Genomic DNA, 72,089 nt, shown 5'->3' on the forward strand with positions numbered 1-72,089 from the left:
TGTCATGAAATTGAACAGTGGGAAATGGATGGAACTGGAGGACATGATGTTAAGTAAAATGAGACAGACACAGAAAGACAAATATTCTGAGAGTAGAAGAGGGACTTTTAGACACTATACAGGGATTATGTGGGGAGGGATATATAGAGGGAGGAAAAAACGGTAGAAGAAGAGTGGAGAGACAGGATTAGTGCAGTGTATGCCTGCAGGAAAATATCACAATGAATCCATCAATTTGTATGATGCAGATGAGTTGAAAATTATAGCAAAAAAAAAAAAAATTAACAGCAGAAGGGCCAGGCATGGTGGTGCATACTTATAATCCTAGAGTCTTGCGAGACTGAGACAGAAGAATTGCGACTTTGAGGCTGGCCTCAGCAATTTAGCAAGGCCTTCAACAACTTAGTGAGACTCTGTCTCAAAATAAAAAACAAAAACGGCTGGAGATGTGGCTCTGTGGTTAAGCACTCCTGGGTCCAATGCCCAATACCAAAATTAACAAACCAACAAAAAACATACAGACAAATAAAAAATCAGTACCAAAACCTCATGTAAAGTCTGTATACTCCTATTTTATAACTTTCACAGCACTCTAGGAATGCTCTCTCTGGAAGCAGAAAAGGCAGAAATGCTAATTCAGAAACATGACATTATTTCCCAGAGCATGTTTAATGAAACTAAAAATAGAAGTTCACCAAGGATATACAGTTAGTGCCTAGAGAGAAGGGAAGTTTTCTCACTTGTCTGGCCTATGGGAGGATGACTGTGACCTGTTGCAGGAATTCCATCTGGGTCCACAGCCTCTCTGGGGGAGGAGTTAGTCTTCCCTGGAAGGGATTGCTGTGTGTCAGGTTTGGATAGAGGAGCTAGTGATCCAGATGCCCTCCCTTGGACAAGCTCCTGGCATAAGGAAGGGGTGGGAGATACAGATGAAGTAGCAGAAATGAGGTGGCTTTGATGACATCTCATGAGGCATCAGGTGTCCCCAAAAGGACACGTGGGTTGAATCTGAAGGGGGATGGAGGCTGAGGAATGGAGGAGTGTGTGCAGAGGCCACATGAGCAAGCTGGGTGAGTTAGAGGTACTAGATGGAGCACAGTATTAAAGGGGAAGAGGGGATGTCCCTGGTGGGTGGAGAATGAGAGATGACAGTGAAAAGAACTCGGATGTTCTGATGTGTGTTGTTTTATTCAGCTTTTTCACTGCTGTGACTAAAGGATCCGATCAGAACAATTGTAGATGAGAAAAGGTTTATTTGAGAGCTCATGGTTTCAGAGGTCTTAGCCCTAGAAGGCCAGTTCCATTCCTTGGGGCTTGAGGTGAGGCAGAGGGAAGCAGCTCACATTGTGGTGACCAGAAGGCAGAGAAAGAGACTCCACTTACCAGATACAGATATATACCCCAAAGCCATGCCCCAAGTCCCTTCTCCTCTAGCTATACCCTGCACTCCAGTTAATCCTATCAGGGATTACTTCTCTGATTAGGTTAAGGCTATAACCCAATCATTTCTCCTCTGAACCTTCTTGCATTGTTTCCCAAGTGAACTTTCAGGGGGACACCACATCTAAACCGTAACGTGTCTTGGGAGCAAAGCTGCTGTTTCTCACCATTCTGGTAGTGGGTTGAGAGCACTGTACAAATACAGTTCAACAAACTGGGAGCTCCCTAGAAAGGCCACATTCAAATGTTTTTGTGCCTAGAGGAATTTTACACATGGTGGTCTTAGAAAAACCTTTGTATTCATGTCAGCTACCATGCTTATTCCTTTTTTTGTTCAATGTAAATTATCGGATAATTTACATATCATAAAATGTGCTGTTTAAAGAGTACAATTCAGTAGGGTTTTTTATTCACAAGATTGTACAACTGTTGCCACTAACTCTAGAACATTTTTGTCATTCCCTAAAGAAACCCCATGCCCATTAGTAATCATGCCTCATTCCTACTCCCCACAGTCTCTGGGAACCACCAATCTGCTTTCCATTTCTCAATTCTGGACATTTCATCTAAACGGAATCATACAGTGTGCGGTCCTTAGTGACTGGCTTTTTTCACTTGGCATGTTTCTGAAGGTCGTTCTTATAGCATGACTCATGGCTGCATACAATTATACAATGAGTTTATAGTTTTTCCACCAAGGAAACCAAGACTAGGGCAAGGGGAGGAGGTGGCACAGAGGCACAAATACCCTGGGAATCAGGTCTGGGAGTTCAGGATGCACCAGTAATGAGCATTCAGTTATTAAGCAATATTTATTAAATACCTGTGGTGCTGTGGACTGACTGACTGTTTCCCCTTAAAATGCATGTTTGAAGCCCTAACCTCCAATGTGATGTTATTAGGAGATGAGGTGTTTGGGAGGTAATTAGGGTAAGATGAGGTCATGAGGGTGGGGCCCCAAAGATGGGATTAGTGCCCTGTAAGAGGAGACAACAGAGAGCTTGCTTCTTCTCTCTGCCCACAGTCACACACCCAAGAGGTTATGTGAGCATAAAGCCTTCCAATGAAACCACCTTTCCTCCTTCTTGATCTTGGGCTTCCAGCCTCCAGGACTGTGAGAAGTCAATGTAATTGAAGTCACCCTGACTCTGCTGTTTTGTCATTGCAGCCTGAGTAGACTGAGATTATTGTGTCATGTTAAAAACCTGTTGTAAGTGCTGGGAAGAAAGTAGTGACTTAAACATGTTCACTTTGCTCTCTTGGGGCACAAGCATAGTTGTAGATGGACATTGTCCAAATAGACAATTGAATATATATCTGTAGAAAAATGTGATGGAGCAAATACAATAATTTAAGGGGGATGAAAAGAGGTGCACAGCATGGGGGGCATTGCCATTTTTATAGGCCAGTCAAGAAGGCCTCCTGGAAATAATGACACCTAAGCACAGATGTAAAGGAGATGAGAGGGTGAGAAGTGTCCTCTGGAGGATCAGGCCAAGCAGGGGAAAATCAGCAGGTACAAAGACTCTCAGGCAGGGAGCAAGCTTTGATGCTCAAACACTGAAGGTGCCAACTGTGGCTATGATAGAGATGGGGAAGGTGATTCAGGGATGCTGGGGGAACAGGGAGCCCAGGGGAGATGAGGCCATGACAGAGCAGGGATTGATCACTATGGGTTTGTTAGGCTAAGTTCACTGACTTTCACTCTAAGTGACACAGAGAAGCCATTGGTTCATGGCTTTTCATCCTGAGTTCACTATTCACATTGATTTTGCTCTAGTTCTCTGTACACTTTCTACTAGACCCAGACTGCCACCTGCAAGTCTCCGTCATGCTTCTCAGATATTGGGTCTCCAACTCATTTCACATGTAATCATGTTCTGAACTCAAAATTGTTTGTCCAAATGGAATGTGTACCTGAATATTCACTCCCAGAGAGGCCTGAGGGGAAGGGAAAGGCGATGCTGGTGGTGCCTCTGGGGGGAGCAGATGGCAAATCAAGGGCTTTGGGGAGACAGAGGGCAGGTGTGGGAATGTCCCCAGGAAGCCTCAAGAGAGCCTGATGGAGAGCCAATGAAATACATGTGGGAGAATGCACTTCTCTGTTCTTTCAAGTTCAAGTGTATCTGATGAGAGGCTGCATGGTGGGGTGGGGGGGGGTCTAAAAACACTGAGGTTAGAAACTCAAGGATAAGGAAGGGAAGAAGGTCCAAGAGGTAAGCATAGAGATGCTCGGTTTTGTGCTAGATGAGGTAAGAAGTATTATAATGGCACCATGTGGTATCATATTCAGTCCTGCTGTCTTGGATCAGGGGTGCTACCTGCTACCTTTTCCCTCTGCCAAGACTGTACGAGGAATTTCAGGCTTTCACAGATGCCTACTGCACTTGTGTAGTCTCTGTGCACACATGGTGGGAAGTCCTGTGGTCAGTTTCCATCAGTGGTAGCAGTTCATTATGGCTCAGAGTCATGATCACTCATAGTGTGTTAAAAGAAAGGGACAATTGTTTTCTGTATGCCCAAGCACACGCATACCTCATACACACCAGCTGTCTTGTAAGACTATAAATACAAATGAAGTGCTTCCCCCTTAAAGACATAGTACCCAGTGAACTTAAAAACAAAAGCCAGTATTGTACAAAAATATCCATCAGTTTGAAGAATGCCTCAATTGAATAGGTTCTTTGATTTTAGAAGAGATCTTTCATGTCAAAATTTTCAGTGGGTAGAAAATTTGATATTCCATGTAGAAATTTTGTAGCAGGTAGGATTCTGATGTGAGTGTCATCTCAAGTACTTTATGTGGAAATTGTGGCAATAAGGAGAATGACCTAGAATAGCTTAATTTCCCTTTTATGGAGAAGAAATCAAAGATCCTTGCACTTGACATTGGGGTGAAGATCATGTCTCCTAGATCCCCAAGAGCATCCTACTGTTTCCTTTGTGTTTTTTTCCCCCACATGTTTGGTCCCCTTCTCAGTTGGCACCTTATATTGTAGCACACTGACCCACATAATTTTCTAGTCCTCTGCCCATTGTATTTCTTCATAGGATTTACCTCTACTTCGTATTTCATATCTCTATGCATATGAAAGTGGGAGTCTTAAAGAAGCTGGGGGGTGTTTTTTAACTGCCAGATTCTGGTGTGTGGTTGGGGTTTGAACTATAAATTGGTGAAGTACATATGGTTGCAATATGGTTATTGATTGATATATTATTTGTATGCTTTTCTTTCTTGGGTTCTATGAGAACACAATTTGAGTTGGAAAATGTGTATTTAATATAAAAAATTGCCGATGGACTTATACAATGAAACTACAAAACCTTGATTCCCGAAAGAAACTTAAAAAGACATACATAAATGGAACACACCCCATGGTCAGGGCTTGGAAGATGTGATATTATTAAAATGTCACTGTTCTCCAAAGTGATCTTAAGATTCAATGCAATCCCTGTCAAAATACCAATGATACTTTTTACACAAAGTATCCTAAAATTCCCATGGAATCTTGAGGGACTTCAAATATCCAAAGTGAATAAGAAGAACGAAGTTGGAGAACTCATATTCCAAATTTCGAAACTTACTACAAAGTTTTAGTAATCACTACAGTGTTCAGCTAACATAAAGTCAGGACAGTAGAATAGAAAAAAAGAGCCAGGAGGCAAATTCTTAAATACATGGTCAAATGATTTTTGACAGGGGTGCTAATACCATTTAATGGGCATAGGGCAATCTTTTCAACAAAGAGTGCCGGGCAAATGGTGCAAAAGAATGAAATTGAACCCTTAACTAACACCATACAAAAATTTCAATGAATGGATAAGCAGAATACATCCTACCATGGAATATTTTTCAAAAGAAATGACATTTGGGGAACTGGAGATTTAGCTCAGTGGGAGAGTGCTTGTCTAGAATGTGCAAGGCTCTGTGTTCAATCCCAATACCAAACACACACACACACACACACACACACTCACAAAAGAAAATTTTTGCAGTATGCTACAAAATGAGTGCCTTATGTTAAGTGAATTAAGGCAGCCACAAAAAATCAAATAGTGTATGATTCCACTTATATGAGGTACATAGAGTCATCAAAATCATAGAGAAAGAATGTAGAGTGTAGTTGCCAGAGGCTGGGGGAGGGGAAATGGCAGGTTATTATATAATGTGTACAGAGTTTCAGTTTTTACAAGATGGAAAGATTTATGAAGATGGATGATGGTAATTGCTGTAAATTTTGAATTTATTTATTGCCACTGAACTATATATCAAAATGGTGAAGATGGTAAATTTGAAGTTCTATATATTTTACCACAATTTAAAAATTTTGAAGGAACAAAGTACTAGGGGCTCATGTATATCTAAGATAAAATATGTTCTAAACAAAAATGTGTCTTACTTTAGTTTTGACAGTACATACTGTATACCAATTTGTGGGGGGGGGGATGACAAATCCCTCCTCATGTACACTATTTATAAAACACCTAAGAGCAGAGATGACACTGGAACATTTGAGGCAGAAGTAAGACAGGGAGAGAAATTTTGTAGAGGTTTTCTTTTCTTTTGGTCACAGATGTTGTTATAGACAAGAGTAGAGGGGAGTTACCTCCTTCACCAGGCCTGGTGAACCACAGACTCCCAGGGGCCCAGGTCTGACTCATGCTGAAGCTAAAACACCCTCAGGAGGCAGGGAGGGGTGGCTGGACTATCCTTGGCTTGTACTGCCTGAGCTTGTCAGGTAAGGGATATGAGAGACCCTTGTCAGGTAAGGGTATTTTCCACAGACCACACCTGAGCCAAGTGGCAGTGCATCAGAGATGGGTAGGTTTGGAGTCTCTTCTATAGGGTCTTCTTATGGGGAAGAGGGACTCCAGCAACAAGAAGTGGGAGGTGATATGGAATGCCTGAAGGTGTGTAAGGAGACACAAGTGAACATCAGATATAAAAATGTACTTAGCAGGGTCCACAGAGGTCCTCAGTGGTAAGACTTTCCAAAGACTGCCATGAGAGGAAGGGTGAGCTTTAATCACCTGACAGAGACCCACAGGGCTTAAAGCCATCCTATGGTTCTTTCCCATATTTCTAGCTTTGACCTGGGTGGGATCAAATAGCTGGTAACTATTTGGGGGAACAGCAAAAGAGCAGAAACTCTCATGACTCCTTCATGGAAGAGGAACTATGGGCAGGAACAAGGACAGATACAATATTTGAATGGAGATTGAAGGTAGAAATTTTATTTTATGACTGGCTATACTCGTTCCAATCATAAAATTAATATGATTTTTTTCTTAAATTTAAAGTGACCTCAAGACTATCATTAAATGAGAATGAACAGAAAAGACATGGGATCTGCCCAAATTCCCATCCCAAGGCAGAGAAAAATTACTTGCATGAGATATCCTTCACTAATAGCCTTTAAAAAATATCTTTTGAATATGTTACTAGCAAGCTTTTAAAACTTAATAGTTGTTGCTTTCTAATATTTCTGTGGACACTTTAAAATAATTTTGCTGAGTAAATTAGGGCGATGATGTAGATGACATTGTTGGATGATCCAATAGTCACTCATGAGTCTCTACTCTCTTGCTGAAACCTTCCATTGTAGAGGCTTAGAAAGGTAAGAATTCATATTCTCTGTTTTCCTTACAACTAGAGGTGGCCATGTGATAAAGTTCTGGCCAATACAAGAGAAATAGAAGTCTCATGGGAAACTTCTTGTTTCTCTGATAAAATAGACTGACATTCTCCTTCTTCTCCTTCTTCCTACTGAATTGTTCATTCAGTGTGAATACAGTAGAGCTAGTTAGCCTTTTAGGACAAAGAGAGAAAGACACAAAAGGTCACCAGGACTCTGGTCCTGATATTGTTGAGGTATGTCCTTCCTACAGACTTCTTGACACATGAGGAAAAAAAAACCCAAAACCCTTATCAGCTTAGCTATTGCTAGTCAGGCAATCAGTTACTTGCAGCCAATAGAATGTCTAATAGAACCAAAACCAAAATAGAACCTTGTTGACTAATGTCAAGATTAAAGTTAGTATTCACCCATATGAAATCATTCATTCAAAGTCTCATGTTTTAGGTAAATTTGTTACCTATTTCTTTGTGCTAAGCCTTTAAGATACAAAAAGGGATGTAAAGGAATTTTTATTGGAAAAAATAAAAATTAATTATAATTAATAAAACTGTGATATTTGCTATAATACCAATGTAAAGACAAATTTCATAGAAAAATCATGGTGGTATATAGGCAAGCTGTGGGAATGGTGGTTCTTGCTTGAGGACTTAGGGATTTATCAGATGAACAGTGATGGGAAGAAGATGGTAGGTAGGTGGAGACAACCCATGTACAGCATGGGGCTAGACAGACAACAGGGAGCAGTACTTACAGATTAACATTTACTATTTCATAATTTGACACTGGGATTGGGTTACCTGGGCTCAAATCCTGTATTTCCCATGTATTATCTTTGAGAATATAGGTAGGATGTTTAGTCTCATTTTTCTTATCTGAAAATTGAGGTTGCATATACTTCTTGGGATTGTTGGGAAGAGAGAGTGAGCTAAATCACAGATGGGTTTTGATAGGTGCCTGACACATAGTAAGACTCCATAAATGTTGTGTATGGTTATCAGCTGGTTATGGAAACAGAGTGTATTATGTGTATGACCTACAAGAATCCCACAGGATTGATGGGGGTTAAGTTGCAATGGACCTTTCATGCCATGCAGAATAACTAGAACCTGATACTAGTCATTGGAAAATTCTTGAAAGTTCTAGAGCACAGAACTAAGCCAATGATAGCCTTCTAGTTGTCAATTCCTATGTGTATGTGATATTTGTCACTGCCCATTCCTTCTTAAAGCTTTTCTCTAAATCTCATGGAAACATCTTTTTCTTGGTTTTATTTTATTCCTATTTTATATCTTTTCTTCTTTCAAGTTAGCCTCAATATTTCTGCCTGAGGAATCTTGTAAAATGCTGACTCATTAAACAAAGAATAATAGTTAGCTCTACTTTTGTCTTCGTGTAACTAGTGAACATTCACCAGAATGGATGACTGATTGATTCCCTGTGATAAAAGACATGCTATGAGACACATAAAATTACCAAGCCCTGTTACTGGAGAGTTCACTCTCACACACACACTATTCTTTAAAACTGTAGGCCACACCAATTTGTGTGAAAGAGAATGGAGGGAGGGTAAAGGGAGAATATCAGGGTAAAGGGATCCTGGTAGCTATTTAATAATTTTTATATTGGACCAAAATTATTACTCAAGATAGGTTTTTCAGTTACTAAAATAATTACTAAAATAAGTTCATTTTAGGGATTAGAAGAAGTTCATCATTAGAGAATGATGGGAACTTGGATTCCTGACAGATATATTATCCGGAGATGAGGAGAGAGAAAAGCAACTTAAAATGTGGATATCATGAGAAGGACTAATTTTGTTTTCTGCTTCAATCCTGTGGAGTCCAGCTTGTGCAGTAAATCAGTTGTATTTGCTTCTCTCCACAATTGAAATGGGCTTACTCGTATCTGGGGTTATAGCTCAGTGGTAGAGCATTTGCCTAGCACATGTGAGGCACTGGGTTCAATCCTCAGCAACACATAAAAATAAATAAATAAAATAAAGGTATTGTGTCCATCTTCAACTAAAATATATATATATATATATATATTTTTTTTTTTTAAAAAGGCTTACCAAGTGGTACGGTGCCTTTCCATGGCTTATTGGTATGGACTCTCTCTTAAGGAAGGGCCTAATGTTTTGATGTCATACTGTTGCACTTGAGAATCTGTTTCTGCAGAATGAGTTAAAAGACTTAAGTAAACATTTCTTAGAACATGTTATTTTGCAAATTTCCTTCTCATCAGAGACAGTGGTAAAAGCAATGAACCAAAATATTTATTGAAGTGTTCAATTTTGAAATAATAAAGTGAACACTTTAGGTAGACCAAGACATTTCTTCTCAGTGGAATATTATGCAGAAATTAGAAATGAGGTGTATACAATGATAAAATGTTGGAAGATGCTATGTACTCATGATAAAACTGCAAACATATTTAAAAATCCTTACAGTAATGGCAATGTACAGAAATGTACCTAGTGGTAGAACTACAAATAATATATGAACTTATTTATTTCTGCCTTTTTATGTTTTCCAGATGCTCTTTCCTGTCTCTTCTCCCTTCTTTCTGCCCTCATCCTTCTCTTATTCGCTCCCTTTCTCCTTCCACTTCTTTCCTTTCATCCTTCTTTCCACCCTTCTTAATATTTCCTAAGCAAGCACCTCTTCTCAAAGACCTCTTTATAGCTATAGGAAGCCATAAATTACAAAAAATAGATATCAATTCTGAATCTGTTGTTATCATAGGTTGGGAATGAATTGGAGAGGAAGTAACTAGAGGTCTCTGACAGGGTAGGGATATGATGCTACCCATTCAGGTCAAAGATGATCAGAGTGTGAACTACATTGGTTGCTCTGAGTTTGCTTTCTTCTCACTTTCTTTGTGCAATCTCATTTTATTCAGGCCTCTAATTAAAGTCCATTCTCAAAAAAGTATTCTATAATATTCTGTCGTCTTTGCTTTTCTATCTTGCTCTGCACACCCTCTCCTTCTATAAATAGTATTTATCTGATATCATAGGAGGAATTCATACATTATTCATCTATTTATTTTTGTTTTCCTTTCTCAGAATGAAAGCATGAAGTTAGAGACTTTGGATTTATTTTTTATTCTTTAAACATATATTTATTGGTTTTTAATAACTACCACCAGTTTAGCCCATTCTATCTTGGAAAGAGCCTGCTGTTTGGAAGCAGACCTATGTTCCAGGTATGGCTCTACCATTTCTCATCTATGTGACTTTGACTTTGGGAAAATAATTTGAACCCTCTACTCCTTAAGATTCTCACTAAGTTGGAAGTTAGATTCTGATTGATTTTTTCTTTCTTTCAACTCATATGTATTCATTGATGGCTTTTAATGAACTAATCCTGTCATTTATTTAGATAACATACTTTAGAAATCTTCCTTCTACACAGGAACACAAAACCTTACAGAACTTGAGGTCTCTCCTTCACTAATATCAACTATGATATTAGTGCTCATATTTTATCACTTTTGCCTCATTCATCTTTGTTCTCTTCCTGGCCTTGAAGTCTTTGGCAGCTTATTGTCACCTGCCAGCCAGGGTATAGTATTAAATGTCTGGTTGGTGATGTGACCTGTATCATAATTAGCCTACAGCCTGCCCTCTAGCTGCCACCAGCACCAAACCTTGGCAGGTCTTCTCATCAATTCCTTTTGTGTTTCTGAACTACTTTAAAAATATTTTTTTTATTATGGTAGCATGCACATAATCCTAGATTTACCATCAGAGCCATTTAAAATGTGCAACTTTGTGATATTAAATACATTCATAATGTTGTGTAACACCATCCATCTCCATATTCTTTTTTCATCTTGTAAAACTGAAACTCTCTACCCATTAAACTACTTGGAGACTTTGTTTTGTTCACTGTGTCCCCACCATTGAGACCTGTCCATTGAGAGTCCTATAGCAATGCAATACATATTATCTTAATGATTGAATAAGTGTTTCCAAAATCTAACTAACCCTTCAAAATGCATCCCAAGGACACTTTGAGCTCCAGGTGTTCAAAGCACCTTCTGACTAGCCTCTTCGCCTAGTTGAATCTCCTTCTCTTCTTGTGAACTCTTGGTTGAGGTCATTCCTTTGTCTCTCAAGTCTTCAGCCCCACCCCTAGGTTCCATTGTCATTACATCCTGTTTGGCTTCCAAAGAGAGAGCATAAGGAAAGCTGGTAGAATGAAAGTTTTACTCTGAAGTCTTTTTTTTTAAACATATTTATGGGGAACCATGTGGTGTTTTGATTCATGTATGTATTGCATAATGTTGAAATCAGGTCAAACATTTATCTCTGTAAACATTTATCATTTCTTTATGATGAAAGCTTTCAACATCCTTTATTCTAGCTTTTTGAAATATATAGTCCATTATCATTATCTATAGTCACCCTATAATGAAAGCATGAAATTAGAGACTTTGGATTTATTTTTTATTCTTTAAACATATATTTATTGGTTTTTAATAACTACTGTGCAATAGCACATCAGAATTTCTTTTTCTTATCTAACAAACCCTAAAATATTTTAATCAAAGGATTTGTCCTGGATTCTGTGAGTGCCGTGACAGTGTAGCAGGGGCTGAGTTTCCAGGTATAGGAGACTGAAAATGGTGCTTGGACCAGAGAGAGATAATAGAGATAGATAGAGATGGACATGTTACTTGGGAGAGATATTAGAGATGGAGATGTTATTTGATAGACAAGAGCTCACATTTTTCCACTTGTTGATATTCTAATATATTTATTTGCAGATACTCATCTGATTAAAGAAGTAGGTAATTGTCCGTGAGAATTTTTTGGCCTGATCTTTACATTGAATTACCATATTCTCCTCCAATTGACTGAACACCCTTACTGTCTGCCAAGTAGGAAAAGACCAGCATCACTTATATCACTTTCCCTTTTAACTACATTAAGAGACAGGAATGGAAAGCTGTAAGGATATACTATGTAGTTATTGCTAATGATGAGTTCTGCATAATTATGTTATTTTGGGAGAAGGAGAGAAGTGGTAATTCAACTTATACCACTTTTTTGGGGTCCACTCTAAAATTCTATTCTATTCAGGGTGTTTAAACATACAAGTTTACTTATTCATGATGTAGCTTTTGAATTGCCTTAATAGATGTTATCCATACCTATAAGAAATAAGCCAAAGGAGGGGCCTGTATTCACTGAAGCCTTATCAAGCCCAAAGGCAACTTTAATTATAACTAAGGGAGATTCCATTAACTGGGTCCTGCTCTCAAGGAGCTTGCAGGTGCTATGGGGAGACTCAGACTACCAACGATGTAAGATAATACCACCAAAATAAGTTATCTAAGTTTTTAACATATCATAGGATATATTTTTTTAACATATCATAGGATATATTACTTTGCTGATGGCTGTCTTTCCTTGGGCAAACTGAATGACTGATTTTACTTCTGTGCCTTAAAAGCAAACATGAGGAGCTGGGGTTGTGGCTCAGTGGCAGAGCTCTTGCCTAGTATGTGTGAGGCACTGGGTTCGATTCTCGGCATCGCATATAAATAAAACAAAGGTCCATGGACAACTAAAAAAATAAAAATTAAAAAAAAAGCTACCATAAAATAAATACACATAAGACATTTGTATTTTGCAACCACAGCATTTCCCTTTCATGCCTGAGGCTACAGTTAATCTTATTTAGAAATGCTTCCATGGGAGTATTAGAGTTGAAGAAGATGACTTAAGTCTACAAACGTCTAGTTCTGCATTTTAAGACACTGATCAACTATCAGGGGGAACGTATCCCTTCCCTAGAAGTACATTCCGCAAATACCGTTGCCCTGAGTTGAGGTTAGGGCTGCAGAGAGACGTCTGGGCTAGGCGGGGCGGGGCCGCGGCGGGCGGGGGATCTTCAGGTGGGGTTGGGTTAAATGTTGCATGGAGGCTGGGGCTGGGCGAGATCTTCAGTTACAGGTTGCGTGCAGTGGGGCGTGATTTGCTGAGGAGGTACGAAGCCTGGAGGAGAGGGCGGGAGGCTACTCAGTTAGTGGTTCTGGTTGGACTCAGCCGGGCTTGGAGGGCGGGAACAGGCGGCTCCTCCGCTCAGGGTCGCGCCCGGTTGGGCGGGGCTTCAAGGACGGGGCGGGGCATCTCCTTAGTTAACGGTCCAGGCGGCAAGGCGCGTGCCCGCGGGCGGCGCCTGCAGGGGCCCGGGCCGTTCTGGAGCGCGCCGCCGCCGCCTAGGTCTGCCCCTCCTCCGCCGCGGCTTCCTCTTGCATTTCCATCTCGCTAGGGCCCCAGCTCCCCTGGCTGCGGCTGAGTCTCACCGCGGCGGCGCCCCCAGCGCCATGAGGATCCCGCCCTCCGGGCCCGCTCTGGGCCTCTCGGTGTTGCGGGGTTGGCGGTGACCAGGCGCTGGTGCTGGGGGCGGACACGGGCCCCGCGGCCGGGATCGCCCGCCATGGGGGACAGGTAACCAGCCCGGGCCCGGCCGAGGGCCGCGTGGGGGTTCGGTGCCCGAGACCCGCACGCTCTGTGGACTCGGGGCGGGGCCGGTCCTCCCCACGTGGTCCCCCTGAGAGTCCTTTCCCTCTCTTGCAGGTGGGTCCGCGTGACCGTCCTCCCGGGCTGCGTGGGCTGCAGGACAGTGGCGGTGCCGGCCTCCTGGACCGCGCGCGACCTCAAGGAGCGCATCTTCGCTGAGACCGGCTTCCCGGTGTCGGAGCAGCGGCTGTGGCGCGGCGACAGGGAGGTAGGCGGCCGGCACCAGCGCAGCGCGAGGGGCGACTCCAGTCCCTGAAATCAGGGTCGGCACTGGGTTAGGATGTAGCACATCACCTTGCTGATATGGGGTGAAGGGCTTTACTTAGTGTCAGAGAAGACTATCACTCAAATTTAAAAGTGCTTTGTAAATTTCAACATTTGTATTGCCCCCACCACCCATTTTTTTTTGTCTGAGTCTTCACTTACTGAAATTAATATAATTTTTTAAAAATATATTTTTAGTTGTTGTTAGACCTTTATTTTATTTTTTTATATGTATTGCTGAGAAAACCAACCCAGCGCCTCATAACATGCCAGGCCAGTGTGCTACAGCTGAGCCCCAGCCCCCAAACTAATAATTTTTTAATGGATGTTATAACCTGAGTAGTTTTTTTTTTTCTTTTCAATTTAGAGACATCATTATGGAAGTGACTTAATCATTACTCACACTTTCTATTTATGTTTTAAGTTTAACTGGAAGATTATTGAATGTCTTCACTGTAGATACTGTGAAAGTTTTCCTCCATTTCTGAATCATAGGCATCTAGGACTGAAAAGGATCTTCAGACATAACTTACTATTACAACTTCTAATTTGGAAGAGAGACCTTATATTAAAACTTTTGAAGTGCTAACAAATAACTTGGTAGAGCAAAACTTTGGACAAAAGGAATATTTCATATTGTGATATGTATCCTTTAAGATTGGTGAAAAGTCTACAGTTTTCTTAAAGAGGGAATTGAATACATTTTTACTGAAAATTCACTTATTCAGTTAGTCTAATAAGGGTCTTCACCTTTTTATGTGAAAAAAGAGCATTATTTTCAGGATTTGAAAGAGGCAAAAGGAGTTGAGCAGATAGACAAGAAGTACTTGAACAATACTGAATGACGTTTCTAGCATTGGATTTGCTTATTACAAAATACAAATAATAAAGTACCTGCTCCTGATGATTTTTATCCTTCAATGTAGTCTTGACTTTCCATGTACCTAGGTCAGTTTTTTTGCTTATTTAGATATAGGTTTCTGATTGATCTGTTCTTATGCTCCTCTGTGGGTGGACTCAATCCTCATTGTCAGTTCCCTCTAGTGTTCCTTGGCATGCCAACATTGACTTGATTGAGGACTTTAGACAAAGTTGAAAAGGATCAAACTCTTATCATTCCTATCTCTTTTTCTGTGCCCACCCCTATCCCATAACTTCCCTCTCCTTTCTACTCTCCTGGTTCTCTGCCCACTTTTTTGGTGGATCCTTTAGTTCTAGTTCTACTTTGTCATCTTGTCCCCTAGATATGATCATACCTCAAGGCTCATTTGTGGCACCATCTTGCCATTGGAAGTGTTTGAGCAGATGTGTGTGCAGATCCTGGGTATGGGATGGTAGAAGTTGTAGTGGCATAGTGTTTGGGATTGAGTGGGTGGGTGAAAAGGGTCTAGGTAGGACACTGTCCTGATATGAGGCCACTGAGTTCTAGACTAGTTGTGAAGGTGAAACTAAGATTTACAGGAGACTTTGTAGAAGAATATGGCAATTTGGTACCAAATGGGTCACCAGGATTTGAGGATGGATGTAGACTAAATAAGGCAAAAACCTTGTCAAGGATGTCACAAAACCTAAAGTTAGATGAGGAAAATAAGGGTTCACTTAGCAGAGATAATAAGTACAGAGTTAGGTGAGGAATTCACTGGAGGTGTGGTGACCAGTTTGCTTTTAAATATGATTTAGCTGATGGTGAGACATAAAAGAAGGGTCTAGGAACATGCACACAAGAGAGAAAAGAGTGACCTAGACCCTGTTTTCTATTTTGTCAATGTACATATATAACAAAAGCCAAATGAATTCATGTATGAGGCTCTGCTTTTTTATTTCTAATAATAATACAATAAAACTAATTCTAACCAATTCTAAGGTCACCACTGGACAGTGAAATCCAGCAGGTAGCTGCAGCTCTCCGACTAAAACTCAAGGGTGAGCCAAGGTTCAAAGAGATGAAGTATCAGGGCAGGATTTGAACCCATGTCTGCTTGATTCCAATGTCTATGGACTTTTTACTGTTCCATTCTAAAGATTATCTATTTATCTGTTGGGGATAAATAATATTTAAATGCAAAACTCTGTAAAACAGGGAGGAAGGATTTGTACTATTAAAATATGAACTTTAAAAGTCAAGGATGAAGTTCATGCAGAAAATAAGTAGAAGGCACAGTTCTGATTCAAAGAGGATGGGCTTATGCCATCCAAAAGGGACACCTGTATACAAGCAGATCTTTCACAGAAGTGTAATTTTCTTTTCCTTTTTAGTTTAATTTTCTTTTTCTTTGTATGCTGCTTAGAACTTTTAGATAAGAATTATTGATGAGAATTCTGAATACTTAAGGATAGCCAGGAAGTTAAAGCTGTTAACAACTCCTTGTCTCTGCTTTGGGTTGGTATTAGACATTGTCAGCAATAAGCTCTCTTAGTTCTTAGTTGGTCATCTATTATCTTCTTTCTCTTTGTCTCTGTTTTACTTTTTCCTGGCCTGATAGTGGAATTTGTGAATGTTTCACTTTAACTCCTGGTCCATGGAGAGACCAAACCTGTAAATTATAGCTGTGCCTCTTCCTGTCCCTTTTTGCTCTTTACCAAATGTGTTTGGGCCTCCGATATTTGATGTATTACTTACTGTTATTTTAAATGATCATGAATGCTGCCCATACCTCCCCTTCCCTAACTTTTTACTCTTTAGCGTCTTCTGTCTTTGAGAGGTGTTGGAAGATTTAGACAGTAGTTTATATTGTTTGCTTAATAATTTGGAGAGTTATTGTTTCCTAGTAAATGAAGATGAACATCTCTGAGATCTATAAGACACATAATGCTGGTAAGGCCAATATTCAGAGGTTCACATTGTCTTATAATCTCTGTTTTAAAAACAAATAGTTGAAATGGGCAACTTTTAAGATTTCATATGGCACATTGCTTGTAGGTTTAAATAGGACTAACATTCTTTGCCTGCTTGGAGTATCCGGGGAAGGGAGAGGCCTAAGCAAAACTCCCAAATCTTGTCAAGCTAGCTCAGTAAGAGATGGTGCTGCTAAAGGTATCTTTGCTGCTTGATTGCTTTTTTGGACAATCATTTCCCTGTAGATGGGCCACAGATTGTTGATTGCCAGACCCATGTAGTCAGTTACATCTCTTTGGTGTGGTCCTATTTGGTGTCTTCTTCCTAAGTCTTCTTTAAGACCTGGAAACCCCGTATAGTGTAGATTTACTTCCTTCCTGCCTACCTTTCTTTCTGTCGGCCTTTCTTTCAGTGCACCTTAGCCACACGAAATTGAAATAATCCTTGTTTTATGAAGGGCTGTTTTTTAGTAATTCATTAGTTAATTAACCAAGAGTAGAATGAAAATCTATGATAACATTATCCAGCAGAGAATTAAAACACTGTCCAGTGGCTTATATTGATCTCTGTATGTCATCTTCCTAGCCTGTTAGCCTGTCTCTCTTCCTTTACCTTTATGTGTGTATTGTTCTGTTGCCTCTTGGTGTTGTTTTAATGTTCTATAAGTCTGTGTTTTTATATATACATATGTGAAAGTGTATGTGAATATGTGTGTGTGTACCTAAATATATAACCAAAATAACACACTGTTTAGTTTTAGCTGCTTATGAACTTTTTTTTTTTTTAATTTAAAAATGTTTTAATATTAACATAATACATCATTTCAATAGGTCAAATGAAAAACTCACAAAATCATCTTCACAGATGCCCACAATGCTTATGAACTTTATAAGAAACTTATTATTCTAATGTAGTAATGTTGAACTAGCTTTGTTCATTCAAAATTGTTTTTTAATATTCACCCAATTGTGTGCAGCTTAGTTAATTCATTCTTTACTGCTCTATGTCATAGAATTTGGGTTGCTTCTAAATTTTCTTGTTAGAAACAGTCCTTCTATTGATATTCTTATCCATGTTGCTGAAGCACCTTTGCAAGTGGTAAACTAGTTTTTTATAGGGTAGCTTTAAGATTCAGTGGGAATATGTGCATAAAAGTACTCTATAAACGAGAATAGTAACAGTGTGCTCAGATTTGTGTTTTTACGTATGGGAATAGGATGAAGATGATGTACAGGAAGGAGATCAGATAGGGGAGATAGTTATAAAAATTGAAGAGAGATGTGGAGAGTCTGTGTGAGTGGGAATGGAAAAAACAAGTTAATTTAGAGAGATTGGGGGATGGACATTCTGGGATCTAGAAATTAATTGGAAATGTGGTTTGAAGAGAGATGGTCCTCCAGCATTGTTGACTGAGATGAAATAAAGATGAGAGAGGGTTTTGGAAGGATAGTTAGTGACTTTGCTTTTTCACAGGTTAAATTTCAGAAATCTTGGAGGATATCATGTGAGATGAGTGGTAGTCAGTTAGAAATATTGAATGTTTAAAATAGTGAGTAATGTCCTCCACCTTATTTGTGCAGTGCTAGGGACTGAATTCAGGGATTCATACATGCTAGGCAAGTGCTCTACCACTGAGCTACACCCCTAGCCCACATATACAGTTTTAAATGAATCAGATCATTAACATTGAAAATCATTCTTTTGATCAACATACCTTAAGTATATTTATTACTTAGAACATAGGTCCACTAAACCTAACCAGATAGCAGAGTACAAAGGAAAACCTTTGTTTTTAAATTGGTTGGAATAATTTACTTTTTAGGGTATTTAACATATTAATATGTATGGTAAATTTTTTTTTCTTGGTTCTTGATATTCTACCCAGGGGCACTTTATCCTGTCAGAGAAGTGTATACTGGGTGAGCTTTTGATTAATGTTGTACACTATTGACCTTTACAAGGTCATTCCATATTAGGAAGACTCAAGAGTGGATCTGGTTGATCTGACTTTAAAAAAAAATCTCTCTTATGGATCATAGTAGTAAATCTTGTACTTGATTTTATGGTATAAAAATTGCCAAAAGGGAAGCAAATATCAAGACTTTTCTGGGAAAGTCAATGTCAGAGATGTTATAGACCCGATTAGCTTCAGGAGTTGAAAGGTTCATTTGTCCCTTTGTTTCACACCACACCTTTTTTTTTCTTTTTTAGTAGCAACATCTGTGACAATATTTTCCAAAGTGTGTTTCTAATCATATAGGATGCTCTTTGAAAGTAAAATTTTATGAAGTGCTGTGAAAATTTGGGAAATACTATGTAATAACTCTAAGAAAGTTACCATGTGAGAGCCGGGCACAGTCTGTAAACCCAGGGACTTGAGAGGCTGAGGCAGAAGGATATCAAGTTTGAGGCCAGCTTCAGCAACTTAGCAAGCCCAAAGCAACTTAGTTAGGCTCCGTCTCAAAATATGAAATAAAAAGGGCTAGAGATGTGGCTCAGTGGTAAAGTGCCCTGGGTTCAATGCCCAGCACCAAGAAAAAAAAAATGTTAATATATGGTAGAGCACTTGCCTAATGTGTGTGAATCCCTGAATTTAGTCCCTAGCACTGCATGAACAAGAATATCCACAAAAATGTAAATTATCACCAGCAGAAAAATGTGTAATCTATTTCTAATTATTTAAGGAAGCATCCTTAAATCTTAAATTTAAATCTTTCAACTTTTTTGACTTTTTGTTTTCTGCAATCTTCACTACAGAGGAAAATATTTCCTGATAAAAACAGTTAGCAATCATTATTTCTTAAGTGAAAAATAATTTGTGGTAATGTTTTGAATTTATAGTAGTAGAGATTATGTTGCTTTTCATATATCTTATCTTCTACTTTTTAGTTACCTGACTGGATCAAGATCGGAGATGTGACTTCCAAAAATTGTCATCTTTTTGTAAATCTTCAATCAAAAGGCTTAAAAGGGGGAGGTATAATATCGACTTTACATGAAGATTGTGTTTTTATGTAGAAGTGGGAGAGTACAATGATTGCCAGAGGCTGGGGGGAGGCTTTGAGTAAACTGCACAAAGTTTCAGTTGGGCAAAGTGAATGAAATCTGGCAGTTTACTTAGTATAGGGCTGGATTATGATTAGGAATACTGTGTTGAATACTTAAAAAATATCCAGGAAGGTAGATATTAAATTAAGAGCTCTTCAACAAAAGCGGGAAAAAAGAAGAATGGGAAGAAATTTTTGAACGTGAAGGATAAGTTTCTGGGATTGGTGGTAATGATGATTTGATAGTTTCACAAGTGTGGTGTATTTGTCTCCAAATTCCTCATGTTGTGTACATTAAATATCTAGCTTTTTGTATGCCAATCATGCCTCAGTAAAGTGGTTTAAAAATGATTATGTTTTAAAAGTGAATTGAAAGCATATAATGTTGGGATGTAATGACGGGATACCAGAGTTAAAGGAGAACAAAGGTGGGTGGAGCTAGATGAGGGATGAGTGAGAAAGAGTAGTAATAATCTGTGGAATTGGTCTTGGTCTTGGTGGATAGTTGTACCAAATTGTGCAAGTAAATGTGCACAGGTTGAGTATCCCCAGACTATGAATACAGAATGCTCCTAAATCCAAAACTTTGTTGTGAGTGCCAACATAATGCCACAAATGGAAAGAAAATTCTGTGCCTGATTTCATGTGACAGTTCACAGTTAAAACAGTTATACTAAAAATATTGTATAAAATTATCTTCAGAGCTTTGTTTATAAGGCAAATATGAAATGTAAATTAATTTCATGTTTAGAGTCGGATTCTATCCTCAAAATATTTCATTAAGCATATGCAAATATTGCAGAATTTGAAATCTGAAACAATTCTTGTCTCAGAAACACTTCTGGTTCCTTATCTAGTTGATAAAGAGAACTCAAGTCTAAAGTAATGACTTAGTTTTTTTTTAAAGTGCCAATTACTTTTTACTTATATACAGATTTTGTTTTGTTTTGTTTTGTTTTTTGGTACCAGGACACTTGACCACTGAGCCACATTCCCCCTGCCCTATTTTGTATTTTACTTAGAGACAGAGTCTCACTGAGTTGCTTAGTGCCTCACCATTGCTGAGGCTGGCTGTGAGTTGCACTTCTCCTAACTCAGCCTCCTGAGCCACTGGAATTACAGGCATGTACTATGGCACCCAGCTATATACAGATTTTTAAAATTGTGTGCCTCTGAGGAATTCTTGTAAATAACTTCCTGTTAGCTATTAAAGGTATCCTTGTTAATTGATGTAAGAATATCTAGCATAGGCAAGACTACAGAGTAGTTAAACTAGACAACCATGGAGATACGGACTGCTGAATTTCAGAATTATCAGAGCATTGGTTGAGTTTGAGAGTATTAAGAATGTGACACAAGGCACCACTGTCTCTAGCCAATAATATATTGGCAAAGTAATGACAAATAGCACCATTTATTTAGTTTTCTTTGGAAAATAGCAACATTTCCACACCTATTGTGCTCTTTATTTTTGAATAAGTAATCTTTTTTGATAGTATATTTAAAATATTTTTGTAACCTAATTTGTAGCTCAATTAAAAGTCTTGAGATTTGATAAAATTGAGTTTGCTTTACTTCATAATGAATTGCTTAGGTAGATTTTTGAACCAGGATCCTGCTTGAGATATATGAAATAAACTGTACTATCTATAGTTATCTGTGTCATGGAACCAAATCATATGGCTGATAAATCGAAGATATTTATCTAAATCATTTTAAAGGTATTCTGTATTTTAGGTCGATTTGGTCAAACAACTCCACCACTTGTTGATTTTCTCAAGGACATTTTAAGAAGATATCCAGAAGGAGGACAGATTCTTAAGGTAGGGTATGTGTTGTGCTCATGTTTAATTTCCTTTGATAAAAATGAGACACTGCAAAATTTCTTAGAAATCTTTTAGTGTTTAAAGTTTTAAAGTTTTGTCTAGATTTAAATGGCTATATTTATTTATTTCTGTGACTGCAGTGTATAGGTGGATGGGATAAGTTTGAGTGCCGCAGTCTTGGCTGGGTACAGAATCACGAGCCACTCAAGCAGGAACAAAACTTCATTTTTGGAAAAGCCGCCAATACTCCGTAGGCGCCCGCAAGCCAAACCCGGTCCTCCCCACGCGGGCGTCTGCCGGAACCGCGCGTCTCCCGGAATCGGGGGGCCCGGACCTCCCCCGGAATTTCCTCCTACTATCCTTCCCCAACCAATGGGAACTCTCCAGGAGTCCCGTAACATGAGTCCGGTAGCAGGCCAAGGTGAACAGCAGGAGTCCAATTTGCATATGAATGTAAATCTTAACATAATCATATCATCTCAGTGGCTAGCTGGTGTCACTTTACAACCAAAGGTGCCATGCATCAAATTATTTGCTTGTGGCTCCTAGCATCTGCCCCCTTCTGTTTAATTAAGCAACAAGCAATGTGGCTAGGGACCGTGCCTGGTAGGTTGTCCAATTCAACATATGGTTCTTACCCGTCATGGGAGAACTGACCTTTAGGCGTCAGCTTCCTGTCTTAGGTTGAATCCACTGCAATCAGATCAACCCGTCACTGACTACCGGTCCAGCATACAACCATGCTTGTGGATAGGCCTATGCACCAGTGGGGGGGTGAGGTTCTTGCCTCACCTCTTTTGGCCCCCAAATTTTGCCTTGGTGCCAGTGGGGGGGTGAGGTTCTTTGCCTCACCTCTGTTGGCCCCCAAATTTTAGACCATCACTAGTAGAAGGGGGGAGGATACAGAAATGCCACGACACCAAGCCAATTGATGGCTCCTTTGGAAAAATTGCGTCACTGGTGACACCATCAGCAAAGATATGCCAGCATTACCACAATTAACATGGGGTGAGCTGGCAAGGAAATCGCATCACTGGTGACACCATCAGCAAAGATATGCCAGCAGTACCACAATTCGGTGCACCAGATGATATTTCACAATGTATGCAACTGATATATAGTCCAGGCAAGTTCTGCAAGCAGTTCAAATTGGAGGAGTCTATCAATATGTCCATTTCTTCCCAAAGTAAATCAAGTCCTTGATTGAGCATTACTTGTTGAGTTATATTCATTGATGCATCAGTTTATACAGTTTACTGTGATAGCTATCATAGAAGCTGTAGTTTGGTTTTATCTCAGTCTTCACCGGAATTGGGATGGAGATGGAAATTCTGGCAATGATGCTAAAGAGACATTATCCTGAACAGAATTATTAAATATAATGAAAAGGAAAGGTGAAAGTAAACAAACAGATCTGTTAAACTCCTTTAAAAACAATCCTTAACAGCTGTTTACCTAATTTAAATTAAACCATAAAAATCACGTGAATAAAGAAAAAATTCGGATCCATTTTTTCATGAGCGCTCCTCATATAAGAAATATGGACATACACACATACAGACATACAACACAAAACAGAAGTGTGCACACAACATATAACACATAAGACAATAGTAAATAAAGGCCTTGTAGCTATACCTAGGTGAAATCTCCATTGCAATGTTTAAAAACTCCACAGTCAAAAAATAAAACACAGTCAAAAAATAAAACTGATCAGAAAAACATTAACCTAGGTTTGTATGAGCTCAAAAATAAAATAGAACTTTATGATGTGGGAAAAATGCAATAATAAAATAGATATTGAAAAAAACACCTTGGTTAATCACTGTCACAGATGTAAGAATAGCCAAGCTGGAGCTCTGGATATCAGCTGTTATGGATTTGAGTCAAATCATCTTCTTTTTCTGTAGAAATTGTTTTAGTTAATCTCTCTAGAATCCAAATCGGTTGCTGTTCCTCCTGCGGAAAAACACAGACAGAGCCCCGATTCCAGACTATCACTGGATCCGGGCCGTTCCATTGTCCTGTTAGAATATCTTTCCAAAGTACCTTAGGCTTATGTACATTTTTTGGGTACAAATGTCTTTCCGCAGCACTAAGTCCCGATGAATCTAAATTTAAAAAGTTTAGAGTAAAAAGGGTTATTTTAAGTTTATCTTTGGGGGATATATACCACTTTCCAATTCCCTCCTTTTGTTTTAATAAGTACATTTTAATAGTTTGATGAGCTCTTTCAACTATGCCTTGTGGATTGTATGGAATTCCTGTTATGTGAGTAATACCAAATGATGAGCAAAATTGTTTAAAAGAGGTGGAAGTATAACCAGGACCATTGTCCGTTTTTAACTGTTTTGGAACGCCCAGAGTGGCAAAATTTTGTAAGCAATGAGCTATAACATCTTTAGTTTTTTCTCCGGCATGAAGGGAGTCCATCAAAAATCCGGAAGAAGTATCAACTGTAACATGTAAATATTTTAATTTTCTAAATTCTGGCAAGTGTGTGACGTCCATCTGCCAAATATGGTTAGGTATCAGTCCTCTAGGATTGACTCCAAGATTAACTTGTGGTAAAAAGGTCACACAATTTTGACATTGTTTTATTATATGTCTGGCTTGTTCTTTAGTTATTTTAAAACGCTTTTGTAAAGTATTAGCATTGACATGGAACCTTTTATGAAAATTTATAGCTTCTTCTGTTGTGGAGAAAATATGTATGTCATGTGTAGATTTATCTGCTAGTTCATTGCCCATACTAAGGGCTCCAGGCAATCCTGTATGTGCCCTGATATGACCTATAAAGAATGGATCTTTTCGGTCCCAGATTAGACTTTGTATAGCGGAAAACAAAGAGAAAACAGTAGAAGAAGGTGAAATCCTACCAGCATCTTCAAGGGATACTATAGCATTAACTACATACTGACTATCAGAAAATAAATTAAATACAGAATCTTTAAACATCATAAAAGCTTGTAATACTGCATTAAGCTCTACCTTTTGAGCTGATTGTTTGGGTACTAAAAATGTAAAAGTTTGATCAGGAGTAACTACTGCTGCTGTACCATTGTTTGACCCATCAGTGAATATATTTGGAGCATTTATGATAGGGGTTTTTCTTGTCATTTTTGGAAAAACTACAGGATGCTTAGACCAAAAAGACAACAAAGGATTAGATGGTAAGTGATTATCAAATGAAACACTAGTTTTACACATGATTATTGCCCAAGTATTTAACTCATTAGCTAACTCATCAATTTGATCCATAGTATATGGAGTAATAATTTTATTGGGAGAAATCCCAAACACTCCCTTTGCTGCTTTTATTCCTTTGAGTATTAATTGTCCTACAGCCTCAGGATATCTAGTAAGAATAGTGTTAGGAGAATAAGATAAATGTATCCACAATAATGGACCTTCTTGTCAAAATACTCCTGTAGGAATATTTTTTGTTGGTGGTACAATAAATAATAAAGGCAAACTTATATCAATTCTATCCAAATGCATATTTTCCATATATGTTTCAATGATTTTTAATGTTTTTCTTGCTTCAGGCGTTAACATGCGGGGTGAATTTGGATCTGATGGACCTTTTAGAATGTCAAATAAAGGTCCCAATTCTCCTGTTGGTATGCCTAGATAAGGCCTTATCCAATTTATGTCTCCCAATAACTTTTGAAAGTCATTAAGTGATTTGAGTTGATCTACTCGTATTTGAATTTTTGGTGGACGGACCATGGTTGAGGATAATAGAACTCCTAAATAATTAATTGGAAGATTTAATTGTACTTTATCTATTGCTATCTCTAGATTATAATTTTTCAATAAGTTTGTAAGTGTGGCATAACATTCTAGTAATGTGTTTTTATCTTTATGTGCCAATAACACATCATCCATATAGTGAAATATTTGTAGTTCAGGATTTTGATTTCTAAGTGGCTGGATTGCTTTATTAACATAAATTTGACACATAGTTGGGCTGTTAGCCATCCGTTGAGGGAGTACTTTCCATTCATCTCTCTCATCAGGACCTTCATGATTCAGTGCAGGGATAGTAAATGCAAAATGTGGACTATCCTCGGGATGAATTGGAATTGAAAAGAAACAATCTTTAATATCCATAGCTAAAACATGCCAGGTTTTTGGTACAGCAGACAATTGGGGAATCCCTGATTGAGCAGGTCCCATAATAACCATCTCATTATTAATGGCTCTTAAATCTTGTAATAATCTCCATTTACCAGATTTCTTTTTAATGACAAAAATGGGAGTATTATGGGGGGATATGGAAGGTTGTATATGTCCTTCCGCTAATTGTTGTCTGACCAAGTCATGGGCTACTTGTATCTTTTCTTTAGTCAGGGGCCACTGAGGAACCCACACTGGTCTTTCTGATTTCCACGTAATTTTGATTGTCTCAGTGGCCCTTTCTGAAAACCCAAACCATGTCTACTTATTTCTTGATCTATTTGAATAGGTGCTCTCATACCTTGTTCTTGTTCTCTTAATCTTTTTTCTTTCCTAAAGCCTTGTTTAGCCCTAGTAGTGGGCGCGTTAGGATTGATGTTATTTGTTAATGTCAATCCTAATTGATCTAGGACATCTCGTCCCCATAAATTTACGGGAAGATGATCCAATACATAGGGCTGTATAGTTCCTTCACATCCTTCAGGATCCCTCCAATCTAATACCATAGCACTTCTATGGGGATTTGTTGCCACTCCTAGGCCTCGAAGCGTTTGAGTGGCTTGTTGTAATGGCCAATGTTTTGGCCATTCTTGACGAGAGATGACGCTAAGGTCTGCACCTGTGTCCAGCAGCCCATTAAAGTCATGTCCTTGAATATTTAATTTTAGCATTGGGCGAGAATCTAAATTTAAAGACAGCATAGCCCAATCTACACCTGTGGAGCCTAATCCCTTGGAACCTCTTTCTACATTACAACTGGAAAATTTATCATGCAGGCTGGGTATTATTAATAACTGTGCTATTCTATCTCCTGGTGAAATTACTGATATACCTCTTGGAGAACTAGCTATAATTTTTATTTCACCCTCATAATCGGGATCAATTACTCCAGGACTTATCATAAGTCCTTTTAGTGTAGAAGAACTGCGTCCCAATAATAAGCCTACTGTTCCCTGGGGAAGAGGTCCTTTTACTCCTGTGGGAATGATTTGAACTCCCATCTCTGGAGTTAGTACTGCTCTGGCAGAGGCGCAGATGTCCAGCCCTGCGCTCCCTCTAGTTTGTCTGATGAGGGATTTAATGGATAATGCGTCCTGGGCACTACCTTGATGGTGCTGCTGGGTTCCTCCATTGCCCCATATATTTGTGGTTTTGGGCCCCGGGGCATTGGGCCCTCTAGTCCGTTTTTTGGCAATGGAGCCTGATACCTTTCTCCACGATATCGTGGGTAAACACTTGGTCCTTGTCCGTTTTTTGATAATGGAATACCCTCTATGGTGGTTTGAGAACGGCATTCATTAGCCCAATGTTTCCCTCTATGGCATCGTGGGCAAATACCCGGTATTCTATTCCTTTGATACCCAGCTTTGTTAAACCCTCCTCTTATGGGGCAACCCCTTTTAAAATGTGCTGTTTGATTACAATTATAGCATGTTTTTGGCCTGGCATCTAAAGCCTGTTGTACTGCTGCTAAGACTTGCCCTTGTTCATTAATGTCTCTACATAATTTAATATATGTGTTTAAATCTTCATGTCTCCATGGTCTAATGACCTCTCTGCAGCAACGATTTGCTTGGTCATAAGCCAGTTGTTTTATAAATGGCATTACCTGTTCTGTATTTCCAAATATCCTAGAGGCTGACTGAATAAGTCTATCTACAAATTCAGCGTAAGGTTCATTAGTTCCTTGTATTACCTTAGATAATTGACCTTGTAAGTCTCCATGCCCCTGTAAAGTTTTCCATGCCCTAACTGCATCTACAGCAATTTGTGCGTATACGCCAGGGTCATATTCAATTTGCTGTCTTTGACCCTCATAAGGTCCCTTTCCCAATAGCATATCTATATTTCTTTGAGGGTAACCGGCTTCTGCATTTCGCCTAGCTGTCTCCATGCAAAATTCCTCATTGGCAACCTTCCATAACAAATATTGTCCTCCGTTTAGCACAGATCGACACATGTTAGCCCAATCTGCTGGTGTCATGTCCAAGTTGGTAACAGATTCGACCATGCTTATTGTGAAGGAAGCTTGCGGCCCATAGGTTGTTACAGCCTCCTTTAATTGCTTTACTGTTTTGAAATCTAAAGCATGGTGTATTCGTTGCCCTCCTGCCTTCTCAAGTACAGGGCATGCTAATCTTTGGGGTCCTGCCTCAGAATTCCGTCCATCAACCACAGGAGTTGAGGGCTGCTCAGTTGTAGATGGAGCTGTTGGTTGAATTACGCCCTCTGGTGATAGAACGGAGTTAGTAGCAACCTCCTGTTGTAATTCTCCACCTGATGGCTGTTTTTCCTCTAAGCTTGCTTTCTTTAAATTTTCCTCTGTCTGACTAGCTTGAGAGACTTTCTCTTTTGGTTGACCTAGCGTTTTTTCTACCATAGTTTGGACCTCTAACAATTTACTTAACAGTTTTTCGGTTTGTTTTTTACTAGATTCTAATCTACTATAAAGGTTACGTAACCCAATAAGATAGCATAAAACAAAGCCAAAACAGAATGAAACAAAAACGGAACAGAGAATGGTTATATCAGTTTTCTCTTTCTCAGGGCCGAATAACTTCAAACCTTGAGCCAACCATTTTTCCCAGTTTGCCTGAGAAAATTCTAGGGCTAGGGAGCTTGAAATAAAAACAAAATAAATCAAAACAAGAACACATTGTTTTTTGAAATGGTCACCCATTCCGTCGCCTTCCCTCAGGGGCGAGCAATTTTACTCACCTCTAAGTTTCAGGCGTTCCCCGTACGGGCCGCCAAATGCTGCAGTCTTGGCTGGGCACAGAATCATGAGCCACTCAAGCAGGAACAAAACTTTATTTTTGGAAAAGCCGCCAATACTCCGTAGGCACCGGCAAGCCAAACCCGGTCCTCCCACGCGGGCGTCTGCCGGAACCGCACGTCCCCCGGAACCGGGGGGCCAGACCTCCCCCGGAATTTCCTCCTACTATCCTTCCCCAACCAATGGGAACTCTCCAGGAGTCCCGTAACATGAGTTCGGTAGCAGGCCAAGGTGAACAGCAGGAGCCCAATTTCCATATGAATGTAAATCTTAACATAATCATATCATCTCAGTGGCTAGCTGGTGTCATTTTACAACCAAAGGTGCCATGCATCATTTATCTGCTTGTGGCTCCTAGCAAGTTGGAAAATGACAACAGTGTGTACTATAGCAGGTCTGAGTTGAGTAGAATATACATTCATGTCATCATTTAGGGGCTGGGTTACTTACAGGGATTGGATTGAAACCATAGGTGCTCTACCACTGAGTTATAGCCATTTTTCCCTTCTTGAAATGGGATCTACTGAAGCTGTTGAAGCAGTCTCCAACTTGGGATCCTCCTTTTTCAGCCTCCCAAATTGTTGGGAATACAAGCAAGCAGCTCTATGCCCAGCTGTAATCACTTTTAAGATAACCCTTTCTACTTACTGGTGTTCATATTAGCAAATTTGGAAAATGTAGATAGATGTACATATACCAGTCTTCAAGGTATGACTCATTACAAATTATCTTTTCATTTGAAACACTAGCTATGACATAGAAAAATTAAAATAAAGTTCAGCTTAAACTAGCTACAGTGTAACAAAAATTTCAACAACTTGTTTAACTCTAAAAAGGATATTTATTTTGATTTTTTTAAATTCTTGTAAGGTGTATGTTGCTTATTACTATTGAAAGGTGTTGTGAAAACAAACATGTAAGTAAAGACTTCTCGGAAGAGGATATATTTTCAGTTGTCTAGATATATATTGAATCTCTTTGACTTGAGAAGTCAGCCAAGTTTAAAATAATTAATTTTTAATTTTTTGTGCAAGTAAAATGTTCCATAGTAAAAGAGGTCAGTACTGTTAAAAAATTCTGTTAAAAATTATTACTTTTTTCATATTCACATGTTCCTAAGTAAACTAAATAAATAATGAATTACAAAGATATTGAAAATGTTCCAGTTTCTAAGCATAGAGGATATGTTTTCAATGGACAAAACATGCATGCCTTTATGTTGTTTTCCATTTGAGAGACATAAGAATTAGCTAGAAGGAAAACAAATACTTTACCCTTGTTTTTAAGTCCTATCTATAGGTGTCTCTCTTTTTTTAATAAGTATTCTTTTTAATGTTTAAAAAACTTTTTAATGTAGATAACATGTTCTTATGGTTCAAAAGTTAAAATGACACAGGCATGCTTGGGAAAATCTGATTTCCAATGGCTTTGCCCCCCCACCTTCACCCCTCTTTCTTAGATAACCTCCTTTATTTCCCATAGATGTCAATTGTTTCCTTTTATAGTTGGAGAAATGCCAGTGTACTATATTCTTTTTATATAAACTGTAGCATAATATGTAACTAATTCTGTTCCATGGCTTTTTCTTTATATGCTCTTGAGATCTTTTTCTATTAGTATTTATTTAGAAAGAATATAATCTTTGTTTATAGAAAACACTTTTTTTTTTTAAAAAAAAAGCTGTGTTTAAACAGCATCTATTAAGTGCTTTGTTTACTTAACCAGCGCCCCTTGTGGGTATTTGGGTCTTCTCTAGGTTTATTATAGACCATACTGGGGTGAAACAGCTTGTATACATATCATTTTACATGTGCAGGTACATCAGTGGGATACATTCCTAGAAGTGGGATCCCTACACCAGTGGGCAGGGCATTTATGATTTTGTTAAATACTTCCTTTCTTAAGAGTTCCACCATTTTAAACTCCCAAAAGTACAGTTGCTCCTCCTTATCCATGGAGGATTGGTTTGAGGACCCCTTTGTTGATACTGAAATTCAAGGATGCTTGAGTCTATTATATAAAAAGCATAATATTTTTGTATAAATTATGCACATCTGCTGCATACTTTTAAATAATTTTAAGATTGCTTACAAGACCTAATACAATATTAATGCCATATAAATAGTTGTTACACTGTATTGCTTAGGGATTAATGACAAGGAAAAAAGTTGGTATGTGTTCTGTATGACAATTGTTTAAAAAATATTTTCACCTGTGATTGTCAAATCCAGTCTGAATACCACAGATACAAGAGAGCAGATTGCAGTGTATGAGAGAGTTCCTGTTTTTCCGAGGCCTTTCCAATGTACTGTGTCTTTACAACCCTTGAATTTGTTAACAGTTTGAAGTATGAGAATTATCAATATAGAGTCGTTTCAATGTACATTACTATTATTATTAATGAGGCTGAGATTTTATGCTTAAAAACTAGTTGTATTTCTTTTCCTGTAAACTCTGTTCATGTGTTTTTTCACATTTTTGTTTTGAATTGTGTTTTCCCCTTATCAATTTCTAGAAATTTATAAATTGTACATATTAGCCCTGTGTGATATAAATTGTAGTTTTCCCCCAAATTTTCACTTATTTTTTATTTACCTTCACATATTTTGATATAGAGAAGTCTTTTTTTTTTCTTTGAATTGTATAGTTTATATTACTCATTATGGTATCTTGATTTTTAAAAAAAAAATTCTTTATTTCTATGTGGTGCTGAGGATTGAACCCAGTGCCTCACAAGTGCTAGGCAAGCGCTTTACCACTGGGCTACAGTCCCAGCATAGGTATCTGGATTTTAAGTCATTGTAAGGCCTCCAAGATTTTTAGAATTTGCCCATGGTTTCTTTTAGTACTTTTATGGTATCACTTTTACATTTAAATGTTCGAACTAGGATTTATTCTGGTGTTCAGAATGATGCATAGGTTCAACTTTATCTTTTGCTGTGTGCGTGTTATTTTCACCTGTTGATTTCAGAACCCTTCTTTAAATATTCTTTGGTATTGTTAACTTTTGGATGTATTAGGGTGTCTCTGGGATTTGTATTCTATTAGTCTTTTTTTTTTTTTTTTCCATATACCAGCATCACATTATTGGTTTCGTAAAAGTTTTAACATCTTTTAAAACTAGTTTCCCCTTGTTGCTTTTCATATTCCTGGGAATTCTTGCTTGCTTATTTTTCCATGAGCACTTTTGATGTATTTTGTCTAGTGCCAGAAAAACAAAAATGTAAACAAAATAAACATCAGATTAAATGTATACCTTTAAAATCTATTTAACTTCTCCAAACTTTTTTTTCTTTTTTTCAGGTTCTTAATAAAGGTGCTAAGAAAGAATGTAAGACAGGAAAATAATTAAATATTTTCACTGTGATGTTTTATGATTTTACATTTTAAAAATTCTTTAATTGTTATTATTTTTTACTCTGCTTTCTTAAGTTGTAAAAGGGATATTGTTTTAGGAGTGTTTGAGTTCATAGAACCTGTGGGTGGTAAGGTGGATGCCAATAATATGGGCTGTCTGAATGATGATGTTTGTCTTTCCCTATCTCTTTGACTCTAATATTTTAATTTATATTATCTTGTCATTTTAAAGTATGGTTCTGAGAAGGAGATCCTGTATGACATCTACTTGCAACATTCAATGAATTCTTTCCTCTTAAATAGGAAATTGACAAGACTTGAAGTAATTTTGGTGATATAGAGGCACTTGTTTATCTTAAAAGTTTGTTGTGATTTTTTATTATAATAATTAGAAAAATTTCTACCCATAAAAACAACATAATGACAAAAGTAAGCCCTCAATTTTTGCACAAAGAAATGGCCACCATTAACTCACTTTTGGAAACTTATTGATGGATATGAAAGTATATAGAAGACTTCAAATAAACATCAGTTTCTCTCTATATGAAGCTATGTGGTCATTTTTAATGAGTTTTATATATCTCTATTTGTGAGTTGAAACTGACGTGCATAATCATGGGTGATCATTTTACTGGCTGCCTAGTTTTATTTTTTTAATTCATCAGTAGATCTTTATTTATATATGCAGTGCTGAGAATCAAACCCTATTCTTCACAGGTGCCAGGCAAGTGCTTTACCACTGAGCTACAACCCCAGCCCTCTCGTCCTAGTTTTCCATCATTTAGAGGCATCATACTTTATCTGTCTACTCCTTTGATAACCATTTAGATTGTTACTTGTTTTTCTTTCTTGTGAATAATGGTATGTTGATGATAGTATACTTATTCATTTATCTTCTTAGAGGCATAACTGCAAGGTCAAACATTATATATATATTATGATAAATATGACTAAGCTGTTATCTGTAAAAACTATCCCCTTCAATGTCTATGAGAATCTTATTTTCAAAACCCTTCCTCACACCAAGTTTTGTTAATCTTTTTAATCTTTGCTAATCCAATAGGTAAGAAAAAGTACATTTTTGGTACTGGGGATTTAACCCAGGGGCACTTCACCAGTAAATTAGATCCCCAGGACCTTTTATTTTTATTTTATTTTTTTATTTTGAGACAGTATCTTGCTAAGTTTCTGAGGCTGTCCTTGAACTTGTGATACTCCTGCCTCAGTCTCTTGAGTTTCTTGGATAACAGGTGTGTTCCACTGTACTCAACTATTGAAGGAAACCTTGTGTTATTCAAAGATTTCTTTTATTCAATAATCTTATTAACAGAGAATTCTCTCCTTAAGAACATACTTGTGATTCTTATGTGTCAGGTATTCTTAGGCTTAAATGTGATTAAAATATTTAAATATATTGAGTTGTTTTTAGGTTGTTTGACTTGATTTTAACTCATTATTAATATTTGAAAACTTCAGGGTTGGGGATGTGGCTCAAGTGGAAATGTGCTAGCCTGGAAAGTATGAGGCACTGGATTCAATCCTCAGCACCACATGAAAATAAAATAAAGATATTGTGTCCACCTAAAAAGTAAATATTAAAAAAAAAATTGAAAACTTGATCAACCAGCTATAATTGTTTTGAATACAGAATGTTTTCCTCTGCAAAAAGCAGTACTTTTGTGTTTTATTCACCAGAAGGGAAGTCTAAAGTAAACTTTCAAAATAAGTTTCTTAACAATTTTCAAACATGGACACCAATGGCTGAATAGCATACAGAATATTCTTTCCATAATTGGTTGATAATATAGTGTTTTTGAGTCATGTAAACTATGTGATTGTGTGTTCATGTGTAAACCTATGTGTATTTCTTCTGTCCAAAAGATTTTATCACTTCCTGATGTAACTATTTTTAATTTTATGTTTGCTTTAGATTTTATTTCAATCAAATAAGAGTTACATATAAGGATGGTCTCACATGAAGCAGATTCACAGCTTTGTCATTGACCTACTATTTATTCTTTGGCTTAATAAGACAACATTTAACTGTCTTCTATATGTAAAGTACATCTAGATTGCCTTTCCTGAGGGGGCTTTTGTTTTCACTTCAATTAACATTGTCTACAGAATACCCCAAGGTTAGGACCATATGGTCCAATTGATGATTTATTCACCAGTTTTTATTCAGCACTGAATACCTACCTACCTGGTGGGCATCCACAGACATCCAAATCATTATTTACTTATTTGTTTATTTTTTTGGTACTGGGGATTGAATCTAGGGGCAGTTTACCACTGAAAAACATCTCCAGCCCTTTTATTTATTTATTTATTATTTTGATAGGGTCTTGCTAAGTTGCTTAGGGTCTCACTAAGTTCCTAAGGCTGGCCATGAACTTAGGATCCTCCTGCCCCAGCCTCAGTCTTCCAATGGTTGATGTGTGTTCATTATTAGATTAAAGATGTGAAAATGAATACCCATACATTTTAATTTAGAGAGGACTAACATAGTTTCATTTAATTTAGATGTGCATAACTGTATGGTACTTTGTTTCAAAATTTGATTTGGACTATATTCTAGTTAATTTTTAGAATCACATAAGCCATGTAGTTTGAATTCTTTTTTTTTTTTTCCATTATGGGTAGAGTAAGTATTTAAACTAGGTATGCTGCTGGATATTGTTTAAGATCTGTTTATGTTTACCAGTATAGACATTGCAATATTTTTTTACAATATGTTTTTTGAAAATAAAGATAAAGTAAATGCCCCCAAAATAAAGTAAATATAATTGTATGGTTCACATTTTTAAAAATAAAAGCAGAGATTTAGATTGCCAGACTATGTAGAATGAATAAGTTTTCTTCTGGCACCTGTCTGTGAAAGTTTCCTGACTCCTAAACCAGTTTTTCACAGCCAAAGTAAGCAGAGAGATGGAAAAATTAATGATATAATAAATTTAAGCAGTGTTTTACTCTGTATTTTATATAGTTTATTTCTATTGGAATACCGGGTTCTAAAGAATAAATGTAACTAGTTTTAATTACTATTTTTGCAGAAGTAATTTGCATGTGAAAATTTTAAAATCAAATAATCCTATAGAAATTTTTATTTTCACTTTAATTTGCCTAGGAATTTTTTCTTTTTTTAATATTCATTTTTTTTAGTTGTAGCTGGACACAATACCTTTATTTTATTGATTTATATGTGATGCTGAGTATTGAACCCATGGCCCTGCATGTGCCAGGCAAGCACTCTCCAGGTAGAGCCACAATCCTAGCCCCTAGCAATTGTTTCTTAATACATAGTCCAAAATTAAATCAAGGCAGACTTGGAATTTTTGAGTCTTCATTATTGGGCCAAATTAATGAGGTTTTTCTTAACTTTTCCTTCTGGGATCTTATTGTGGCTAAGGATGTAATCTTATTTGTTTTCTAAAATATTGAAGTTCAATGTTTTTTAATCTCTTTTCTGTGGCAGTACAGGAATTTGTTTATATCAGTGCCCCTTATTTTACTGATGAGTTCATTTCTTTAATTGTGTGCCCTAAAGCCTACTAAAAATATTTTTGGAAAGTGAGGGATTAAATAGATGTTTTAATTAAAATGAAGGCTTTATCCTTTATTTCTCCTGTTAGCTGCATTTGTTAAAATTTTTATACTATATTTAAATAGATATTAAGACTTTATTACAGGGTTGGGATTATGGCTCAGTGGTAGAGTGCCTGCATGGCATGTTGAAGCACTGGTTTGATCCTCAGCACAACAATCAATCAATCTATTATGTCCATCTACAACTACCAAAAAAAGACTATATTACATGGGTTGGATTTTGTGCATTTGAAACAGTGTCTTCCTATATTAGGCATAAAGCTTATTTTAGACTGGCATAGTAAGTGATCATTTGATTGGAAAGTTGGGTAGATAGAGAAGTTCAGTCTTCCTGTGCAGAATTTGAGACTTTGTACTCTTTGGTATGAAATAGCTTTGCAATCAGGGTGGTAGTACTGAGCTGCAGTGGAAGGAGAGATGCCAAGTTCTGGTGTACAGTGTAGATGAGAGTCGCTCAGCATTTCCTTCTGTAGACTCTGCAACTGACCAGATCTCCCCAAGGGGCACTGTTAACTCAAAGTCTTGTGAATGGAATTTTAGAAAGGGGAGGGAATAACAGTAGCTTTGGGGCACAAGGTCCATAATGAGCTCAGAGCTTAGTGAAACTCCCAAAGTTCTGAACATCCCATCCTCTTGAGAAATTTCCTCTCCTAACCCTGAAAGTTTTTTCCAGTGTGTGACATAATGCAAATTTGTGTGGAGCCAGGCAGAGCAAGTCTATTACTACAGAGTCTGGATGCTGTCTTTTAATGGACATCCAGCATGGGAATATGGCTGAAAACCACTATCCCCCTCCCCACACCTTATCTATAGCAGTGCAATTGGAATTTCACATAAGCTTTTCCTTCTTTGGTTTGTTTAGAGAGGACACCTAGGTGCAGGTTGTGTTTGTGTATGTTAAACCCCCTGTGTTTTGTTTTAGATATATTTCAGTCTGTTCTAATATAACAAATGTTTTTAGTCTGAACATTCTAGCAGCCATCACTCAAACATTTATTGCTGTCAATGAGAAAGGATATCTTCCCACATTTTTCCATGGTGATTAAACCATCCCACTTCTTTTTTCTTTTACCTTAATAACAGATTACTGACACTTGGAAATTATAATCATATTGGCTCAATCTTTATGGAAAGATTACCAATTATTGCACAGCAAAATGGGCATTTCTGTCTAATAGAGTGTTTCTCTTCATGTCTTTCTCTCTCTCGTTTCAGTGCTTTTAAATACATTTTAGGTGAATAAATACATTGTGTCATGCTGTGATTTAATATTTTTAAAGACTTTATTGATAACTTTTTAAAAAAACCTATGTGGGAGGGGAATGAAGGAGGAAGATTATTCATTCAATGTGAAATCTTCATAGATCTTTAGATGTTTACATGGTAGAAGGATGGCAAATGTTAATTACCCCTACTCTGGTACAAGTTCTGAAATGAGTATTTGCTGTGAAGAGTTGTGAACAGCAAGGATTTTTGTGCTGGGCTGTGGGTTGAGCATTGCACTGTGCTCTTTGTTTGCATTACTTCATTTTGTTCTCAAAACAACAAGGACTCAGTAAAATTGTGAAATTTTTCCTTAGGCATGTAGCTAGCAGGTTTAAGAAAAAAGAAAAACAAACACTTGGATTCAGATCTCTCTATCCCTGAGTTCTAGTGCTTTCTTATGCATACAGAGAAGAGTATTAGTTAGAATCTTAGAAAGTTGTATGCAACTTCAGAGGCTGCAACAGGATGATGGATAGTATAAGGCCAGCTTCAGGAACTTGGTGAGAACCTGTATTAAAATAAAAAGGTGTGGGGATGTTACCCAGTGGTAGTACATCCATGTGTGGTTCAATCCTAGGTTCCACAAAAAAAAAAAAAAAAAAAAAAAGAAGAATGTTGTCAGACTCTTTTCATTGTTGTATTCTAGATAATGGAAATGTTTAAAAGACTGACAATAATTCTATTCTCTCACCACCCCTGCCCTCATTCATACTATCCTTTTTATTTTTAATGTTCCTCAGCATCAACTAATAAAGTCTAGGAGCATGGCAGGGTGTCTGGCTCAATGTGTTCAATACAACATAGGCTAGTTTAATTTAGCAGCACTCTTAAATGAAAGGTTCATGCTTCCAAGTACAAACAGACCTTCTGTGGGATGTTAATTTGATTATAAGAGAGAATGCTTGTCTTTCCTTGCTATGTGCTAATAAAGAAGCTGGCAGATTTTCTAATGAGTATAAAGGATTTTGACCTGTTTATATCCGTGTAATTGATAAGAAGTGGGTAGTCCTAAAAAACATTTTTCTTTTTGTAGTCTTTGGTTAGTTTCATTTTGTAACCTTCCAGCTAATTGTGAATTGCATGGTCTTTTGTTCTTTGCTATTTCTACTTTGGATCTGGTTTTATGATTGGTTGCAATAGGGATTTATTGGTAGGAACATAGATTATTTCCCCATTTGAATAGATTGTATGTTTTTATGACAGATTATTCAGTCACAGGCATATTGATTCAACCAGAGCCTTGTGCAGAGGTGTTACTATATGACTTTATGCAGCCATTTAAAAAAATAACCGCTTTATTAATATATAATTCACATTACCATCAAGGTCACTCCTTAAAAGTGCAATTCACTGAGTTTTAGTATACTCACATAGTTGTGTGCCTATCCTGCTGTCTAATTCTGAAACGCTTTTGTTACCTCCAAAAAAGATCCATACCCTTTAGTCATCACTCTGCACTCACTCTTGCTCCATGTAGCAATGAATCTCCTTTCTCTCTTTGTGGATTTACTTGTTCTGGACATGTTATATAAATGTAATCATTCAGCCCTTTGTGTCTGGCTTCTTAGCCTGTTTTTGAAATAGCACATAACAGAACTTTATTCCTTTTTTATTGCTAAATAGTGTTCTATTATATGGATACACTGCAGTTTATTTATCCATTTATCAGTTGATGTCTATTTGGGTGACTTGCACTTTGTGGTTCTTATGATCATGCTACTGTGAATATTTTTGTTTTTGAGTTGACTTATGTTTTCTTTTGGGTAGATACTTAGGAGTGAAATTTATTGGCCATAACTAAATCTGCCAGACTGTTTTATAAAGTGACTCTATCATTTCGCATTCCCATCATCAATGTTTGAAGATTCCATTTCTCCATATTATTGCCAACACTTTGCCATGGTATTTTTCCATAGTAGTCATCCTAATGGGTATGAAGTGGCATCTCATTGTGGTTTTGATTTGGATTTCCCTCATAACTAATGATATTGAATTTTTTCATGTGCATGTTAGCCATTGTTTATCTTTGTTAGACAAATGCCTATTCAGATCCTTTGCCAATTTTAAAATTGAGCTGTTCTTTTCTTGTTCAGTTGTAATAGTTCTTATGTATTCTGGATATACACAAATGTACTCTTATCAGATATGTGAAGTATAAAATTTTTCTTATCCTATAGTGTTTTCACTTCTTATGCAGCATGTATATTTTTTGTTGGAGTCTAATTTACCATTTTTTTTTGTCTCCTTATGCAGTTACTCTGAAATTTTCTATAAGTTAAAAAAAAAAACACAACAGACCATATTTCTCAATGTCCCATTAAAATTTTTTAAGAGAGAGAGAGAGAGAAAGAGAGAGAGAAGAGGAGGGGAGGGGAGGGGAGGGGAGGGAATTTTAATATATATTTTTTAGTTTTCGGTGAACACAACATCTTCGTTTGAATGTGGTGCTGAGGATCGAACCTGGGCTGCACGCATGCCAGACAAATGCGCTACTGCTTGAGTGACATCCCCAGCCCCCATCAAAATTTTTTTCTACAGAAATAATGGTCATTTAGTTAACTACACATGGGTTAGAGATATTAAAAAAATATTTTGTGTTTTCAAATATTTTTATCAAATTTAATGGGAGAAGCCTAAGTTTTCAAACCTGATATCTAGTGCCCTTTTTTAAAATCAGAAAATGTCTTTGAGTGTTCTGCTTAGCTCAGAATGCACATGTTATTCTGTAGACATTTATAGGTGTCTAATGTATTTTGAGGACTTGACTGGGTTTGGAGATCCAGGGATGCTGGGAATATGGTCCTGTCCTTAAGGAACAGGAGGTCATGTTACCAGGCTACTGATTTCTATAGAGGGTAGTGGCACCAATGGAGCAGGAGGGGCACTATCTGGGTGAGAAAGCCTCACAGGGAGTCAGTGCTGGTGCTCTGTCTGCAGAGATGCTTGGGTGATCAAAACCTTTTGTTATAATCTGTGATTCTTCCTTTCAGACACTTGCTGCTGTGTGTGTTGTGTACATTGGCACCAGTTATCTGTAACAGCAATATTTATGGATATTGATGTAATGAAATGTAGACATCATTGTGATGACTTTGATACCTAGAAGTAAGCCTGAAGAAAGCCATTTTTCTTTGATTTCTTCAGGATTTCAAGAATGGGGACTTCCTATTTACTAATTAATTCAGTGCAGTGTGTTCATGTATCTGAGTTCCGGCCCAAACCCAAGCAGTTCTGGGTAGTCAGAGCTACAATGTGAGTCAAGGAGGAAAAGCTGTTTGGCTGGAGGGAAGATTGTGAATAGAGGGTGGGGTGAGTCCTGTTAAGGGATTTAGATCTATCTTTAATAATGGAGAGCTATTGATGAGTTTTCGTGTGTGTGGGGAACATGGTTTTTCCTGTTATTGTAGCACAGATGCTGGTTGTGAGGACTAGAAATAAGAGAATTGTGGGGCTGTTGGACTAGTCCAGATGAGAGCCAATGAGAAACTGAGCTAGGGTACTGATGGTAGAGATGGATACACAGACTGGAAAATTTTAGAAGGTGCAAGTCTGGATGCTTGGCTGCAGTCAACCATCATAAGTTAAAAGGAGGGTTACTAAAGAAGGAAGACTTCTGAAAAAGGTTTCAAAGGAATGAAATGCCACAGAAGTCAGCATGATTTTAGGACCTTGGGGTTAAAAGTGACAGAGCAAGGGCCATCCTCAGGCTCTTCCACAAAAGGGAGGAAAGAGGGTCTCCTCCCAGCTGTGCTTTTTAAAATCCCAAGAGCATACTTTTTTTTTTAACTTTTTTTTAAATTATTTTTTTTTTCAGTTGTTGATTAACTTTATTTTGTTTATTTTTATGTGGTTCTGAGAATCAAACCTGGTGCCTCACACATGCTAGGCAAGTGTTCTACCACTGAACCACAACCCCAGCCCCCAAGATCACTCTTAGGCTTGGGATTTTTGCCCCCTGCAAAGGCAGAAGTTTTGCTGGGAGCTCCCTGCCATCATCAGTAGCATTCCCAGAATTGGGGAAGCATTGTGGAGCAGAGCCATCTGTTCCTCTTTGGTAATTCAAGCTGACTTGGGCAGTTGTTAAGATCTGAAGCAGAAGGTTGAGAATGCCTCAGAAGTTTGTGGCCTTGACAGTCTGGATGACAGCATTTCTGTGCAAGAACAAGGTCCACAATTGAGTAGACTAGAATGCAGGAAGTAAACAGAGTTCACTTTAGACCAGCTTAGTTTGGGAAGTGACTGTCCAGATGTTACATTCCTGTGACTATTCACTTGACTTACTTCCCTAATAGAAGCTGCTCTAGGGACAGGTTATTTTCTTTGCTATGAGTTTCCAGAGCCTAGCATTACTGTACTTGGCACATCTGTGAATGAATGAATACAGGTGTTCATGCATAGCAGGCTGGGATGAATTATTTGATCAAGAAATATAGATTTAGGAGCCCCATGTGGAGCTAGGTGGTTGAAAAGTCTTGAGATTTATTCTTATTGGCTAAGAGACTTTTATGAAAGTTCAGCTATTGTGTGGACCTGTAATTTTAATGTCTAAGTAACAAAATTGTGCCTGTTTTCTTTTTTCCTTTTTGCTCTGCCTAGAATTTAATTACAGTAATTGTCTGTTGATTGTGTGTGTGTGTGTGTGTGTGTGTGTGTGTGTGTGTGTGTGTGTGTCAGATTAGAATCAGACTTGTGATAAATAGGGAAATGTAAGTGATAAAGACATAGAAACTCTATTTTCTTTTAAGAATAACTGACTCATAGAATGAAATCTTGGAAGTGATTTCAGATCACTCCTGTAAACTCTCACAGAAGATGTTTATAAAACACTTGGAACAATACATACTGTACTAAGAAAATGTGCTTTTATCAACTCTAGAAATACAAAGCAGGGAACTTAATAAATTAGGCTTTATTTGTGAATGGAAAGGACTGAAATTTCACCTTAAAAGTAAGAATTCAGTTGATATCAAGATTGTGTATTCTGAGTAGCAGAAGTTAATGTAGTTCCATTTCTTCTTTAAAAATAAAATGATTACAGATTTCAGATTTTGGCATCTTTAAATCTGACTCCTGATTCCTATCTCTTAATAGTTATTGGAATACCAGTCTAGAATGGAATTCAACTTTGATATTTTTACTCTAATTTTGAGATGACTGTGGTTCTAATTTTATCTCCACTCTATATTCAGTAAAGCCAAAGTATTGTTAGCTTGGGTATGCCATAATTTTTATTATTTCAATTTCAGAAAAAAAACATAATTGTGTTTATATAAATTAGTAATATTACTCTTTTACTTGGGATAGGTTTGTGTTGCTTTTAAAAATGTAAGGCAAAAATACAGTTGTATTAACTTAGAGGCTAAATATTTTTGTCCTACCACCCTACCATATAACACAATATCATAGTGAGTTGCATATTTGTTTGTCCCTTGGTGTATGTGGGAAATTGGCTTCAGAACCCCTTGTGGACACCAAAATCTGTAGATGTTATACTCTCTTATATAAAATGACATAATATTTGCATGTAACTTATACCCTTTGTTCCAAGTACTCTCCATCATCTCTAGATTATGTACAGTATCTAATATAGTATAAATATGGTGTAAATAATTGTGATGTTGTATTCCTTAGAGAATAATGACCCTCCAAAAAGTCTGTACATGTTCAGAACAAAAGCATGTTTTTTCCAAATATTTTCTATCTGCAGTTGGTCAAATCCATGCATGTAGAACCCTGAAATATTGAAGACCAGTTTTAAAATATTTATTTATTTTTTAGTTGTAGTTGGACACAATGCTTTATTTATTTTCATGCAGTGCTGAGGATTGAACTGAGGGCCTCATATGTGTTAGGGGAGTACTCTATTGCTGAGCCACAACCCCAGCCCACCAATGTGTTTTTAACATTTGTGTTTATTGCCTCAAATCTTCCTATTCCCTGCAGTAGATGTGAACCTTTTAAAAAATTTTACTTTTTTTTTTTTGCCAAAAACTTTCAGATTCGATTCAGCAGTATCTTTTAGCAAGTTGTAATAGACATTTCTAAGAATTAAAATTAAGTTAGAGTATCTCAGCTTTTGAAGTTACTGTAAGAAATATTGCTATAATTTATTATTTAAAATAACTCAGATTAACTTTTGCTTGAATTGTAGATTAATGCTTGTTCTTTCAGTTAGAGTTTGAAGAAATATAAAATAGAGACTTTGTGTGATCTAAATTTTAACAAAGCTACTCAGTATGGAAAACAGTACATTTCAGATTTTAATGATGAGATCAAAATCATGAATCTGAATTGTGTATGCAGTTAAATAACTATATGAAAATTTTTTAAATCAAGGTCCTAGAACCTCACATTTTATCACTTTTAAAATCTGTTACAGAGCTGAAATTAAAGAACATGGATTTTCAGAGGTATCCTTATCAGTCTCTAGAAAAAGTAATTAAAATTCATTTTATACAGTGCAGTTTACTCTGTTTTTCTATTTTCTGACTTTTTTTTTTTTTTCCACCAGGAATTGAGCCCAGGGTGCTCAAACACTGAGCCACATCCCCAACCCTTTTTTCTTCTTTTCTTGAGACAGAGTTTTATTAAGTTGCTTAGAGCTTCACTAAATTGCTAAGGCTGGATTTGAACTTGCAATCCTCCTGCTTCAGGTTTACAAGCCACTGGGATTACAGGCATGTGCCACCAACCTGGCTGAACAATCTTGTTAATTGACAAAGAACAGTAGATGCTCTTTAACTGGTTCTTGCTCTTCTGTTAGTGAAGTCTTAATTTAAATTTCTTTCTGCATTTCAAAGAGAACAAAATAGTTACAGCAATTCTAAAAGGGTAGAAGTTATGTAGTTTCTGTAAACTTCTTTTTTGGATGTTATCTGTGTGTAGCAGTTAAATAGGAATTTTGGTCAAAGGACAGTGGAAGGCAGGGCTGTCACTATACTGTTACTCACACAGAATCATTCCAAAACCAGCATTGTGGGCTGGGGATGTGGCTTGCCTCACATATGTGAGGCCTTGGATTTGATCCTCAGATCCACAAATAAATCATTATTCTATGTTTTCATTAAAGAAATACAAAGTCATGTTTGGAGGAATGAAGGATAATTACTCATTTATATATCTTATTTGTTATAACTTGACACAAATCATTTGCTTATGTGATAAACAATGCTTCACTTAAGAACAGAATTGTTTTGAATATTTAAAATCACTTTAAACATGGTCAGAATTAATAATAGCACTGCCAGTAAGGCTGTTCCATAGATGTCATTTTAATAAAGAGATCTTGATCTTACCTGAAATTGCAAGATATGGCAATAAAGGCTAGCTGAGAGCCAAAACTTGGAAGATAAATTGTAGCACACACCCAGCTCTGCCGCTATGTTGTTTCTTCTCCATGCAAAGACAGATGGTCATCTTTTCTCTAAGATGAATTAGAGAAAAATAACTATACTGAGATTAAATGGGAGGTACTTGTGATGAGATGAATCCATATTCTCTGGCAGGTGTGGTCCCATTTGAGGCCTTCTTAATAAAAGGTTCAAGATATACTCTGTGCTATTAGTAATGGAAATTAGCTCAGTGACCTTGGACAAGTTATTTAAAATCAATGACACTCTACCTGTCTATAATATTCTCCAGCATAGCATTGTTGTGAAGATGAGTGGGGATGCTGCATATAAACTGGTAAGCACAGTGCCTAGTACATTGCCAAGTTACAAGTAGATCTTACTCCACAAAACAGTGGTTTTCTTCAAAGTAAAATGCAACAGGAGGGCAGTAATTGACAGTGGAGGTGTCAAGAGGAACCACAAATTTGCTCTTAGCTTCAATGGAACTCAAGCTGAAGCAGGTGTTGTTTCACAATTTTAATTACAATCAGTATCAGAGGTGAGATGTAATGTTTCATAACTTCAATTATAAGTGGTTAAATGTCTTTGCTTTTTTTCACCAATTTACCTAAAGCAAACCATTTTCATTTGTAAAACTCCAAAAATCAATAAACAGAAGATGCAATGAATACTATGAATACTATGAATACTGAATACTATGGTTATCTTCATCTTTTGTTTAGTGGATATTGCTTCTCAGTGAAGAGGAGAATACTTGGATATTGTGTTTGCAGAATTCATAGTCTGGATTCCATGGTTACTGAACACTCAGGATTAGGGTGTTTAATGTAGATATGAATTTGGGTATGATGTGTTTGAAACACGTGTAGAGAAATCATGTCAGTCAAAATTCATTAAAAGCCTATTGTTTATCAAAATTGTACCTTTGAGATCACAAAACATGATGGTTTTGAAGAACCTGAACAAATTTAGAAGAAGAGTAAGTTTATAAGAGAATCTGAAGCACATACCATCCACAGTTACTATTGACAAGTGATTTTTATAGATTTTTGTGTACCTTGAATGAGTTCCTGGGTTTTTTTTTTTAAATTATTCATTAGTTGTAATCAGTTATACATGACAGAAGAAAATGCTTCAATTCATTGTACACAAATGGAGCAGATGTTGTGTTCTTTTAGAGAAACAACCTTAAAGGGTAGTATTGTTGTAAGGGAAAAAGATAGTGGAAGGTTTTCAAATGGATGCCCTTTCTATGCTGTAAAAGGTCTTGTATATTATGGCAGAGCTATGGGTGGTTTTATTTGTGATGAGTAATTAAGCTTGTATCTTCTATAAGATATAGTAATTTCCATTCTTTTTTTAAATTTTATTTAATTTTACTTATTTTTTTTTTTTTAAAGAGAGAGGGAGAGAGAGAATTTTAATACTTATTTTTTTTTTTAGTTATCGGTGGATACAACATCTTTGTTTTGTATGTGGTGCTGAGTATCGAACCCGGGCCTCACGCATGCCAGGTGATCGCTCTACCGCTTGAGCCACATCTCCAGCCCATAATTTCCATTCTTGGTCCAGTTAGCTGAGTTCAGTAATGAAGAATATGCTGTTACAGAATATTATCTTTGATACCAGCTGTTAGAGAATTTACTTAAAAACTTCCTATTTGTTATTGGTATTTAAAAAGAAATCATTTGGGGTCTGTCTTTTCACATCCTTTTATATTTCTAAGCTAGAACCACCACTTAGAACTGGCAGACTCCATACTTGCTGTGTGTGGAAGTAATTTTTAATCTTTGTTCTGAATTCCCTTAAGATATGAGAGATACTTGTCATTTTGGAATTCTAAGCTGTTAGTATACAGTTCTTCAGTCATGTTATCATTGAAATTTATTATTTTCACCTTTAATTAGAAGAGTCACTGTTCTTGGCTGTCTGTGGCCTGTTTCCATTGCTATTCGTTCATCATGTGATTTAAGTGTTGCTAAACCTTACAAATTATTCCAAAAGAGACATGGAATAACTTTGTAATTTGGTACTGTCCATTCTGCATAAAATCCAGCCCTTTCAACCATGACATACTGAGAGCACATGTACAGTAAACATTTATTTGAATTAATGAATTGCTTTAGGGCAGCTTGCAAACATAGTATTTTAAGTATTCAGTGGCTGAGCCTTCAGTACTGGTAGTGTAGCTAAACATTCAGACTTCATTTGAAGCCAGTAAACAGACAACTGTGCAATCCAGGGAGATCAATTTGCAATTTGTTACCTTTTATATACAATAATTTATTTTTTTTAAGAGAGAGAGTTTTTTAATATTTATTTTTTAGCTTTTGGTGGATACAACATCTTTATTTTATTTTTATGTTGTGCTGAGGATCAAAGCCACCACCCCGCACATACCAACTTACTGATCTGCTGTCACTATAGGTTAGTTTGTTTATTCTAGGGTTTTATGTAAATGGAATTATATCACATGTACTCTTTTTTTTTTTTTTTGGCTTTTTCACTCAGTGTAATTATTTTGAGATTTGTCTCTGTTTCTGATTATATCAGTAGTTTATTCTTTTAAGTGCTCAAAGTATTCCATTATATGGATGTACCTGTTCACCATTGATGGCCATTTGGGTGTTTCCAGCATTTGGCTCTTAGAACTAAATCCATCTGAACCACTTTATTCCAGATGTTTGTGTGTGAAATTAGGCTCTCTTTTCTATTTGGTAAATACCCAGAAGTGATTTGAATAGATCATGTGGTACGGTATTTTTAATTTTTAAAACTGCCAAACTGTTTTCCAAGTTGTTGTTTCCTTTTACATTCCTACCAGCAGTGAAAGAGGAATCAGTTGCCCCAAGTCTCCATCTCAAATACTTACTATGGTAGTCTTTTTAAATTTTATTTCTCTAATAGATACATAGTATTTCCTCACTGTAAATGTTTTTTAAAAAAAATTTTAGTTGTAGATGTACACAATATCTTTATTTATTTATTTTTATGCAGTCCTGAGGATTGAACTCAGTGCCTCATATGTGCAAGGCAAGTACTGTGCCACTGAGTCACAACCCCAGTCCCTCATTGTGATATTAATTTGCAGTTTCCTATTGCCTGATGATGATATTGAGCATATTTTCACGTGCTTATTTGCCATTCCTTGGTAAAGTATCAAATCTTGTATGCTATTATTTTTGGAATATTTCATTGTTTTATTTATTAAGTTTTAAGTGTTCTTTATATATTCTGGATGCAAATTCTTTATCAGAAATATGATATTTTTTCCCAGTCTGACATGTTTTATATTCCCCTAGCAGTGTCTTTCAAAGAACACATGTTCTTAATTTTGATGAAATTCAATTTACGAATTGTTCTTTAATGCACTTTTGGTATCATACCTAATAACTCTTTGCCTAACCCCAAGTCACAGAAGTTAGCTCCTGTTTCCTTGAGGAGGTTTATTGTTTTAGGTTTTATACTTAGGTATATGACCCATTTTGAGTTAATTTCTGTATGTGGTGCAAGGCAGGGGTCAAAATTCATAAGTTTTTGTATTTGAGTATTTAGTTCTAGCGCCATTTGTTAAAAATGAACATTGTTTCTTTGCTGAATTGCCTTTGTCCCATTGCCAAAATCAGTTTTCTGTGTACATAGGTCTATTTTGGCCTCTATTTTGTAGCATGATCTGCTTGTTTATCTTTATATCAGTACCACATTGTCTGAATTAGTTTACCTTTGGAATAGTGTTTTTCTTCCAGATTTTTTCTTTTGCAAAGTTCTTTGGACTGTTCTGGGTCCTTTGCATATGCATTGGAAGTTTATAATCAGCTTACGTGTTTATACAAAACAGCCTGCTGGGATTCTGAGATATTGGATCTATGAATCAACTTGGAGAGAATTGACTTCTTAACATCATTGAGTCTTCCAACAAATGAACATGTTATTTCTTCCCATTTGTTTAAATTTTCTTTAATTTCTCTCAGCAATCTTTTAAAGTAGAAGTCTTGCATATCCCTTTCAAATTTGTCTTAAATATTTGACATTTTTGGTGTTGTTATAGTATGTTTAAAAGATTCAATATAAAATTTTTCATTACTAGCATAGAACAACAATTCAGTTTTGTATCTAGGTCTTGTATCATGCAGCTTTGCCAAACTCAGGTTTTTGGGGGGTATATTTCATTGGATTTTCTATATAGATAATCTAATCATTTAAAAAATATGGTTTGAATTCTTCCTTTCTCACTTGAATGTCATTTTTTTTTCTTGCCTTGTTAAACTAAGCAGAATCTCTGGTATATTGTTGGATAGAAATGATGGGATTGGTAATCCTTGTCTTGTTCCTTATATTAAAAGAAAAACGTTCAATCTTTTTTTTTTATTATTATTATGTGTGCTGTTAACTGTAGGGTTTTTTTTTTATTCCTTTTATCAGAATGAGACTGTTCTATTCCTAAAGTTTTTATTGTTGTTGTTTTTGAACTAAGAATGGGTATTGGATTGTTATTATTTGTTTGATAATATAATGATGTGCATTGTGTTTTGAATGCAAACCAGCTTTGCAATATTAGCTTAAATCTCATTTAGTCATGAGGTATTATGTTTTTGTTTTTGTTTTTGTGCTTGGGATCAAGCCAGGGCCTTACACATGGTAAGCACACACTGTACTACTGAGTTATACCACAGCCCAAGAACCAGCATTTAATTAGTTTATTTTTCTCTATTTTTTTCTGTTGTTTATTCATTGATCTTTCTGCTCTTTCTTCATTACTTCTTTTTCTCATTTACTCTCTGCATGTGATTTATTTCTTTTGCCATATTTAAAAAAATTTTATACATTAAATATGGTTCTTTGAAGATTGTGATTTAAATTGTTTCGTCTCTGAGACATAACGATATTGATGCACAGAGAAGTGTGCTGTAGCTCAGTGGTAGAGTGCTTCCCTCACACATATGAGGCACTAGGTTCAATCCTTAGCACCACATAAAAATAAATAAATAAAGATTATAAAAAAGAGGGATCAGGAGAAACTAATGTCTGAGGCACCTTACTTTGTTGAAATCTGTGGAAAAATTCCTGAGAAAAAATCCTAAGTGTTACTTTTTTTGTCACGTTCTTTTGCTTTTTTTTGCAGTGGCAGGGATTGAACTCAGGGATGTTCTGCCACTGAAATACATCCCCAGCCCTTTTTATTTTGGGGCAGGGTCTCAGTTGCTGATGTTGGCCTTGAACTTATTATTCTACTGCCTCTGTCTCCCGAGCAGCTGGGATTATAGGCTTGCACCTGTGTGTCCAGTTTTCCGGTGTTAGTTTTTTTTTTTTTTTTTTTAGATGGACATAATACCTTTAATTTATTTATTTATTTATATGTGGTTCTGAGGATCTACACGAGAAGAACATGACCCTCTGAGGATTGGAAGGTAAATAAAATTTGTGATTTCAAAGGGATTTTCTGGAATTAGTGAAAGTAGTAAATAAACCACATCTAATAAAAAGTTGGCATAGCACATTTGAAAGGAACTCTGTTCTATGATTTTTAGCTCCAGAATGTGATGTCAATTACATACTGCCTTTGCCTGATTGAGAGATTTGCATCTTCATGCAACCTTATTTCTGACAAGGGTGACACTGATGTAGCTCAGTGGTAGACTAGCTAATCTAAATATAATCTATTTATTTATATTACTACATTTCAACATGTAGTAATATAAATAAATAGGCCCAACATGTTGACCCCATGCTTTATTTTACAAGAATGTTCTGGCTTAACTGCACAGGATATGTTACATTTCTTAACAAACTGTTATCTACAGAAGAAATGCAGTTTCAAAACAATGTTTACAAGACCAACTTAAGTTACCCTGAAGTGAAGACTTTTGTGACCCTGCTATAGACCAGATTCTGGAACTCAGAGAAATAAAAATAATTCTTACTAAATATGAAATCTGCGAGAGTTTATGCTTAAGAATTCAATTAGAAATGGTGAACATGAGCCTAATTAACCTAAAGTTGTCATGGCAGAGGATACTTGAGAGTTTGATGTTATCCTGCTGTCAGTCCAAAGTTGAGAAGTGTACCTGGGCAGGACACTTTGGGATCTTTTTTTAGATCTTCAAAAAAAAAAAATGGATTTCAAGAGAGTCATGCTATTTTTTTTTTCAGAGAGAACACACTTTCTTCTGTCAGAGTGTCACCCTGTTCCTCCTTTACATCACTTCCAATAAACTCATTGCCTCCCTGAGATGTATTTTAGTATCTCTGAAAAGCTAGTTTTACAATTTATATGGAAATATGAGAGACCTCACGCTGCCCAAATAATCTTGAAATAAAGAACAAAGCTGAAGGACTCATACTTCTTGATTTCAAACTTACTACAAAGTGACACATGGATCATGAGAATAGAATTAAGTCCAGAAATAAGTTTTTATATTTATGGTCAGTTTAATTTTGTTAAGAGTTCTAGGACAATTCAATCATGAAAAAGTAGTCTTTTCTGTAAATGGCACAGGGGACAATTGAATGTACGCATGCCATAGGGCAAAGCTGGACCTCTTCCTTACACCATATGCAAACATTAACTTGAAATGAATCATAGACCTAAATATAAATCTCTTAGAAGAAAACATGGCAGAACAAATCTTTGTGACTTTGGGTTGGGCAATAGTTTTTAAAATGCAATAATACCAAAGCACAATTGTTCAAAGAAGGAAATAAAATGGATTTCAACAAAATTAAAAATTTTGTGCTTAAACAAGTAAAATAAAGCTCCATAGAATGGGAGAAAATATTTGCAAATCTTATGTATGACAATACAAACAATAGTGTTATTTCTTAAGAAATTCACAGGGAAAAGATTGCAAATCAAGGTTCCTGAGAAAAGCTTAACAATTGACACTTAGCCCCTCATTCTAAAGCTACAACTTGTTCAACATACATTCCCTTCACTAACAGAGCCTTCTTTGCGCTCACAGGAATTATGATGAAAATAGGAAACACATAGTTAATACTAATAGCAAATGAGTTGAAGTCCCCACCTAGCCTGAGTCAGTGACACCTGGCACAGCAGATCTCTCCTGTCATTTGTAGACAAACAGGGTGGGAATGTGCCTAGAAGTGCTCTGTGGGTCTTTCCAAGGACAAAGGTGATACATAATCTCAGTGAGGTTCTTAGTGCCTTGCCACTGCAGAGGCTGGCTTTGAACTCACTGTCCTCCTGCCTCAGCCTCTCCAGTTGCTAGGATTACAGGCATGCACCCCTGCATGTGGTAGATCCCAAGGGTTTGATCAACAAAAATAGAGCAGCCATAAACCTGTCTTTGTGTCCTTATTTGATTCTGATCTGTATGCAACTTACTGTCACTCAAACAGTAGGCCTACTGAATTAGACAGGCACTCAGTATAAATAGGTGAATTGAGTCAGGAAGCCAATTTTGAGTGAATCTGGGAAGTTAGAGACTGTCCCCTGAGGCATATTATCAGGAACCTGCCCCTGCTCCAACCTGTTGCCAAGGTAACCTGTCCCAGGTTTTCCCCTCCCTACAGGGAGCTATAAGATAGTAAATGTGTCCTTGTCTACTCCATCTTGCCCTTCCTCTTCAGCCCACCTATTTCCCAACTTTAGGCCATCCCACCAAGCCTTTCTGAGCCTAGGCAGTCCTCAGGAAGAAGAAAGATAAGGGAGGAAAGGCAGGAGAACAAAGGAAGCCTAGGACATATAAAAAGGGCAAAACACCTTGCTTCTTAGGATACCCAGATACCAGCTATGCCCCCCTTCTCCCTTGTGGGAGAAGTCTGTGTTACCCTTTTCTAAATAAACCCTGCTTCATATGCTTCCCTCAGCATGCTTCTCTAATGTTCAAACTTCAACATGTGGAAAAGTAAGACTTGCCACCAGTAACCAGTGGTATCTCTACCAGGCTCAATTTGGAGGAAGTTCCTGAAGCCCTTTCCAATCTGTCTCTTGGGTGAGAACTGTCCAATCAAGAAACAGTCAGTGATGAGGGGGCAGACTTCCACAGTCTTCTGTTCCTTTTGTTTTTGGAGCCTGCCATTCACTGAATCCATTTCTTTGCTTTCAGGTTTCTGTGCTACACTGAAGCTGAAAAAAATATGTATATGGGGAACACTAAGCATACTGAAAGCCAGAAAATGGTAAGCATGTGTTCTTATTTTGAGACTGGGTAGGGAGGCTGTTTGAAGCCAGTGGGATTGGCAATGGTGGCTGGAAACTCCTCATAATTGTCTCCAGAGTCTGGTGGATAGAGGGTCTCTCCTTGGCAGCTTAGCCTTTAGTTTTCTCTGACTAGTATAGTGGAGCTTAGATTAGCATTTTAGACCTCAAGTCTTTTGTTCCATAATTGTATGGTGTTTTCAGGGCCTTCCTGAATTCCTATGTTGGCATCTGTGTGCCATTAGCTCAGCATGTCCCCAGAATGTGTGATGAAGACTGGGATAATCATCAGAAGAGGACCCCAACTTCATTAGTTGTGTTCCTGTGTGAGAGAAGCTGTGGCTTTTTTAGGGACTCCTGTTCTTGTTCCTCCCAAGTTTTTATTTTTGTTGTTTATATGTTTGTTTACTTTAGACCATGAATTATTCCCATGGGTGTTTATCTACTGACCCACATTCTCAACCTTTTTCTATATATTTATGTAGAGACAAAGTCTCACTGAGTTTCTTAGAACCTCACTAAGTTGCTCAAACTGGTTTTGAACTCAAAATCCTCATTCCTCCTGAGCTTTCTAAATGTAGACTAAGAAGTATCTCAAATCCAGAATGATTATCTGATAGTTTAGCTATTTATAGGTCTGAGATTAAATCCCAAATTTCCAGCTCCCTTCACATTCTCAAAGGCAGGGTTCTTGCACAACTTGATTGAGAAAAAATAAAATAAAATAGATAGTAAAATTAAAAGGCAGCTGTATCATGGACATCTTATTTAACCACACTGAATGTTAATGGATAGATATGTTAATGCGCACCATTAAGGCCTATTCAAATTTAAAAAAAAAAACAAAAACAAAAACAAAAAAAAACACTTGAGACTCACTTATGGGAATACCTTCAATCAAATTCTTTTTCCTTGGGGTGAACCCAGTTGGAAGTCACTGGAAGGAGGATGAGATACATTAAGGACAAACTTGAGCCTAGTTGGTAATAAAAATGCCCTTTTCAATACTCATTTTAAATAGATATTAACCAAAGCTTTGCCAAAAACCATATTTAAACTTCGAAACTGACACACACAAAAAATGGGTTCTTCTGCTAACATGCCCTTTCCCACATTTTGGGAGTTGTATTTTTTCTTGCTAAAATAAATCCTATTCTTTTTACTACTACCTTCCCTGAGTGTCCATAGATTTTATTCTTCAAAACTTGTGAGACAAGATCCCAGAGAAAATTGGTTAAATGGGAAATTTAGTTTCATCTCAAAACTTCTGTTTCAACATACTTATGTTTTCTCATATTTTGTTTTAAAGGCATGCTTTATTTGTATTTTTTTCCTCCAAGAACTGGATGACAGTTTTAAAAGATTTTGCTTTATCCTTGTGAGACTTTCACATAAGAAAAAAAGCAGGAAAAAAATTAGATGACATTAAAAATGATGACTTTTTTCTTAATAAAATAATATAGTCAATGTGTCCCAGTCGCCAGGGGCAAAATTGCGACATATGCAGTCAAGGAGAGAAATAAAAAATGTCCAAATGCTTCTGCCCCTTTTAATGCTTTATTCACTCAAATTGCTCAATGCAATTATACTCTATAGGTTCTTACTCAAGAAAATAACAATCCTGAATGCTAGGCACTGTAATAGAGATAATCCATTCACAGCAAAAGAAAAAAAAGGTTGATTAATTTACTGCTAAGAAGTGTAGATTAATTTTAGACACTGCAAAAGTAACTTAATCGTGACAGGCTAGTTACAGACATTCCCTCTGTGTACTAAGTTTAAATTTCAGAACAAAATTCTTAAGCTTTAGGCTTTTAGTCCAGCAGATGCACACTCACTCAGACCATGGTGACCAGGTCCAGAACCAAGGCAGGTTTCTCCTGGCTTGGAGTGGACAACAGGTTGAGGAGAGAACCTATGAAGAAGTTGTGGCTTTCATCAAAGTTCAGATGAAGTGGTAGAGTTTGAGAGATGAGAAAATCATGCAGAGGATCAGAAGAAAAATGACAAGTGATGGGATGTCAGGTCCTCATCAGGCTCTTCAGCTTGAGTGCATGCTGGTTTCTGCTGGCTAAATCCCTACTCATTAGCTCTATTATTTATACTAAATTTGGGGGCTTTTAACCTCTCTTTCAATTCTTATTAGCTATCCTGGGATTTCTCCATGACATCATTTACCCTGGGATCAGAAACTTCCGGTCTTGTGGTCTCCACTCTGATTTTCTTGTCTGTCTCTCTTATCAGGCCAAGTATAACCTGCCAGATAGTTCACTCTGTTTATAAAGTTAAGGGGAAGTAACTTTTAGGCCATACTGGAGGACTCTGTGGGTGTGCCTGGTGCCACTGCATGTTTCAAACTGGAGTTTTTAAAATAGAGTTGTTTAAGCTCAGGGCTAAGGCCATCCTCACAGTCCCAATTAAACACTTTTTAAAAATGTAATGGGACCTTAATTGAGGTTTTTCCCTCCATATATGTAAGACCACTTTATTAAAATGACCTGTAGAAGCATTCCAAACATTTCCAGGAAATATCTGTGTCCTAGTGTGGAGGAAAATAAAGATGGGACTGAACTTGATTTAAACTCTAAGGAAGTTTAATCACAAAGGCTAGAGTAAGAGTACATAGTGAATCTGAAAATTAAAAGCCATGTGAGAAACCTGGTACATTTAAAAAAAATTAGTTATCAATGGACTTTTATTTTACTTATTGATATGTGGATCTGAGGATCCAACCCAGTGCCTCACCCATGCTAGGCAAGCATTCTGTTACTGAGCCGAAACTCCAGCCCTAATCTGATACATTTTTATTAACCTGTTTTACATAGACATTAACCAGTAGCCTTAATACTTTTTCAATATCTGTTTGGATTGAATTAATAACCCAGAAATCAGTGAAGCAAAGAATCTAATTTTATCTCCAACTGTGGTTTCAGATATCATAGTGTCTGAGTTAAGATTCCCCTTTGAAGAACTTAACTGTGTTGTGTTCTCATTCCAACCTCCCATATTTGCCCAGTCCTTAGTTTTAGAACAGTCTGACTTAAGGTGTCCACAGATATCAATGTCTCTTAGCCTATTTAAAAAATATCATTATCTGAGTCTTGTCTTCTAGAGATCAGTTTGAACTATAAGTGTGTAGCATCTAAGGGGAGTAGTTCAATGCTGTGAAGCTGGAAGAAATCTTTTGGTATTCTTTTCCTAAAAGGATGTTTTTTTGGGGGGTGCATACCAGGAATTAAACTCAGAGGCACTCCACGACTTAGGCTCTCATCCACAGCCCTATTTCACATTTTCTTTGGGAAGAGTTGCTTAGTGCTTTACCATTGCTGAGGCTGCTTTGAACTCTCCATCCTCTGCCTCAAACTCCCAAGCCCCTGGGATTAGAGGCATTTCCCACCATGCCTGACTGGCATTTCATTTTTTTATTAGATACTATGAATAGAGCTACAATAAAAATGGAATTGCAGTTATTTCTTTGAGAAAAGTTTTCCAATTCATTTAGATGTATGCCCAGAAATATTATTACTGGATTGTATGGCACTTTTTAGCCAGATTTATTATTATTATTTTTAGTTATTGAGTCACTATAGATTAACCCATGGGCACTTTTTCACTGTGCTATACACCAACCTGTACCCCTTTTTTGAGACAGCATCTCACTCATTTGGTTACAACCTTGCCAAATTGCTGAGACTGGTCTTGAACTTGAGATTCTCCCTTCTTATACTCCTGAGCCACTGGAGCATAGGCATGTGCAGCCTTGCTTTGCTAACCCAAATTATTATTAGTGGATCATATGTCATTTTTATCTTGAGCTTTGGAAGAACCTTAACACTTTTTCAAAAAATATATTTATTAATTTTTAAATTTTCACTAATATTTTTTACATGTATGTGTACACTGGCATAATTGTAATCTTTCAGAAATTTCACCTTACTTGGTTTGGCACTGGGAGATAAACCCAGGAGTGCTAACCACAGAGCCACATCCCCAGTCCTTTTTATGTTTTATTTTGAGACAATGTGGAGAAAACAGGAGCCACTTCAATGAAACTAAAAATGTGTATGATCCCAAGAAATCAATTTTTTCAAACTATAGCATTTATTTCATTTTGAATGTACCTCCTCTTTTCACCTATTTTTCTGGTTTCAAAAGCATGGATGAATATATCTGTAGCCTTATGCTATCATATAACCAGATATTATCAGGATCAGAAACACAGTATTTTATATAGGCTTTGCTACTGTTTGAGGAGTATCATATATATTAAATAAACACTTTACACAAAAAATAAAAGCAATTTATATAGTTTCTCTAATTCAAGAGAAATTGTTTTTTGTCCTCATCAATACTATGTAATTTTTTTTTGGCATCAGATGTTAGCTTGCATTTTTATAATTTGTTAAGATGTTAAGAGGTTTTAATTTTTGAACATTTCTCCTACCATAAGTGTCATTTTTTATTAAATATTCTTAACTTTTATGTGAGCTCATGAGTTCTCCCACTTCTCTTTATACCTTTTCTTAAAATTATGTTATTATTTAGTTGTGGCTGGACATAATACCCTTATGTTATTTATTTATTGTTATGTGGTGTTGAGGATGGAACCAAGGGCCTCACATGTGCTAGGTGAGTGATCTGCTACTGATCCAGAACTCCAGCCCATCTTTGTACCACTTAATGAAAAAAAGTTTATTTCTTAATGTTGCCCAATTTATATTTTTTAACGTATTTATGTAACTTTTTGAAAATAAATAACTGCTCTGTTTTGTGGTTCTTGAGATTTAAACCAAAGTTGCCATTACACTCATCAACATCCCCAGGCATTTTTAAAAAATCTTATATAGAGACAGGTTGTTGACAGGTGGCCCAGCTAACCTTGAAATTTTAACCTTTCTGCCTTAGTCTTCCAAATAGATGGCATTAGAGGCAAGTACTATGACATTTTCCATATAAATCCCTTTTATTCATGCTGGGGATTGAATGCAGGGGTAACTGACAAATGAATCACATTCCCAGGATTATTTTATATATTATGTAGTAACAGGGTCTCACTGAGCTTTTTGGTGACTCTTTTTATTGTGGCTGGCATTGAACTCACAATCCTCCTGCCTCAGTCTTCAGAGTTTTGGGATTGCAGGCATGTGCCACCACACCTAGCATAAATTCCTTGTTATAGTAACTTTTGACAGATATATATGTGTTATTGAATCTAGGGGTGGTATACCCTTAATCCACAGCCATATACCCAGGCCATTCAATATTTTATTTTGAGACAGAAACTTCCTCATGGTGGTCATGGCCTTCCTGTGTTGACGAGGCTTTCTTTGAACTTTTGGTTCTTCAGCCTCTACCTCCCAAGTCATTGAGATTATTTGTGTAATACCATCCACAGCTCTATTTTATTTTTATATTGAAGTATATAATACTCCTGAAAATGAGTTTCTTCTGGTATTAAGAAAGCATACAATATAGTTTTCCCAAAAAATAATTTCTTGTCCCAATGATTTTTTTGGAAAGAATGTCATATTTCTATTTCTGCAAAGCACTGCAAACTTTCTCTAAATTTCAAGTTTCTTGTTGTTTGTTTTGTTTTGTTTCATTTTCTTTTACTTAATAAAGGTTCTTTGTTACTTACACACACCTATTTATTCATATTATTATAAGGTATCTAATTATTTCTATAAGTTCATATCGTACAACAAGGTGTGGTAAAATCCATCTGTTGTTCAGTGATGTACTTCAAGTAAATATAATATGTAGCCTGAACATTTGGCAACACAAAATTCTAGATGTCAGTATTCACTATGACATATAAAAAAAATTTTTAAAAAAAGTTTAAAAAGTTTAGAGTTCATTTCTTCCAATGTAAACGTATAATTAAATGAGGCATATTTGGTACAGGTACATATATATTACTATTATATACAATTAATATTTTATTGCTACATCTCAAATTAATTGTATCTCTTTCAATTTAATTTGTCTTCTAGAAGCACGCATACATGACACTATGCAGATGTACATTTTTTGTGGTGTGAAAATTTTGCTTTTGCTTAGTATGTTCTGCCCTTTACTCTCCTTTTTATGAAATTGTCATTTCAAAATTATTCATTTTTCTGAATTTTAGACCTTTTATTTTAACTAGTGAAGTCTGTAGATTTTCTTTTTATCCTCAGCTTTAGGTGCATCCCAGTATATAAATTTTAATGTTGAGTAATTGATCTCTAATATTCTGTAAAATTTACCCCCAATTCTGAGCACTCTGGACTATTGATGGCTGAATGAAAAAAATCTCAAAATCTCAAAAAGCAGGAAATGGATGGATCAGAATGTAAGACTGGTGGATGCTAAGTATGTAGGTGACATTATTTTTTTTTTAAAGTATTGGTGGAGGGGCTGTGCTCAGTTCCAGATTTCTGACCTAGCACATAAGAGGCCCTGTGTTTGATCATCAGCACCACATAAAAATAAATAAATAAAATAAAGATATTGTGTCCAACTACAACTGAAAATAAACACATTAAAAATTGTGGAATATATGGGGGTAGGGAGAAAAAGATCAATGAAAAAAAAAAAAAAACTTGAGCAGCAGAAGGGTTCAGATGCAACAAGTCTACAATGGCATCATGAGGTTAGACGGGTAGTGTTCTTGGAAGCAGAAATAAAATTTGGGAAGAAAGAAAAAGGTAACTGTTGCACTATTCCCAAGTGAGAGAGCCAGTTGTGTGGATTCTCTTTTTAACTCTTCCCATCTAGAAGTGGAATTGACAGTTCATAAGGTATGCCTCAGTAAGTAGTAGAACACCATATCGAAAGTACCTTTACACTTTTTCAAGGCTACAAGCTTTCTTTTACAATTGCAGTCACATTACATATTTGTACTTTTTAGTTATTCATTCATTCATTCAATTATTTATTTGTTTATTTACTCACTTTTTCTTGTTATTGTTTTTATATTGCTAGTGATTATATAATGGCATAAATATCCCAAATGTTAACTTCTCTAATATTGGTTTATGTGTTTATGTATATACTTATTATTTGAACAATTTCCCCGTTGCCAAGCCTGATTTATATTAGATCTTAATCTTGTTTTATAAATACTTGATAAAAACATGATTTTAAACAGCTTAAGGATGTATCTCCTGAGCATAATTCTATTGTTTTTAAATTGTTTAAATCCTTGACCCTGAAAGTTTCACTGATTACCCCCCATATCTATCTCTCTCTCTCTCTCTCTCTCTCTCTCTCTCTCTCTCTCTCTCTCTCTCTCTCTCTCTCATATTACAGATTGAACCCAGGAATGCTTTTCTGCTAAGAAACATCCTCAGCCCTTTATAAAATATTTTATATGGAAAAAGGGTTTTGTGGAGTTTCTTAGAGCCTCACTAAGTTGCTGAGGATGGCTGGCTTTGAACTTGTGATCTTTCACCCACAACCTCAGAAGACTCCACAAAATTACAGGCATGCACCACTGCACACAGCTTTTGATACTCTATTTAAAATAATCAGTCACAACTCTAATAATTGAAGTTGCATTTATATCACTCTTTTCTAATGCAGTAATATATTACCATCTAAAATATTTTTTGAAACAAATTTATTAGATGACTACTATTTTATACCCAGAGTTTATTCTTTTACCTCTTTAGGATTGATAAATGGTCTTCTTTCTCTTATTTATTCTTCTTAGATATGTGTGGTCTCTTGTTATCAAATGCGTCTATGATAAGTGTGTTGAAAATTATGATTCTAAACCTATCATGAATCCCGACATTTCCAAGAGTATTGAGAGCAGAAAAAGAACAATATTCATAACTAATGAATCACTTTCAGTGGAAGCATAGTACCAGTGTCCAACATGGAATGCAATCAAGATGCTTCAGTGGTAAGGTGGAGTCAGAACAACACCCTAGGGATTTGGGGACCTCTAAAGCACCATGTCCATATCAGAATCTTTTATTCACCTTTTAAATACAGTTATTGCTGCTTGAATAAAAAATAAAACACTATGTATAAGAAAGGTGAATGAGAATTAAATCCTCTGGAGGCACCAAGGTTGATCTTTAATTCTAGTGGATAATTAGTAAAATAAGAAAGACCTTGCAATAGCCCCATCTTTCCCAACTACATGGAATAGAATATTGAGATGTACTGAACTGAAGTGACAAAAATGCATTTCATGGAGGTGGTACCAAAGAAATTCTATTTATTTATTTATTTATTTATTTTTTAAGATTAATTTGCATGTTTATTTTTCAAGCTACTTTTTATTTTTATTTTATTTATTTATTTATTTATTTATTTTTAGAAGTATATATTTTGCATTTATTCCATATGGGTTTTTTTTTTTTTCTGAGAAGATAATCTCCCAAAGCATCTTTAAGTGTACCCCTGTAAATCCTTCTGATTTTAGGGTGTTATTTTTTTTTTATTGGTTGTTCACAACATTACAAAGCTCTTGACATACCATATTTCATACATTAGATTGAAGTGGGTTATGAACTCCCAATTTTACCCCAAATGCAGATTGCAGAATCATGTCGATTACACATCTACAATTTTACATAATGCCCTATTAGTAATTGTTGTATTCTGCTACCTTTCCTATCCCCTACTATCCCCCCTCCCCTTCCCTCACATCTTCTCCCTCTACCCAATGTATGTAATTCATTTCTCTCCTTGTTTATTTTCCCATTCCCCTCACAACCTCTTATATGTAATTTTGTATAGCAATGAGGGTCTCCCTTCATTTCCATGCAATTTCCCTTTTCTCTCCCTTTCCCTCCCATCTCATGTCTCCGTTTAATGTTAATCTTTTCTTCCTGCTCTTCCTCCCTGCTCTGTTCATAGTTGCTCTCATTATATCAAAGAAGACATTTGGTATTTGTTTTTTAGGGATTGGCTAGCTTCACTAAGCATAATCTGCTCTAGTGCCATCCATTTCCCTGCAAATTCTATGATTTTGTCATTTTTTTATTGCTGCATAGTACTCCATTGTGTATAGATGCCACATTTTTTTTTATCCATTCATCTATTGACGGGCATCTGGGTTGGTTCCACAGTCTAGCTATTGTGAATTGTGCTGCTATGAACATCGATGTGGCAGTATCCCTGTAGCATGCTCTTTCAAGGTCTTCAGGGAATAGTCCGAGAAGGGCAATAGCAGGGTCAAATGGTGGTTCCATTCCCATCTTTCCCAGGAATCTCCAAACTGCTTTCCAAATTGGCCGCACCAATTTGCAGTCCCACCAGCAACGTACAAGTGTACCCTTTTCTCCACATCCTCGCCAGCACTTCTTGTTGTTTGACTTCATAGTGGCTGCCAATCTTACTGGAGTGAGATGGTATCTTAGGGTGGTTTTGATTTGCATTTCTCTGACTGCTAGAGATGGTGAGCATTTTTTCATGTACTTGTTGATTGATTGTATATCCTCCTCTGAGAAGTGTCTGTTTAGGTCCTTGGCCCATTTGTTGATTGGGTTATTTGTTATCTTATTGTCTAATTTTTTGAGTTCTTTGTATACTCTGGATATTAGGGCTCTATCTGAAGTGTGAGGAGAAAAAATTTGTTCCCAGGATGTAGGCTCCCTATTTACCTATCTTATTGTTTCTCTTGCTGAGAAAAAACTTTTTAGTTTAAGTAAGTCCCATTTGTTGATTCTTGTTATTAACTCTTGTGCTATGGGTGTCCTATTAAGGAATTTGGAGCCCGACCCCACAATCTGTAGATCGGAGCCAACTTTTTCTTCTATCAGACACAGAGTCTCTGATTTGATATCAAGCTCCTTGATCCATTTTGAGTTAACTTTTGTGCATGGCGAGAGAAAGGGATTCAGTTTCATTTTGTTGCATATGGATTTCCAGTTTTCCCAACACCATTTGTTGAAGATGCTATCCTTCCTCCATTGCATGCTTTTAGCCCCTTTATCAAATATAAGATAGTTGTAACTTTGTGGATTAGTCTCTGTGTCCTCTATTCTATACCATTGGTCCACTCGCCTGTTTTGGTACCAGTACCATGCTGTTTTTGTCACTATTGCTCTGTAATATAGTTTGAAATGTGGTATCACTATACCGCCTGATTCACACTTCCTGCTTAGAATTGCTTTTGCTATTCTGGGTCTTTTATTTTTCCATATGAATTTCATGATTGCTTTATCTATTTCTACAAGAAATGCCATTGGGATTTTGATTGGCATTGCATTAAACCTATAGAGAACTTTTGGTAATATCGCCATTTTGATAATGTTAGTTCTGCCTATCCATGAACATGGTATATTTTTCCATCTTCTAAGATCTTCTTCTACTTCTCTCTTTAGGGTTCTGTAGTTTTCATTATATAAATCTTTCACCTCTTTTGTTAGGTTGATTCCCAAGTATTTTATTTTTTTTGAGGATATTGTGAATGGAGTGTTTTTCCTCATTTGTTTCAGAAGTTTTGTCGCTGATATACAGAAATGCCTTTGATTTATGTGTGTTGATTTTATATCCTGCCACTTTGCTGAATTCATTTATTAGTTCTAGTAGTTTCTTTGTAGACCCTTTTGGGTCTTCTAGGTATAGAATCATGTCATCCACAAATAGTGATAATTTAAGTTCTTCTTTTCCTATTTTTATGCCTTTAATTTCTTTCGTCTGTCTAATTGCTCTGGCCAGTGTTTCAAGAACTATGTTGAACAGAAGTGGTGATAGAGGGCATCCCTGTCTTGTTCCAGATTTTAGAGGAAATGCCTTCAATTTTTCTCCATTCAGAATGATGCTAGCCTGAGGCTTAGCATAGATTGCTTTTACAATGTTGAGGTATGTTCCTGTTATCCCTAGTTTTTCTAGAGTTTTGAACATAAAGGGATGCTGTACTTTGTCGAATGCTTTTTCCACATCTATCGAGATGATCATATGGTTCTTATCTTTAAGTCTATTGATGTGGTGAATAACATTTATTGATTTCCGTATATTGAACCAGCCTTGCATCCCAGGGATGAATTCTACTTGATCATGGTGTACAATTTTTTTGATATGTTTTTGAATCCGATTTGCCAGAATTTTATTGAGGATTTTTGCATCTAGGTTCATTAGAGATATTGGTCTGATTTCTTTGAGGTGTCTTTGTCTGGTTTTGGAATCAGGGTGATGTTGGCCTCATAGAATGAATTTGGAAGGGCTCCCTCTTTTTCTATTTCCTCAAATAACTTGAAAAATATTGGTATTAATTCTCCCCTACTGGGCAAGTCTCCAATCCTGAGTGCCTAGGGCCTCCTCTTGTGTCTAGTCACTTCCCCACTTTTCCTCTAGCCAGGCCCCTCTCACGGGTGCCGCTCACTACAATACTGGCTACACGCCAGGTCTGCTGCTCCCGGGAGCCCTGTTTTCATAGATGACTGGGCACACTCTCCCTGTCTGCCATTCCCTCAGACCCTAAGTTTGTATAGCTTGGGGCTGAGAATCCTCAGCAAATTTTACTTGCCCTCCGGTAGCCATGCCCCTGGTAGCTGCTGCAAGAGACCTCAGGTGTCAGTACTGGTGGGAGCGGTATCTGGGAGTTCCGCGCCGCGGTCCCGCTCCATGTCTGATTCACTTCGTCTGGCTATCGCACTCACGGGAGAGCTGGGAGGGGCCCTTAAGGTTTCCCCGATGTGTGGAGAGGGAAGGCTAGGGGATTACACACCTGTAGCACAGGTTTCAATGAAGTTATCTCCTCCGCCGCCGCAGTCTGGTGATGTCAGTTCTCTGCCATGGTGGTATCTCTTGCAAATGGTGACAGTTCGTTTCCCTTTGCTGGGTGACCAATGCAACAGGTGGGTCCTTACTGTCTCACCCAAGCCCCGTTTCAAACCTGCGGCCACTACCTATGAAGGCTCTGTTGGCATTTACCTCCGTAGGATCAGAAGGGCTGACCAGTTGTTTCAGCCGGATGGATTAGTGCTGAGTCACAGCTGTTTGTGGGAAGCAGGCAAACGGGAGCTTGAATTTAGCCGATCTGGGCTCAGTGTGTGTTCTGAGAGGTCCAGAATGATCGCCCCAGATCCACATCAGCTCAGCATTGCCTAGTGATCCTGAGCAAACAGAATTTAGATTGTTTACGACTCCCTATGCCCGCACAGCTGAAGAGGTCAGAGACTTGATCTCTCCGCGCTAGCCGCCATGTTGCATCTACCCAAAGAAATTTTGATGGCAGAATCCTGGAAATGTTAGATAAAAATATGAAGGTACATATACAGTTATACAGAGAAAAAGATAAATGATAAGCTCATAAATGCAAGGCTAAATTCAGTGTACATGAGTTGTATGTACAAGGTAATGATAACAGCATGAGTTGTATGTACAAGGTAATGATAACATCTAAAAGATGAAGAAAGTAGTAATTGAGGTGATAGAGAACTCTATAATTGTGGGGAATTTTAATAAAAATAGATACTGTTATATCCCTTTGGGTATGCCTCTTTCCTCTGCTGTTCATCTGAATTTGATTCTCTCAATTAAGCTTAGGTGGGTAAAGTGCTTTCTGAATTTTTGTTTTCTTTTGTTTTCAGGATTTTGTCAGCTAAGTCTTGTAATGCCCAGTCCTGAACTCACTTTTGTTGCTTTTTTACAACTTATTCTCATCTGCAGAGGCACAAACCCACTTCACTCATTTTGTTCAACGGACTGACTTTTTTATGTCTTTGCAAACAATGTTTGGAATAGTCAGTCTATAGGAGGGTCTTCCATATCATATAATATGGTTCTCAGACCCTGTGGGAATTGAGGGTAGTTCCCTGCTGTTTTACTATCATCTTCCCTGTGAGAAGGCTTATCTATCTTTTGTATTCCACCAACTCAGAAGAGAAGTATTTGTGGTCACAAGCTAAAGAACACTTGAAGCTATAAGATTTGAGAAAATGCAAGTAATAATTTTCTCATAGACTTTTATAGGAAGTATGGCTATTTCATCAATTTGATAAAAATTTATATACTCATAGTCATTCACACTGTGAAAATCTTGTATTTAAATAATCCATAATTGTAAGAAATAATTTCTGGTTATTTCATTCCAATAAGTGACTTAATTTTTTTAGCCGTATTAAAAATCAGAAATTACTGAAAATTAAATCTATGTATTCAAATTTCCATCATGATAATGTGATCAGAATTAAGTAGGAATTAAGAGAACATTGAACAAAGTTGCTATAAAACATGATTGAAACTTCTCTGCCTTTTCTGAGTGTAAGAAATGGGTTGATAAAGCAACGTTAAATTTCTGAATAGTATGTAAGTTTATTTGTGATTCATTTTTCAGTACTAGTTTTCAGGGCTGAGGATATAGCTTAGTTGGTAGAGTGCTTGCCTTGCATGCATAAGACCCTGGGTTCTATCCCAAGCACACACACACACACAGAGAGAGAGAGAGAGAGAGAGAGAGAGAGAGAGAGAGAGAGAGAGAAAGAAAAAGAAAGACCTGTTTCTTTGTGATGTAACTTATTGGTGTTCTTTGCTAAACTATTCTCTTTATGTGAGATACTCAGATGTTCTCTTTGCTTTTAGTTACTTCTGATAACTTCTGCCTTAACTATTATTTTTTTATGAACCTAATAGGGATACATTTTATTATTTGGAACTAAAAAAACTGATTTTCACAAAAGGAGTTTTTCTACTGTTATATATATATATATATAATTTTTTTTTCTGATCATTCTAGTGTCCCATTCTCTACTTTTCTACCTCATTGATATTGGTTTCTTCAAAGTTTCCCATCAATGTCTCTGATTGGTGGTGGGACTAACTAGAAACTAAACGCAGGGCTACTGGAGTACTGAGCCTCATACCCAGACCTTTTTTGTATTTGATTCAGTGGCAGGGCCTCACAGATTTGCTTAGTGCCTTGTTGCTGAGGATAGCTTTGAAGTTGAAATCCTCCAATCTCAGTCTCCAGAGCTACTGGGATTCTAGGCTTAAGCCACCTTACCCAGCTAGATCTTGCACGTTTTAATTTGATGTCATTTTAAACTAACAAATACAACTGTGTTGCACTTACAGAAATATATTTCCATTCATTATGCAACTATTATTGTGGTAGCAATTTTTTGGGGGGGTAATGTTTCTCTATAATTTTTCTGTTGTACTTATTAAATTAAATATATATCATGTTAATGTTACGTTATTGACAGTGTTTTACAACATTTAATATTTTTGTAGCTATGTAGTAACTAAAAATGTATAAGCTCATATTTCTTCAATCTTATATGACCCCAATGTAGCTAGTTTCAGACACACCTTTTACTGTTTGTTGTTGAGAGCCACAGCCAAAGGGGCCCCAGCATACTTCCAGCTGCCAGCAAACTTGCCAGCTGATGATTGGCTCACAGCGGCCCCAGCAACATCTAGCTGATTGGCTCCTCTGCGGTGATGTTCATTGGGCTGTTTCCCTGCCCTTCAGACTGCCAGCTGATGATTGGCTCACAGCGGCCCCAGCAACATCTAGCTGATTGGCTCCTCCACGGAGCTGCTCATTGGGGGACTTCTTTGTCTCCACCCACGCGACCCAGCCAATCAGCCTCAAGAGCAGGAGGATTGTGGGAGGTGGTGAGGCTTGTGTGGGGGTGAGAGGCTTGTGGAAGCCGGTGGTGGCAGTTGGGCTCTGAGGGTTTTTTCCTGAGGAGCTGTTTTGTTTGGTGTCTGTAGTTCTAAAAATAAAGTTAGTTTCTTTTGACAAGTGGCTCCTGAATTGTGCCCAGCCAGACTGCGGCATTTGGTGGCTCGCAAGGGGAGCGACTGAGGGTAAATAAACTGCTCGCCCCTGAGGGCAGGGCGAGAGAATGGATAGCCATTTTAAGATTCCTCTTTTGTTTTGCTTTACTTTTGTTTTAAGTTGCCTGTCCCTGGAGATGAGTGAGACGGAAGAAAAACTGCTCACATCTGAGGAAAAACTATTTCCGTCTGAGGAACAGATAGGGAGAAAGGTTATAGTGATTTTTTGTTGTTCCATATTTATTTCATTCTATCTCGGTTTTGTTTGGCGTCATCTTGTTGGGTTGTATTATAGTATAAATACGGGATCAGAAATTAGTAAAAAACAAACCGAAAAACTGTTAAGTAAATTGTTAGAGGAAGGAGGCATGCCAGTATAATCAAGAGCAGTCAGGGCATATGTTGATACAATACAAAAATGTAGCCTATGGCTTTTTAAGGAGGAGTTGTTAAATATATCACAGTGGGACCATCATGGTGAAGATTTAAAAAGAATAGAAAAGAAAAGCCCAGGGACTCTGCCAGTTGGTACATTGACATTGTGGGCGTTGGTATCTGGTTTGCTTAGTCCAAAGCCTTCAATTCAGACAAAGGTAGAGGCTAATAACACCTTTCTATCAGAGAGCATAAGTGTCCAACCACCAGCACCACCTCTACAGGAGACTGCTACTAACAGCATTCTATCACCAGAGGGCATAAGTGTCCAATCAACAGCACCACCTCCATATGCTAGGAGGCCCCCAACCCCCGCAGTTGATAGTTGGGATCCTGAGACAGGATCTCAAGTATTAACATGCCCTGTATTTGAGGTAGGAGGGCAGCAAATTTACCAGGGTTTAAATTTCAAAACAGTGAAGGAGCTAAAAGAGGCTGTAACAACCTATGATCCTCAAGCACCCTTCACTGTAAGCTTGGTCGAATCCATTAACAACTTGAACATGACGCCAGCAGATTGGGCTAAAAGGTGTAAAGCTGTGCTAAATGGAGGTCAATACCTGTTATGGAAGGTTGCCAATGAGGAATTTTGCAAGGAGACGGCTAGGTGAAATGCAGCAGCTGGTTATCCTCAGAGAAATCTAGATATGTTGTTAGGAAAGGGACCTTATGAGCATCAGCAGCAACAAATTGCATATGATCCTGGCGTATACTCACAAATTGCTGCAGAGGCGATTAGGGCATGGAAGACTTTACAAGGACATGAAGGTTTACAAGGTCAATTATCTAAGGTAATACAAGGAGCTAATGAACCTTACACTGAGTTTGTAGATAGGCTTATTCAAACAGCTACCAGAATTTTTGGGAATATAGAACAAGCAATGCCATTAATAAAACAACTGGCTTATGACCAAGCGGATCGTTGGTGCAGAGATATCATTAGACCATGGAAACAGGAAGATTTAAACACATATATTAAATTATGTAGAGACATTAATGAACAAGAGCAAGTCATAGCAGCTGCAGTAAAACAGGCTTTAGATGCCAGTGACATTAATGAACAAGGGCAAATTGTGGCAGCTGCAGTAAAACAGGCTTTATATACCAGGCCAAGAACATGCTACAATTGTCAACAAACAGGACATTTTAAAAGGGATTGCCCCATAGGAGGAGGGTTTAACAAAACTAGGTATCAAAGGAGTAGAATACCAGGTATTTGCCCACGATGCTTTAGAGGTAGACATTGGGCTAATGAATGCCGTTCTCAAACCACCATAGAGGGTACTCCATTTCATTGGGCTAATGAATGTTGTTCTCAAACCACCATAGAGGGTACTCCATTATCAAAAAACGAACAAGGACAAGGTGTTTATCCACAATATCGTGGACAAAGTCATCAGGCTCCGTTGCCAAAAAATGGACAGGGGGCCCCAATGCTCCGGGGCCCCAAACCACAAATATACGGAGCACTGGAGGAACCCAGCAACCCCATCAGGGTAGTTACCAGGACACATTGTCCATCAGATCCCTCATCAGACAAACCAGAGGGAGCACAGGGTTGGACATCTGTGCCTCCGCCAGATCAGTACTAACTCCAGAGATGGGAGTTCAAATCATTCCCACAGGGGTAAAAGGGCCACTTCCCAAAGGAACAGTAGGCTTATTATTGGGATGCAGCTCTTCTACTCTAAAAGGACTTTTGATAAGTCCTGGGGTAATTGATTCCGATTATGAAGGTGAAATAAAAATTATAGCCAGTTCTCCAAAGGGTATATCAGTAATTTCACCAGGAGATAGAATAGCACAGTTACTAATAATATCAAGCCTACATGATAAATTTTCTAGTCATGCTGTAGAAAGAGGTTCCAAGGGATTAGGCTCCACAGGTGTAGATTGGGCTATGCTTTCTTTAAATTTAGATTCTCGCCCCATGCTAAAACTAAATATTCAAGGACATGAATTTAATGGGCTACTGGATACAGGTGCAGAACTTAGCATCATCTCTCGTCAAGAATGGCCAAAACATTGGCCATTACAACAAGTCACTCAAATGCTTCGAGGCCTAGGAGTGGCGACTAATCCCCATAGAAGTGCAATGGAATTAGATTGGAAGGATACTGAAGGATGTGAAGGAACTATACAACCATATGTATTGGATCATCTTCCCATAAATTTATGGGGACGAGATGTCTTAGATCAATTAGGTTTGACATTAACAAATAATATCAATCAAAATGCACCCACTATTATGGCTAGACAAGGTTTTAGGAAAGGAAAAAGATTAGAAAAACAAGAACAAGGTATGAGAGCACCTATTCAAATAGATCAAGGAAGAGACAGACATGGGTTGATTTTCACAAAGGGCCACTGAGACAATAAAGATTACATGGAAATCAGAAAGACCAGTGTGGGTTCCTCAGTGGCCCCTGACTAAAGATACAAGTAGCCCATGATCTGGTCAAACAACAATTAGCGGAAGGACATATACAACCTTCTGTATCTCCCCATAATACTCCCAGTTTTGTCATCAAAAAGAAATCTGGTAAATAGAGATTATTGCAAGATTTAAGAGCCATTAATAATGAAATGGTCATTATGGGACCTGCTCAATCGCGGATTTCTCAATTGTGTGCTTTGCCAAAAACTTGGTATGTTTTAGTTATAGATATTAAAGATTGTTTTTTTTTTTTTCAATTCCAATTCATCCTGAGGATAGTCCACATTTTGCATTTACTATCCCTGCACTGAATCATGAAGGTCCTGATCAGAGATATGAATGGAAAGTACTCCCTCAACGGATGGCTAACAGCCCAACTATGTGTCAAATTTATGTTAACAAAGTAATCCAGCCACTTAGAAATCAAAATCCTGAACTACAAATATTTCACTATATGGATGTATTATTAGCACACAAAGCTAAAAACACATTGCTAGAATGTTATGCCATGCTTACAAACTTATTAAAAAATTATAATCTAGAGATAGCAATAGATAAAATACAATTAAATTTTCCAATTAATTATTTAGGAGTTCTATTATCCTCAACCATGGTCCATCCACCAAAAATTCAAATACGAGTAGATCAACTCAAATCACTTAATGACTTTCAAAAGTTATTAGGAGACATAAATTGGATAAGGCCTTATCTAGGTATTCCAACAGGAGAATTGGGACCTTTATTTGATATCCTAAAAGGTCCATCAGATCCAAATTCACCCCGAATGTTAATGCCTGATGCAAGAAAGGCATTAAAAATCATTGAAACATATATGGACGATATGCATTTGGATAGAATTGATATAAGTTTGCCTTTATTATTTATTGTACTACCAACAAAAAAATATTCCTACAGGAGTATTTTGGCAAGAAGGTCCATTATTATGGATGCATTTATCTTATTCTCCTAACACTATTCTTACTAGGTATCCTAAGGCTGTAGGACAATTAATACTCAAAGGAATAAAAACAGCAAAGGGAGTATTTGGAATTTCTCCCAATAAAATTATTACTCCATATACTATGAATCAAATTGATGAATTAGCTAATGAGTTAAATACTTGGGCAATAATCATGTGCAAATCTAATGTTTCATTTGATAACCACTTACCATCTAATCCTTTATTGTCTTTTTGGTCATTGCATCCTGTAATTTTCCCAAAAATGACAAGAAAAACACCTATCATGAATGCTCCAAATATATTCACTGATGGGTCTGATAATGGTACAGCAGCAATAGTTACACCTGATCAAACTTTTACATTTTTAGTACCCAAACAATCAGCTCAAAAGGTAGAGCTTAATGCAGTATTACAAGCTTTTGTGATGTTTAAAGATTTTGTATTTAATTTATTTTCTGATAGTCAGTATATAGTTAATGCTATAGTATCCCTTGAAGATGCTGGTATGATTTCCCCTTCTTCTACTGTTTTCTCTTTGTTTTCCACTATACAAAGTTTTACCTGGTACAGAAAAGATCCTTTCTTTATAGGACATATCAGGGCACATACAGGATTGCCTGGTGCCCTTAGTTTGGGCAATGATTTAGCAGATAAAACTACACATGACATACATATTTTCTCTACACTAGAAGAAGCTATAAATCTTCATAAAAGGTTCCATGTCAATGCTAATACTTTACAAAAGCATTTTAAAATAACTAAGGAACAAGCTAGACAAATAATAAAACAATGTCAAAATTGTGTGACTTTTTTACCACAAGTTAATCTTGGAGTCAATCCTAGAGGATTGATACCTAACCATATTTGGCAGATGGACATCACACATTTGCCAGAATTTGGAAAATTAAAATATTTGCATGTTAGAGTTGATACTTCTTCTGGATTTTTGATGGGCTCCCTTTATGCTGGAGAAAAAACTAAAGATGTTATAGCTCATTGCTTACAAAATTTTGCCACTGTGGGCATTCCAAAACAGTTAAAAACAGATAACGCCCCTGGTTATACTTCTACCTCTTTTAAACAATTTTGCTCATCATTTGGCATTACTCATATAACAGGAATCCCATACAATCCACAGGGACAAGGCATAGTTGAAAGAGCTCATCAAACTATTAAAATGTACTTATTAAAGCAAAAAGACGGAATTGGGAAGGGGTATATATTCCCCAAAGATAAACTTAA

The 72,089-nt window shown here is 37.0% G+C and overlaps 1 protein-coding gene and 1 long non-coding RNA gene across 3 annotated transcripts; both read left to right on the forward strand.

Moving 5' to 3' along the window:
• Positions 1-13,444: 13,444 nt before the first annotated feature.
• On the forward strand, positions 13,445-31,893 carry LOC308652135 (sacsin-like; the record flags this gene model as incomplete). The annotated part of the gene is made up of 5 exons (XM_081299845.1): positions 13,445-13,542; positions 13,672-13,822; positions 19,604-19,691; positions 21,499-21,584; positions 31,849-31,893. Exons 1-5 carry the CDS (start codon positions 13,532-13,534, stop codon positions 31,891-31,893), a joined length of 381 nt encoding a protein of 126 aa, XP_081155971.1. The 5' UTR covers positions 13,445-13,531.
• A 13,740-nt stretch (positions 31,894-45,633) lies between these two features.
• On the forward strand, positions 45,634-59,966 carry LOC308653805. 2 transcript variants are annotated; one of them, XR_014023114.1, is made up of 3 exons: positions 45,634-45,706; positions 52,193-52,265; positions 59,578-59,966. It is a non-coding gene; the product is annotated as an uncharacterized lncRNA (long non-coding RNA). The 2 variants fall into 2 exon arrangements; XR_014023115.1 differs by lacking the exon at positions 45,634-45,706 and adding an exon at positions 49,507-49,534.
• Positions 59,967-72,089: the final 12,123 nt, after the last annotated feature.

Source organism: Spermophilus citellus (assembly GCF_964194105.1).
Source record: "Spermophilus citellus genome assembly, chromosome: 1".
Classification (NCBI taxonomy): domain Eukaryota; kingdom Metazoa; phylum Chordata; class Mammalia; order Rodentia; family Sciuridae; genus Spermophilus; species Spermophilus citellus.